The following is a 66,922-nucleotide window of genomic DNA, read 5'->3' as shown; positions in this document are numbered from 1 at the left end:
GCGCTGCCCCATCCGCAGGTGCTGCCCCTGCAGCTCCCATTGGCTCTGTTTTCTGGCCAATGGGAGCTGCGGGGGCGGTGCTTGGGTGGGGGCATGCAGAGCCCCCTGACAGCCCCTACGCATAGGTGCCAGAGGGCAGATGTGCTGCTGCTTCCGGGAGCTTGAGGGCCGTATTAAAATGTCTGAAGGGTCAGATGCGGCCCCCTGGCTGTAGTTTGCCCACCCCTGTGCTAGAGGTTGTATGAGAACAACCTGGGAGTGTGGGTTCTCACAGCAGAGCAGGGTAAGGCTGGCTCCCAGAGTCGACGACTGGAATGGCCTAGCAGATCACTGGTCCAGATAACACCAGGGGAACGTCACACTAGTGTAGCCAGGCAGGGCTGGAGTAAGAGGCCCTAAGCACTGGAAAGATTATGGTGCCCCCCCCCATATCTAATTCAAAATAAAAACAATACTATACCGTAAAATAAATTTTATTTTTTGAAATGACACAAAACTTACATGTATGCTGAAATTAAAATAGCTTCTTTCTAGATTTTCTGATTGCAAAATTCTGGATAAGTTCATCAAAGCTGACTCGAAGAAGCATGTCCACTTCCATACACAATAGGGCAAGTGAATCAAGTCTATCCTGATACATTGTTGTTCTCTGAGGGTTTTTTATTCTTTTCAGCTGAGAAAAAGAGCATTCTGCGGAGCAGTTAGTAATCATCAGTGTTAGAAAAATATGTAGTGCGATCTCTACATTTGGAAATACACATTGTATTCCCTCTTTCAGTATTGTGTCATGAAGATCAGTGTGACTGAATTTCATTTTTGCTGTTTCATTAAACTTTGTGCACACATAACAGTGGAACTGCTGTACTTCTCCACAGAGATTCATGTTCAAGTTAACAGCGTATGAGTCAACTAGCTTTTGGGAACCTTGTGAATATTGTTTGTCAGATAAGTCCATATCATTTAGAAAAGAAAATCTATTTGATACTTCTTTGTACACTTCACCTCTCCTCTTCATATGAGCTTCAAGTGTATCAATTATAGTGTAGTAAGTAGATATGTGAAATTTGTCTCTAGGATTCAATGCTGTTTCTGTTGCACTGCTATCATTTGCTTGTTTTTTCCTGATTCGCTTGTGGGACTGGGCTTCTTTGTACTTAGTATCAGGCAAGATATCTTTTGATATGTCTTCAGATCTTTCGAAATCATTCCTCAAAGTGTGTAAGTGGTCTGCAAATGATTGACAGAGGTCTGCACATGTTTTCAAATCCAATTCCTTTTCGTGGAGAGCTTGACTTGTGTGGTAAAAGTGTTGTAAAATTTCATTCCACATGGTCAACATGAATACAAACTCTAGATCTTGCATCTTGTTTGCAATGTTTTCTGCCTCTCGTACAGTTTCTCCCTTTTGTGATTGGTCTTCAGCTGTACTTTCTAATGCATCCACAATCTTTGAGTAGGACTCCAGAATTGCACTTGTTGCCACTGCATGTGCCTCCCAGCAAGTATTAGAAAGAGATTTCAACACACGATCATTGCCCAAATATGTTTTGAGAACTGCCCATCAGTGTGTTGAGGCGGAGAAAAATGTATAAAGTAACTGGACTGTTGAGAAAAAACTTACTGCCACCAGACAACAATCAACAGCACTGCGGCCAACAAGATTGAGAGTGTACAGCACATGGTATGAATATGGCATATTTGTTCTGTTCTAAAAGCTTCTTCTGCATTCCTTGATAACGCCCTGACATGTTGGCAGCGTTGTCGTAAGATTGACCTCTGCACTTTGAGAAATCTATTTTGCAAACTTGGCACAGATAATGCAGTACTTGATTTGCCATTTCTTCACCAGCGTGGCTTTTCAAATTGAGGAACGTTATAAATCGTTCAACTGGTTTTCCATCTGTGGGAGACACATATCTTAGTACAATACTCAACTGATCAATACGTGAAAGATCAGGTGTAGAGTCGACAGATAAACTGCAGTGCCCAGCAGTACTTATTTCATCCACAATAGCTGAACGAACTTTGTCACTCATTAGACCAATGAGTTCATCACATATTGTCTTGGATAAGTATGATCGGTTACCTTTGCCAGCATTCCCATATTTTGAGATATGGCCTGCTAAAAATGGGTCAAACTGAGCCACAAACTCCAACAATCCCCAGAAATTTCCATTCTGCAATGATCCAAATGTGTCATTCAAGCCCAGGAAAGGCAGACTAAGTTCAGCTAATGTTTGAATAACAGCTATAACATGCTGCAAGACATGTTGCCAGTATTCACGCTCCCCTTTAATTTGTTCTTTTTGTAGTGATAATCAAGGTGGGCCATTTCCAGCAGTTGACAAGAATGTCTGAGGAGCAGTGGGGGGTGGGGGCGGGGAATAAACATGGGGAAATAGTTTTTCTTTGTGTAATGACCCATCCGCTCCCAGTCTTTATTCAAGCATAATTTAATTTTATCCAGTTTGCAAATTAATTCCAATTCAGCAGTCTCTCCTTGGAGTCTGTTTTTGAAGTTTTTTTTGTTGAAGAATTGCCACTTTTAGGTCTGTAATCGACCTACACTGTAATCAATCTACAACGTACACTATTTTTATGTATATATAATATATATATATAAGAAAAAAAATGAATCAAGTATGTATAACTCAGAAGAATATATCAATAATAAAACATAAATTTATTGCAATACATGACAGGATTTGATTTCCTTGCATTATTTCGATCTACGTTAGTAAGACGCCCTCCTGGTTTAGGTGGGGATAAGTAATTAAAAAAAAACAACAGAAAAACGGGGGAAGAGTGTGTAGTGGAGTGTAAGGAAGTCTAACAAAGTTCTGATTTTTCCCATGATGACTACTTTGATGCTTTTTTTGAAATATCAAATATCAAATTTTTTCAAAAAAAAATCTCATTTTTTTTGGTGCCCCCTGCTTTGCTGCTGCCCTAAGCATGTGCTTAGTCTGCCTATTGGGTAATCCAGCCCTGCAGCCGCTGTTTAAGGAATGTATTTATGTGCAAATAGCATCTGGGTCTCTTGAGAATTCAGCTACTCATTCTCTTGCCTGAAATTCTCACCTTCTGAAGGTGCCATCCTACTGACTGGCTGACATGTAGATAATTGGGATGTCAGCGATAATGGTGATCTTGGGCAGGGGAATTAACAGCTGGTGAATTCTCAAGAAACTCAGATCCTGTTTTTGTGCTAATATTGCCTGAGTTCTAAGAATAAGAGAGAGAGAGAGAAACATAGGAAATTGCAGCGACAGAAGCAGAGTTGCCTCCCAAACAGAATGAAAAGCTGCTGACGCCTGTCTGAGAAACAAAGAAAGAGATTCAGAAAGGCCACATTCATGGGCTGGAACTACATACAGCTCTGCCAATGCATCATACTCCCTGCTAATCTAGTCTTGGGTTCTCCACATATACAGCTCTACCCGTGCACCTTAGTCCCGACCTGTAGCCCCCTGCTATTCCAGGCCAGGACTCCCTATGCACAGTCTGTGAATTCAGGGGGGTGAAATCATGGCCCTACTGAAGTGAATGGGAGTTCTGCCACTGACTTTAATGGGCCCGGATTTTGCCCAGAGTGCCTAGAGGTACAAGCAGTTGCAGTGCAACCGTGGATCAATTCTCTGTATCCCAAAGACTTAGAGACTTCATAAGAACCCAACAATTTCTTGGGGGTGGGAAAGAAAGGGAATAATGCTGACATTTTTGAAATGGAGTCAGCTCTGGACAGGACACGGGGGAGGGGGAAAGCCCTGGGACTTCCTTCTAACCTGGATCCAGCTGCTCTGAAAGCTTTGGCTGGCATGTCAAAGGGGGTGGGGAGTGTGCATACAGTAACGCTTCTCTACGGCGTGGGCGCAGGTCTCTCTGCCATTTCAAACGGTTCATTTTCCGCTCCAAAATGCCAGGGCAGCTGTCTCTCTGTTTCTCACACACAACAGACCCTCTGTCTCTAATGCACAGAAGGAAATTTTGAGCAAAAATGCCCCAAGGCCCGTCTGACTTTTTCACACAAAGTCAGGAGGAAAACGTCAGCACGTCATTCTGTGGGTCCGTCTCTTTCAGACCTACGGCCACCCCTATTCAAAGACAGTTTGATGGGGAGGGGGGGATGACAGACAATGTAGTCCCCTCTAAATCTGATCACCCCTGCCAGTCCTTGGCTCCTTCCACTGACAGATTACACAGAACAGCACTTCCTGTCACCAGTAATGTTACTTCCTGTATGCCAGTTACTCTTTTTTATCCCTCTCTCCTCCACCTCCTCCCAGATTTTGTGGGCGTGGTTCAGTGCAGGGAAACCACTTTGCAGGCCCACTGCCTAAACATCTCTAGCCACATGGCATCTTGGCATTCCCAATAAGTCTTGACCAGAGGGTCTGGGAAAGAGTCGCACTGACTGGTCAAGTCTGGTTCTGACATCTGAGTGCCGGATTTAACAATGACCAGCATCAAACCCCTCCCCAATCAAAGCCACCCCTGCACCAAGGAAATTCCAAGAAACCAGCTGTGGTGTCCAAAATTCCAAGAATCTGGCAATAAAAAACAGCTGCCTGTCAGGGTGATGGGAACTGTTCTGACCTCTCAACACCTTCCAAATTAAAGGGGATAATGGTAAAATCTTAGGGCTAGATTGTTCTCTGGCCTCAGGGCTGTCCTAAACTGCAACAAAGGCCAAACCCGCACCCATAGCCTCAGTACTAGGAAGGCACATACCCCTGTCCTTCAGGCCAGGCACTTCCCAAGTGCTGGCAGACTGATTAGGGGTGCCACCTTTTTAACTGCTGGTAACCAGACCCCGAGGCTCCACCTCCTGCTCTGACTCTCCCCCAAGACCCCGCCCCTGTTCTGCCTCTTCCCCCCCAGGCTCTGCTCCCATTGCTCACTCATCTCCCTCCCTCTTCTCTCCCCATTGTTCACTTGCTGGATCATCGCATTGCCTGCAGGTAGGAGGTGGCCCAGGCTGAGCAAAGGGCTGGCGCAGGTTAAGCCTCCCCCTGTTCCCCGATAACCGGACTTTTGGTTCGGATGTCATTTAGGGTTGCCAGGTCCCCTTTTTGACTGGACTTTGCAGTCAAAAACTGGGCAGGAACAGGGCCACTCAAGTTGCCCAACAGGATTTGGCCCACCTTACTGAGGTTGCTACTCTTTCAAAAATATGCAGGAATGCTCCTAGGCCATCAATTGAGCCCAATTTTGCCAAGCTGGGTACTGGACTGGCAAGATCTTCTTCTCCAGAAACTACCCAGGGCCCTGGGATCCATGGCTCTAGGCACTGCAGGGAACATTCTTGCTGTCGTTGCTGCCCCTGTAACAGATTCAACAAACGAGCACGCACCTGCTTCTGTTGGGCTGCCAGCATGCAGACTACCTCCTTCACGTTCCCTGAAGGAGAAAAAAAGTGTGTGGGGGGGGGGGCGGGGGGGCGGTGTAGTGTGTCCGTCTGCCCCATATCTTTAAGGTAGTTGGTATCTCCCTCTGTCCACAGTGGGGGTCCCCACGATCCCGCTTTTAGTACCAATAGGTGGTGGGGCTCGCTGACCCTTGAAGCACCCCCTTGTGTCGGTGTTGGATGTTGCCACTATCTTCAGCCTCAGCATCTCCTGAAGGCCACCTGCCTCTGGCCCCACAGACCTCTTGTGGCTCAGCCCTCTGGCCAAGTCCCCTAAGTTCAGACCCCTTCTGGGGTATCAGAAACAAGTCCAGCGAGACTGAATAATTCTCTGATCCTCTTGGGCTACTGAAATCTTTCCCTGTCTACTTACGAACTGTATCTCAGGGCTTCCCTATATCGTTGCCCTTATAGTGCACTGCTTCCATTGCCGCCGTCTGTGTATCCCAACCCTGAGACACCTGTCTCCTCTACCATCTCTCCGCCAGCTGAGCTCCTTCAGCTTACTTCTTACCACTTGGCTGGCCAGGAGCCAGTTAGCTACTCCGCTCTCCAGGCGCAAAGCATGACTACTTGGGAGCCTTCGCTAGCCTTGCAGGTGACGGGGTTAAGCCGCATCATGCACTGACAGGGCACTGCTGTGAAGAAGCTCACGGTGCCTGCATCTCAAGTGGCACTGACAGGACACTGCTGTGGGGAAGCTCCTCGTAAGTGTTGATTGAATTAGTTCTCGGTGTCTCCGTGTCTGTGAATATGGCCATAGCGGGACATTGGTATGAAAATGTCCAGGTCCCATTCAGCCTCTAAAAATAGACACAGCACAGCAAAGAATGTATCACCAAAATAGAGTTGACGCTGGCTCAGTCAGCGCTGAAGTTGATACCGGGAAAGGTTCCCATTGTGGCTCTGCAATGAGCTTCTGCTCTATTATTGTTTGCATTTGCGCTCTGAAACCACAGTGGTGACTTTACTGCCCATGAGACCAATGTACAAGCCGAGGCTGTGAAACCCTCCCATGGACATGCAGCAGGGCTCTGCCAATGCACCTCATTCCAGCCCTGTAGCAACGTCTGCTATGCCAGTCTTTGGGCCCTAGACACAGTCCTGCCACAGTAAGTTGCTGCACGCCTACCACAAGCCCTGCTTCTTAGCTCGGCAGCTCAGCTCAGCAGCACCTACATGCTGACCTACAGCACCGCCTCCGGCTCCAGCGCTCGCAGGGAAGTGTGAAAATGAGGGCTCAGAAACAGTGAGTCACTGTCCAGATGTAATGGACAATGTGGGAGGAGCTGTTTGTCACTGCACGCCACTTTCCCCCTCTCCCAAAAAGGAGTGAGCAGCGGAGGAGGAAGATGGAGGCAGGAAAGCCCTTGTTTGTCCGTTCCCAGGAAAGAGCAGGAATCGCCATATGAGGAATCACCTGGCCTCAAGAACAGCTCCGGATGCTTGACACTGACCTTACCTCATCCCAATCCGTTAGAAGCTTCTTTCTTGGCTGATGGGATGCTCCACTTCCTTCAAGAAATTTCTTCTCCTGCACTGCCTCTTACTCCAGGCTAGCAGTTAGCAGCAGCTGATTTCCTCTAGGCTGCTGATCCACTTCCTGCTCCTTAAACTCCAGCTTTTCTACACCTGCTGCTGCTCCTGGAGCTTCCACTCTCCCGCACCTTATGGAGAGCTAGAATAGCTACGCTTCTGCAGAGCCGCATAGTCGAGTGGTTTGCTACTGGACTCTGGAAGTATGAAATTCTGAGTTCTAATTCCATCTCTGACACACACACTCACTGTGACCTTGGACAAGGCCCTTAAGTGCCATGTTCCTCAGCTCCCCATCTGTGAAGATAATAATGCAGTGTCTATCTCACAGGGCATTCTGGCATTTAATTCACTGATGTTTGAGAAGTTCTATGCCTTATTATTAGGACCAAACTCTGGAACACAAACATCTTTATATGTTATGGCCTCCTTTATTGCCCTGCTCCCACGGAGAGCTAGGCCAAGATAGATTTGCAAAATCTGAGAGGCAGCTGGGATACCCCAGGAATTTTGTGTAGGGATAAATGCGGAATGAAGCTAAGAGCAAGATCTGGGTTGCACTGTGTAGAAACTGGAGCCAGTAGTGAGGATGTTCATATAGAACAGCGTTCACTAGAAGACAGAGTGGGACTGGGGTGTCCATGGGAAACAAGAGAGGAGAGTCATTGGGAATGGGAGCGCAGGAGGAGGCTGGGTGTACATAGGAATAGGAGTGGCATTGTGATTCTCCTGAGCTCGGATTCAGGAGTTGGAACAGAGGAAGAGTGAGACTTAGATGAGGAACAGGACTCTGGCAGCTGAGATTCCCTTGAAACTGGACACCGGAGTGGGGCTGGGAGGCACTGGAAATTCGGACCTAGAATGAGAAACTCCAGGGATGGATGTCAGGGACTGAGTGCACTAGCTGGAAATTGGAGCCAGGACACACATGGGGAATGGGAGAAGGAAGGTGAGATTTTTTTCAGGAATGGTGCTGGGATACTGAGAACTGGAACAGGAGTTGGGTTGAACCAGAAACAGGAACTTGGAGCAAGGGAGGGAGCACTGAGTGGAAACTGAAATGGGAGGTGGGGATGTACCCAAAGAACGGAAATGTGGGATGGAATGCACTGGCAAGCTGAACCAGGAGTGGAGCAGGGATACAGCAAGAGTAGGGAATGGTGTGTGGTGAGCTGCTGATCTTACAGCCACTACCGCTGTGATACTTTGTCAACTGCTCTGCTAAGGGGTGTTTGTATTTTGTATTACGGTAGCACATAGAGACCCTAGTCAGGATTGGGGCTCTGGTACAGTAGGTACAGTATAAAAGCATATGAAAAGACACCATCCCAACGGGGACATAGTTCAAACCAGAGAGGATAGAGCCCTAAAAGAGAATAACCTCATGAATGGGAAGGATCAGCTGAAGTAACAGGTTATTTCTAGACTAGGAAATGAACGAAGTGGTCTGATTGCCCAGAGGGAGCATGGGGAGGTCTGAGATCATCAAGCTCATGAAGCCATTGAAAGAGAGGTTATATCACCACTCACATTCCAGAGGATAGGAACTGGGGGAGGAGGAAGGGGGACCGGATGTCAGGCCAGAATGCTTAAAGAAGTGATGTTAAGGATATCCCCTCTCCTCCTCCTCCTGAGCCAAGATGTAAGGATTCCTCCCTGGGCCCCTGGAGCAGCAGGGGAAGTCACAACAGGTGTTCCAAGGAGTGGGAGCCATGAATTCCTCCCCACCTCACACACCTCTCCACTAGCTCCCACTGCTTCTCCAAGGTGCCATCTCTTCACTTGGCTTTGCATTTTTTTCTGTTTCACATTTAGAAATGGAAAACAGAGACAGAAAACATACAAACTCACCCAAAGCAAACGGGGGCCTGCTGTTAGGTCAGGACTGAGGGGCTGGCAAGTTGTGGCAGAAGGGCAAGAGTGTTGCAGCAGGAGATGCTGCAGGACAGACTGGCATGCATGGGCAGAGGGACAGAATCAGAGCAGAAAGGTGCCGCAGGACAGGGTGGAGGAGCCTTGGCAAAGCTGTGTCAGGACTGGAATAGCTGGGGATGTAGTAGGTCAGTATTAATAAATGTTATAGATCATTATTTATGTGTATTATTGTAGTCCCTAGGAGCCCTCCTCCTGGGCCAGGACCTCCTGGTGCTTGGTGCTGTACAAACACAGAACAGTGAGCCAGTCCACACCCCAAAGAGCTGACAGTGTATAAGACAAGAGACAGCAGATGCATACAGATAGATGGGGGAGTATAAGGAAACAGTGAGACAGTATTGGTCAGCTCATCTTCAAATGACTTTATAAACATTAACCAAACAATTCCCTCTCTGTCCCTGTAAGAGAGGTTAGCATCATTATTCCACGGGGGAAACAGGTTAAATGACTTGCCCAAGGTGATCGAGTGAGTCACTGTCACAGTCAGAGGTAGAACTCTAGAGCGTCTGGGCCCAGGCTCAGATCATAGAATCATAGACTTTAAGGTCAGAAGGGACCATTATGATCGTCTAGTCTGACCTCCTGCACAATGCAGGCCACAGAATCTCACCCCCCCCCCACTCCTATAACAAACCCCTAACTTACGTCTGAGCTATTGAACTCCTCAAATCATGGTTTAAAGACTTCAAGATGTGAGAATCCTCCAGCAAGTGACCCATGCCCCACACTGCAAAGGAAGGCGAAAAACCCCCAGGGCCTCTGCCAATCTGCCCTGGAGGAAAATTCCTTCCCCACCCCAAATATGATGATCAGCAAAACCCTGAGCATGTGGGCAAGACTCACCAGACAGACACCCAGCAAAGAATTCTCTGTAGTAACTCAGATCCCACCCCACTTAACATCCCATCACAGGCCATTGGGCATATCTACTGCTAATAGTTGAAGATCAATTAATTGCCAAAATTAGGCTATCCCATCATATCATCCCCTCCGTAAATTTATCAAGCTTAGTCTTGAAGCCAGATATGTCTTTTGCCCCCACTGCTTCCCTTGGAAAGCTGTTCCAGAACTTCACTCCTCTAATGGTTAGAAACCTTTGTCTAATTTCAAGTCTAAACTTCCTGATGGCCAGTTTATATCCATTTGTGTCCACATTGGTACTGAGCTTAAATAATTCTTCTCCCTCTGTGGTATTTATCCCTCTGATATAGTTATTGATAGCAATCATATCTCCTCTCAGTCTTCTTTTGGTTAGGCTAAACAAGCCAAGCTCTATGAGTCTGCTTTCATAAGACAGGTTTTCCATTCCTCAGATCATCCTAGTAGCCCTTCTCTGTACCTGTTCCAGTTTGAATTCATCTTTCTTAAACATGGGAGACCAGAACTGTGCACAATATTCCAGATGAGGTCTCACCAGTGCCTTGTATAACGGTACTAACACCTCTATCTCTACTGGAAATACCTCGCCTGATGCATCCCAAGACCACGTTAGCTTTTTTCATGGTCATATCACATTGGTGGCTCATAGCCATCCTGTGATCAATCAATATTCCGAGGTCCTTCTCCTCCTCTGTTACTTCCAAGTGATGCGTCCCCAGTTTATAACAGAAATTCTTCTTATTAATCCCTAAATGCATGACTTTGCACTTTTCACTATTAAATTTCATCCTATTACTATTACTCCAGTTTACAAGGTCATCCTGATCTTGCTGTAGGATATCCCGGTCCTTCTCAGTATTGGCAATACCTCCCCAGTTTCGTGTCATCCGCAAACTTCATTAGCACGTTCCCGCTTTTTGTGCCAAGGCCAGTAATAAAAAGATTAAATAAGATTGGTCCCAAATCCGATCCCTGAAGAACTCCACTGGTAACCTCCCTCCAGCCTGACAGTTCACCTTTCAGTGTGACCCGTTGTAGTCTCCCCTTTAACCAGTTCCTTATCCACCTTTCAATTTTCATATTGATCCCCATCTTTTCCAATTTAGCTAATAATTCTCCATGTGGAACCATATCAAATGCCTTACTGAAATTGAGGTAAATTAGATCCACTGCATTTCCTTTGTCTAAAAAATCTGTTACCTTCTCAAAGAACGAGATCAGGTTGGTTTGACACGATCTACCTTTTGTAAAACCATGTTGTATTTTGTCCCAATTACCATTGACCTCAATGTCCTTAACTACTTTCTCCTTCAAAATATTTTCCAAGACCTTGCATACTACAGATGTCAAACTAACAGGCCTGTAGTTACCCATATCACTTTTTTTCTTTTTCTTAAAAATAGGAAGTATGTTAGCAATTCTCCAATCATGCGGTACAACCCCTGAGTTTACAGATTCATTAATAATTCTTGCTCATGGGCTTGCAATTTCATGTGCCAGTTCCTTTAATATTCTTGGATGAAGATTATCTGGGCCCCCTGATTTAGTCCCATTAAGATATTCAAGTTTGGCTTCTACCTCGGATGTGGTAAATCTACCTCCATATCCTCATTCCCATTTGTTGTCCTACCATTATCCTTAAGCTCCTCATTAGCCTCATTAAAGACTGAGGCAAAGTATTTGTTTAGGTATTGGGCCATGCCTAGATTATCCTTAACTTCCACTCCATCCTCAGTGTTAAGCAGTCCCACTTCTTCTTTCTTTGTTTTCTTCTTATTTATATGGCTATAGAACCTTTTACTATTGGTTTTAATTCCCTTTGCAAGGTCCAACTCTACATGGCTTTTGGCCTTTCTCACTTTATTCCTACATGTTCTGGCCTCAGCAAGGTAGCTTTCCTTGCTAATCCCTCCCATCTTCCACTCCTTGTAGGCTTTCTGCTTTTTCTTAATCACCTCTTTGAGATGCTTGCTCATCCAGCTTGGTCTACAACTCCTACTTATGAATTTTTCCCCCTTTCTTGGGATGCAGGCTTCTGATAGTTTCTCCAACCTTGATTTGAAATAATTCCAAGCCTCCTCCACCTTTAGATCCACAAGATTTTCAGTCCCATCCACTTTCCTAACTAATTTCCTTAATTTTTTAAAGTTAGCCCTTTTGAAATAAAAAACCCTAGTCACGGATCTTTTTTTGTTAATCATTCCATTTAGTTTGAACTGAATTAGCTCTTGGTCACTCGAACTGGACCCCACTGTTTTCTCTCAGGTGTGGTACAGCTCAAGGCTGAAGTATGTTGGCCAAGCTGTGCAAGGGAAGCTGGCGTGGCCGCTATCTGGCTCTTCATGCCTCCCTTTTATGAACAGGATTTTTCAAATGCTGAAAGCCCACACCAAGCAGTATGTGCATATCAAAGGCATCTGGATGTGTGTTTGCAGCAGGGGCCTCCAGGGGAAAATGGGGACTTGCATCAGCAATCCCAAACCAGGAGGGAGAGATGAGAGGCATGCTGGCTGGTGACCCACACCCGGAGGGTGGATGAACAGCACGTCAGTGGAAAAGGGACAGCAATTTGCCACGTATTTACACAGGACATGTGGCAAGTCTTGAATCATGCCCCTAAGGAAACCTGTGACTCCAACATGAGCCCTTGTTGTATGACTTTCCAGCTCTTCTCACCCTGTCTCTCTCTTTACATAGCTCTACCTGTCAGGACCTGCATGGGACACAGATACAATTATACAGCTGTAACAAGTCTCCCCAGCCATCTCCCTGCCTCCAGTGCCTGATCACTGCTCACCTTCCTCCCAGCTCCATCCAGAGCCGGGAACACACACCCAGGGCCGGCTTTTCAGAGTGGCTGATTGCCCATTGTGCCCATTGATGTCATTTGGAGTTGTGGATGTTCAGCACTTTTGCAAATGAGGCCTACGGTGTCCCTTAGACTGTCAGAGAGGTGTTTAATGGTGGAGATCTCCACAACGAAGCTTGGGGGGGAGGGTTGCTCTTGTCTCGCTAAGGGGGATGGATGAGTTCATTCCTGAGTGTCTTATCCTCCAAATTATTCCCTGCTCCTACTGGAGAAGGACTGAGGCCAGATGGGGCTGAGTAACAGGGACAGTTTTAAAGAAATGCATGGGAGACGTGAATACAGATGAGACGCCAACATCGCTCGCTCTCTCCCAATCGCCCCTTCATCCAACTCAGTGCTCACCTCATAACCCACCAGCCCACTCTTACCCAGTCCCTCTTCACTGAACCCAACTCTCACCTCTTACCCTACCTGCCACCCCTGGAGCTCCACACTCAGTTACCAGGCTAACTGCTTCTCCCACCCATCCTGCTCTCTTAGTGTGCACCTCCCTCCGCCTCTCTCTCCAGGTGAAATCCCACGATTCTCCCACTCTCAGACCAGGCCCTGGCTGCAGTGCCCTGTGATCAGCCATGATAACCTCAGCAGGCTGACGTGTCTTCAGTGTCTGCTGTTCTGTCCCTTCTGTGACTAATGACGGTGCTATCCAGTCACCAAACACAATTCCTAAAGCAGATTGTTATTTATTTAGAAGCAAAGTTTTTAAGACAAAACAGATCTTAAAACAATAAACCAGTCTCTACACACATCTGCTTCTCCCTAAGGCTCACCATTTCCAGGGTCTAGGAAGATCCAACTTCTTCAGCCTCCCTCTGCAGAGCCTCTCTCTGTGTCAGCCTGTCCCCCGGACATCCCCTGATAATCCCCTCCTTCCTCTCTTGAGAGTGCTTTTTAACTATTTAGGCCTGGTCTACACAACACAGTTAGGTCAATGTAAGATGCCTTGAGTTGACCTAGCTGTGCATGTGTCTACACTTAAATTTGTCTCCCACTGACATAAGCACCCGTTTACAGTGACGCGGGGACACCACCTCCCGAGCAGTGTTGGGCCATGGTTGATCTACGGAGGTGGACGCAGTGCAAGTGTAGACTCAGCATTACTTTACAGTTCTCCATCCGCTGTCCCACAATGCCTGACATGATCATTCTCATCACAGTTGTGAACTTCACTGCCCAGGGGTCATGGAGACAGCAACCTCCTGCCCCTTTAAAGCCCGGCAAAGTTTTGAAATGCCTTGTCCTGATTGCCCAGCTTGGTGAGCACACCTAGCAGCTCTCCACTGCTGCGTGAAACTGCCCAGCTGACAATGCCAGCTACACGCTCCAGATGTGCTCTGGCTTGGAGTAGACAGAGGATAGTGGATCTTCTGAGTCTGTGGGGAGAAGGGGCTGTGCAGGCACAACTATGGACCAGCTAGAGAAACATGGATATCTATGAGCAGATTGCACGGGGGATGCAGAAGAAGGGGTACAATAGGGACCAGCAGCAGTGCCATGTGAAAGTGAAGGGAATGTGGCAAGCATACCAGAAGGCCAGGGGGGCCAACAGTCAATCCAGTGCCGAGCCACAGACCTGCCACTTTTACAAAGAGCTGCTTGCCATGCTTGGCAGACACCCCCTTACAACCCCATAGACAAGCGTGGATACCTCTGAGGAGCCAGCGTCACAGGCCCCGGCCTGAACAGAGAGGAAGAGGAGGAGGATGGGGGACAAGCAACTGGGGGTCTAGCTAAGCGGGAAGTCAGGAACTGTCTGAGACTCCACCATAGTCCACTCAATCCAGGCCATTAAGCATGGGAGAGTCTGATGCAGGGGAAGGATCCTTGGGTAGGTGTGTACATTTATTCCCCCTTACAGTGATGGCGCCCCCAAAGACTGTTTATTAATTTACTCACACTACAAGTGGTAGTGGTACAACAAAGAGCAGTAGTCTTGCTGTCTACTTTTCATTCCCCTGTAGAGTCAGATAAGGGGGGCATGCAGAGCAGTTGGCTTATGCACACAGGGATGTCCCTTGAACCCTCCTGAGAGATCTCGATGAAACTTCCATGGAGCTACTCTGCAATCCTCTGCCACAGGTTTCTAGGGATGGCGGCTTTATTTCTCCCTCCATGGCAGGACACTTTCCCACACCACTCAGCAATAACTTTGGCAGGCATCATTGCATCACACAGGCTAGCAGCATATGGGCCAGAGAGGATTCGGGATACCAGCAGCAGCTGTTCTTGCTCTGCCTTTTGTTACTCTCAGTGGTGAGATATCAGCTAAAATCACCACCACTTGCGGAAAATGGTGCCAGTACTCAGGGCCAGGGCCCTATACTCTTAGTTTCATGCAACGAAGCAATTCCCTCCTCATTTCCTGCACCTCTGGCAGGCCATATTCACCATGGCCAGCACTGTGAGTGGTGCTGTGCACAAGCGCTCCCAGCCTTAAGTGTCAACAAGCATGTCTTGTTTGAAACTTTAGGGGAGCAAGAGAAGGGAGTTCTGAATCTTAACTTTCCCTTTCCGTTGTGACTATACTGACAATGGTACCTCTGTGTGTCATCTGCAGCTGCTGCCGTTGTAGCCTTGCCCTCCTCCACACCCGTGGAATGCCTGAGTTAGATAAGGAGGAAAAAGAAGAGGACTCAGGATGACATGTTCACTGAGATCCTGCAAGCCAGTGCTGCATCAGGGCATCAGCAAAGGGCCTGGAGGGTGAACAGTGCAGACAACCTGGAGAAGGAAAATGCACACAGAAGAAAGGCTCAGGAGTCCCAGCAGGAAGAGGACAAGGAGATGCACTGTTAGAGGGCTTTTCCTCAACCCTCCCGCTTCCCTGGTTCTTGTCACACAGACAGCAAGCAGCAAAAGACCAATAGTCCGAAGTCCAGACAATGCAATGTTTATTGGGGTTAGTTTCCAAGCAAGCATATTCCGAAGTCCTTCACACCAGTCGGGCTTATCTCTGTATGCCGATAGAGCTGGGAAGGAGGATAGGGGGTAAATGCTCTGCAGCATTACAGCTGGGAAGGGAACATGGGAACAGACTCTGACGCCGCAGAGGCTTGCCTGTGTCCCTGTTCCCCGTTCCCTATTCCCGTTTCCTGCCCCATTAGCAAGCATGATTCCAATTTCCCCTTCCACTTCCTGTTTGACCCAAGTTTATATAGTAATATTCTCAGCTCCACCTTAACCAATCATCTTACTGAAATTTAACCAACCAATCCTAACACATTGTAACATCATTCTTTAACCAATTATATCCCACTTCCCTAATTAACTTACACCTAGCAAAATGAATTATACAGCAGACAGAAACAATTAGAGAACCAGACAGATTAACAATAGAAAAGTGGGGGCCATAAAGATAAAACAATACAGAAATGAGGATTTCACAATTACCACCATTGATAAGTGATTTCTTGCCGGACAGGATGCTATCAAACTAAGTTTTCTTTAACCATCTTAAGATCTGTTTCTTTATCTGGTGGTGATAGGCACTATCAGGACATGATTGTCTTCCTAAAAGCTCAATACCACCTTATTTCAATGTGACTGGTTTGGAATGTGAGGATGTGACCCGTCGCTTCCCAGCTTACGGCTGCCCCTGCTGCTCAGCCAAAGGTCTTAGCCTAAGAACAAGCCCTCAGACTATTCTAGTGAGAGAAGGCCCATACACAGGCGGACTGTGATTTTGATTCTTTGTTTTATACCTCTATAACTAGCTAAGTGATAAAAATACACCGAAGTTCTTAAAGTATAGGCCTTCACAGGCAGGCCTGCATGGCTATATTCTAACATGCACCAGGACATAATGGGGCTTCTCCAGCAGCAAACACAGATGCTGTAGACTCATGTGGAGCTACATGTTCAACAACCATGGACTCGCCTTCTTTTGCAGTCCATGGAGAACTCCACTGCAGTACCTTCCTACCCTCCCGCCGGCAGTACCGCCCCCGCCCTCAACATTCCATGTGGCATCGGGGGCCACATCACTCCCCATACCATTCCACCCTGGGGACATTAAGGACTACTACAGCTTCACATACAGCGACCTGTGAGAGCCCTGGTTTCTGTATATGTAGGTAAAATGGACATGAATGTGCTTTCCATTTGTTAATTTCTGTTCCATTAATTTATTAAGTTTTTAATGTATTTGCTTTTAACTTGCACAGATTTTTCTTTGCCCTGGTTTTTTTACTGAATACACTTTTATTCTTTGGAAAATAAGTCATCTCTATTAGTTCACAACATATGCTGCAGAGCGCCTGGCAGTTCTGAAAGCACCTACTGACCTGTTACTGTACAATGTGACAACTCATAGGATCAGCGACACAGATAATAATCATAAATGTACAGCAAGCACCGCAAAATTAATAGGTGCATTGTCAATGTTATATTCAGAGATGTACACCAAGCACTGCACAATTCCTAACGGGCCCTGAAACAGCAGGGCCAGGTAAAGCACAGTACATCACAATGAATCACTGTGGCTCACTGTTAAAGTGCTCTTTCAAAGCCGCCCTGGGCCACTGAGCTCTTCTAATAGCCCCTATGGCTGTTCAAATTCAGCAGACAGCTGCTCCACCTCCACATCTGCGGCAACTCTTCCCCCTTTGCTTCACAGATATTATGCAGGTTTCAGAGTAACAACCGTGTTAGTCTGTATTCGCAAAAAGAAAAGGAGGACTTGTGGCATCTTAGAGACTAACCAATTTATTTGAGCATAAGCTTTCATGAGCTACAGCTCACTTCATCGGATGCATACTGTGGAAAGTGTAGAAGATCTTTTTATACACACAAAGCATGAAAAAATACCTCCCCCCACCCCACTCTCCTGCTGGTAATAGCTTATCTAAAGTGATCACTCTCCTTACAATGTGTATGATAATCAAGTTGGGCCATTTGCAGCACAAATCCAGGTTTTCTCACCCCCCGCCCCCACAAACCCACTCTCCTGTTGGTAATAGCTTATCTAAAGTGACCATTCTCCTTACAATAAGAAAAGGAGTACTTGTGGCACCTTAGAGACTAACCAATTTATTTGAGCATGAGCTTTCGTGAGCTACAGCTCACTTCATCGGATGCATACCGTGGAAACTGCAGAAGACATTATATACACACAGAGACCATGAAACAATACCTCCTCCCACCCCACTGTCCTGCTGGTAATAGCTTATCTAAAGTGATCATCAAGTTGGGCCATTTCCAGCACAAATCCCGGTTTTCTCACCCTCTGCCCCCCCCCCCCCACAAACTCACTCTCCTGCTGGTAATAGCCCATCCAAAGTGACCAGGAGGGGGGTGAGGGAGTGAGAAAACCTGGATTTGTGCTGGAAATGGCCCAACTTGATGATCACTTTAGATAAGCTATTACCAGCAGGACAGTGGGGTGGGAGGAGGTATTGTTTCATGGTCTGTGTGTATATAATGTCTTCTGCAGTTTCCACAGTATGCATCCAATGAAGTGAGCTGTAGCTCACGAAAGCTCATGCTCAAATAAATTGGTTAGTCTCTAAGGTGCCACAAGTACTCCTTTTCTTTTTGCGAATACAGACTAACACGGCTGCTACTCTGAAACCTCTCCTTACAATGTGTATGATAATCAAGGTGGGCCATTTCCAGCACAAATCCAGGGTTTAACAAGAACGTCTGGGGGGGGGTAGGAAGGAACAAGGGGAAATAGGTTACCTTGCATAATGACTTAGCCACTCCCAGTCTCTATTCAAGCCTAAGTTAATTGTATCCAATTTGCAAATGAATTCCAATTCAGCAGTCTCTCGCTGGAGTCTGGATTTGAAGTTTTTTTGTTGTAATATTGCAACTTTCATGTCTGTAATCGCGTGACCAGAGAGACTGAAGTGTTCTCCGACTGGTTTATGAATGTTATAATTCTTGACATCTGATTTGTGTCCATTTATTCTTTTACGTAAAAGGGCTAAGTCATTATGCAAGGTAACCTATTTTCCCTTGTTTTTTTCGGCCCCCCCCCCCCGCCCCAGACGTTCTTGTTAAACCCTGGATTTGTGCTGGAAATGGCCCACCTTGATTATCATACACATTGTAAGGAGAGTGGTCACTTTAGATAAGCTATTACCAACAGGAGAGTGGGTTTGTGGGGGGGGGTGCGGGGGGAGAGAAAACCTGGATTTGTGCTGGAAATGGCCCAACTTGATTATCATACACATTGTAAGGAGAGTGATCACTTTAGATAAGCTATTACCAGCAGGAGAGTGGGGTGGGGGGGGAGGTATTTTTTCATGCTTTGTGTGTATAAAAAGATCTTCTACACTTTCCACAGTATGCATCCGATGAAGTGAGCTGTAGCTCATGAAAGCTTATGCTCAAATAAATTGGTTAGTCTCTAAGGTGCCACAAGTACTCCTTTTCTTTTTGAGATATTATGCAGGACACAGCATGCAGCTATAGCCATTGGGATTTTTTTCACCGAGATCCAGTCTTGTGAGTAAACAACACCAGCATCCCTTCAATCTACCAAAAGCATGTTCAACTGTTGTTCTGCACCCGCTAAGCTGGTAGTTGAATCTTTGCTTGGTGCTGTCAAGATGAGTGATGTAGTTTCATGAACCAGGAGAACAAGGGGAAGCCTGGGTCCCCCAGGATCACTACTGGCATTTCAACATCACCAAAGGTAATCCACTAGTTTGGAAAGAAACTCCCTGTTTGTCACTTTCTGAACAGTCCTGTGTTGTTAAACATGTGAGTGTCATGCACCTTCCCTGATCAGCCAACGCTGATGTCAGTGAAGCATCTCCAGTGATCCACTAATGCTTGCATGTATTCTGGGGCAAAGTGGCCTGGTGCCAAAATAGGGATATGAGTGCTGTCTATTGCTCCACATAGTCGCCAACTCCATGGGTGCTTCAGGGCTGGAGCACTCATGGAAAAAAATTAGTGGGTGCTAAGCACTCACTGTAAGCCAGTTCCCCCCTTGTCCCCAGCGCCTCCCGTCAGCCGGCAGCCTTGCTGATCAACTCCTCCCTCTCCCTCCCAGCACCTCCTGCCCGCTGCAATCAGTGTTTCAGTGTGCAGTGCGATCAGTTTCGCAGTGTGCAGGAGGCGCTTGGGGGGGCGGGAGCGAGGATGGGGTGCACACAGATGGGGTGCACTCGGGTCAGGTGGGCATGGGGTCTGGAGAAGAGTTGGGGTTTGAGCATCGCTGGGGCCCGGAGGAAGCCAGTGCTTGTGTGCTCCACCACAGTTCAGGAACCCCATAGTTGCAAATTCATCCACTATGTTCCTGCACATTGCTGAGAGTCACAGTCCTGCGCAGCAGGAGAAGATTAATAGCCCTGCACACTTACATGACAATGGTCCCCACAGAGGATTTCCCAACTCCAAAATGATTTCCCACTGGTCGGTAGCAATATGCTGTTGCAAGCTTCCACAGTGCAATCACCACTCGCTTCTCCACTGTCAGTGCAGCTCTCACTTTGGTGCTCCAGTGCTGGAGGGCTGGGGCGAGTTCTGCACACAGATCCAGGAATGTGGCCTTATGCATCCAAAAGTCCTGCAGCCACGGCTCATTGTCCCAAACCTGCATTACGATGCGATCCCACCACTCAGTGCTTGTTTCTCGGGCCCAGAAGCGGCACTTCACCATCTGCAGCTGCTCTGTGAACACCACCGACAACTTTGAATTGGTTCTTGCTATGTGCCACAGCCATCTATCCCCCAAGAAATTGTCATGTTGCACCGGGGCGGTGCTGGGGGGAGCTTGCAGGAGCGATAGCCACCCCCAAATTTGCCTTAGCTGCTGCTTTCCAGCTGCCTCGCTCTGAAGGCAGAGCGGAAAGAGTGGTGGCTGCTGGCTGGGCACCCAGGTCCAGCAGAGAAGTAAGCCCGGGCAGGGGGTCAGGATGCCCAAGAGCAACCCCTGGCCCATGTCCCCACCAGGCTGCACAGTCTGGGGCTCCCCACAGTGGCCCGAACTGACCCACTCCAGCCCAGGCTCTTGGACCCTGCTCCCCACGGTCACTGCTCCCCTAGGTCCCTACTGACCCCAGAGCCAGGTACCCCCACCCGGGGAGCTCTTACTGGCAGCACAAGCAGCCAGAGCCACTCACTGCCCAGCTCCGGCTTTCAACGTGGCCAGAGGTTGGGGCCTAACGGGGGACAGAGGAGGAGCAGAGGGCAGGGCCATGAAGGGGGTGGGGTCTTGTGGTGAGGGGGAGGGGCTATGGCTCACCTCAGACCCCCTCCTAGAAAGAGGCTGGCGCTGCCCCTGTGTTCCACACTGACTCTGTTCTTCTTGCAGTTCTTCAAACGCCAGAGGATCACGTGACCTGTGCTTGTCGTGCTTATAATAATAGTGCAAAGCTGTGCCGGCTCCACACTTCTGTCAGAGATGGCGGACAGCAAGGAGTGTCACGAGGGTTTGTGGGATTTGGAAACAAAACATGAAAATTATGGGATATAGCTTAGATTATGGGATGGAGACCGTTGCAAGCTGGGAAGTTGACTCCTTGCTCCCAGTCACCTTGGCATGACCCATTTCTGGCCTACCATGCATTGCCAAAACTTCCCAAAAGACTGAATGGTGATAGGTTGCACACTGGGATACCTACCCACAGTGCACTGCACTGTGCATTGATACAAGTACTCCTTGGTGAATACACGCAGTGCAAGTGATGGACTAATTGCAGCAGCTTTATGCTGACATACCTTGCATTGATCAAAGTTTGTAGTGCAGACATGGCCTAAGTGCCCAGCCTGGCAAAACAAGGCTTGCATCTTCGTTGGAGACAGGATATTTCATTGGAGACAGGATCCTTGAAGCTAATAGCTTTCCCCATTGTCTTTCAAGTATGTGCTGAGCTGTTCTCATCTGGGGAGACAATGTGTTGCTTTCCTGCTTGTTGTTCTTCCATCAGCCCCCGTTGAACTAAAGTATAATGAACATTCCACTAACTCTAATCTAGTTATACAGTCTGTCCCAATAACAAGCTGATATTCAATATTCATAACATTATTGCATAGCAACTCCACATCTGCCACAACCACCACACCCAATTCTCCAACCTTCCCCTGGCGTTGTGCCAGCCTCCCCTCAAACCTCCCCAGCTTTTGCTCTATACTTTCCTGTCCTTTTGTCCTTTTCTGCATCCTCTCCCCCAGTCTACCGCTATTCCTGTCTTCCTGCCCTCTCTCTGCTTTCCTCAACTTCTCTCTCCACCTCTCCTCCCTCCTCTACCCTCTTCTCCAGTCATTCACCTTTGCTAGTAGCGCTGGAGCTGCACTAGCGTTAGAAGAACAGTTGGAAAATTTCCGTAAATCCTCAGTAGAGACAAGTCCTCTGAATCTATCCTCCTGCCCTGCCTATGAGCTCACTCAAAGGCCTTTGCTTGATTAGATTCCCAAATGTGCAGGCACACAATAAGGCAAGGAAACCCTTGTTATTCTGAAGTTCCAGCCCTACTCCCCTGGGTGCATTTACCCTTCCTATCGCTTTCCTGCCACTCCAGAGTTGCTCAGGTGTCCCTCAGCTAGAACAGCCACCTGGGCTCTAGGGCTGAATCATCCCCTCTTCCTCCCAGATCCCCCATGTCAGCTGGAGTTGCAACAAACAACAAAAAATGAATCACACGCTTACGGAAATCGAAGGGACCTTGGCTAAAAGACAGGACTGTTCTAACCCATCTAAGGTCGAGATGGCTTGGTATGTATATCCCAGTGTCACCACCACCCACAGCTGTTTGAGCCTGGCTTCCAGTACTAAACACTGTACATACTTGAGTTCACTCAGGGTGGAAACAAATCTAGGTCAGGTACTCCTTTTCCCAGGGTCTGTACCCAGTGTTCATTCCAGGGAGCACAGAAATCCACTTCTCCTAATAGTTCCCCTATCACAGCCGGCACTCAAAGTCCTTTCCAAGAACAGGGCTCCAGTTCAGGCCTTCCCTGCCTCCAAGGGGCTGTGCCCAGAACCCATTCCTGGCAGAACAGAACCCCAGTTCAGGTTCTCCCCATCTCCAGAGGGCTACACCCCGGAGCTCAGGACTGCAGTGAGGGACAGAACACCAGCTCCGTTTTTTTGTCTTGTGATTTCATCTGCTATCAGTTTTTTTCACTTGAAGCAATCACAAGTAAATCCTGGTCTGGATTTCTGTGCCCACCCAAAAGAGATTTCATATCATTCCCCAGAGCTGGCAAAGGAAATGACCACTCCTAGAATTCCAAAATGGGTCTGAACAGCCCAGTCTGGAGAGGAGTTAATTTCCTGTCTGCTGTACAGCAGGGTGGGACGCAATTCAAATTCACATTCCTGTTTGTTGGTCACATCTGCTGAGGAGTCAATCAGTAAGGATCATTGACTAGCTCAACCATAAGATAAGAGCTTGATGCAAGAATTACTGGGTGAAATTTTCTGGCCTCGTTATGCAGGAGGGTCAGACTAGGTGATCGCAATAGGACCTTCTGGTCTTAAATCTAGGAAAGGCATGCTGGGAATCACCTTCCTATTCCTGAGGTGAATCTGATGGCCTCAGAACTGTCTTGTGATTTTGGTAGGTTTTCCTCCAGGCTTTTCTTTCCAGAGCTCTACCCCTTCAAAAATATGGAAGCAGGAGTTATACTTATAATTTGGCACCGAGTAGGAAAGGCCCAGGCCTACCCCACTATGAGCCCATCCTCATTAGGCAGAAACCTCTGGCCTTTCAGAAGTGTGTGCAGGCCGCTCCAGTCAGCAGCAGCACACCCACTACACAGTGCGGGCGTGTCACTGTGAAGACACAAATCTGGCCACACTGCAGTGCCTCCTCTGGCTGGTTTTGAGAGTGGCAATGGCAAGGTCAGAAGGGACAGGCAAGACAGCCACTGTGATGTGCATATGGGACCTTCCTAAGGAGCCCTAGATTCTGAGACCAGAAAGGACCATTCTAATCTAGAGTGACCTCCTGCACAACACAGGCCATAGGACTTTAGAGAATCGTTCAGGTGTATTCATCCCCATGTTCCCCCACCCCCCACCCCCCAATGGGTGGTGATGAAATGCTATACAAATGTTCTCCCATCTTTATCAGTCTTGGCTTTAACATCCTCCTCATTTCATTACCTGAAATCTTGTTTCTCTTTTCCGAAGCACCCCTCGAGTTACACAGCCTCTTACAATAATCAGACAGGCATCATGCAGGGAACAAGGGGACATGGAGAGGGGGTTCTTGCCAGAACTCCCTCAAGACCCCATCAGTGCTATTCCCTGCTTGGCAGAAGAGAGAGTGAGGGGGAAGAAACAATCACAGCTGCTCTGTCACTTGTTGGCAGCTCTGGAAGCAGGTAGATTGTGCGAAGCCTGGCGTTATCTCTGGCGAAAGACAAACAGAAAGGGGAAAGTGAGAAGAAATTCCTGATCCAAAAGGGCCCTTATCTCCCTTCCGTTTCCCTTGCCCAAGAGAGATATGGCGGACTCAGTGCACTGTTGTTCCTTAGAGGGCTCTCCCTCCTTCCTTCTCTCCCCTGTCACCTGCAAGTGACTCTGGCTATGTGGTATTGGGTTCTGACCTACAGCACACACAGCTCCTCTATTTCACACAACACACATGCACACACACAGACACTGCCAATGTACCTCAATTCTGACCTGCAGCACACACCGCTATCCTAGCTTTGGGGGACCCTCCTCCCTTAGGGCTTGCTGCCCACCTCAAAATACACAGGTCACAACTGAATTTCCCAGTTCTGTCCTGAAAGACGACCACTTGCAGGGACACAAAAGGTTGTTGTATTTATTTCAGATGTCATGGTACAATGTTATCATCACACGAGTTTCTAAACGTTGTGATGGAGCATCATGGCCTGGCAACATGAGCCTTGTGTTTGACAGGCCAAGTGTATGGAAAGGTAGCAAACCCTACAGTTTTTCTGTGTTAGGGACTGTGTTAGATTCTTAGGATCTATGATGGGATCATGACAGGTCAAGAGGCAATTCTCTCCTTATCCAGTGACTGAGGACCAAATGTGGGGCTCTAGCACTTTACAATGGGTAGGAAATTACAAAAATCAGGGCTTGGTGGGGAGGAGGAGTAAGGGTGTGTGTGAAATTTATTACTGGATACCAAAGAGTGGCCAAAGCACCCCTTTCTGAACAAATGGCCTAGTCTCAACTCCTGACTTGTTCATTTCAATATATGCACCAATTAGAGCACAGTCCTATAACAGTAGCCAATAGAGTCAGTGCATATTGACCCCTGCCATGTGACAATGACCCTTTGTAATCTTGACCCATGCCATGTGACTGGGGCCAAGAAATAAAGATCAATCTCTTATCAGTACTTCTGCCTGTCACCACTTGATTACAAGTTAACAGAAGTAAACTAAACCTTTGTGGGAAATTCAGCGAATGAACTCCCGGGCAGAGAACTGGAGGAGGTTGTTGCAGCGATTTCCCTATTCTCCTGGGAACAAGTGGTATTGAAAAGCAATCAGAGAGGGTGAAATTGTCCACGCTGCTACACGTGGCAGACCCAGAGACACTGGGGATCTACAGTACATTCCAACGGGAGCAAGAAAAGGACTGCAAACAGCTAGACAAAGTCATTGCAAAATTCCAAGGTGACTTTAATCGATGTAAGAACACTACTTGGGAAAGACATTTTCTTTATTAAATAGCAGCTGCCAGCCAGCTACAGCTCTTAATTGTTATGTTACAGGCCTATGAAATAAAAAGCAAGATGAATCTGAACAGTTAACGAAAGGCTGGTCTCAGTAGAGACAAAATTTTACATGGTATAACTGATAACCAGATCAAAGCAACGTTATCGCAAGAAAAGGATTTGATTTGGCAAAGACCAGTGGGTATTAGCAAGGCTAGTGAGAACTGTCCTTATTCTGAACAACTGCACAATCTATTGTGAGAGGGCGTCTCATTTTGGCAGCTGGTGAGGGTGGAGTTTATTTTGTGGGTGGAGTTTGGAAGGATAGCTCTGCACTTCTCCCTGCCTCCCGCCCAGTTTAAATTCTGCTTATGGAGGAGACTATTCAGTGACAAAGAAATTTGACCAGACTGAAGAAAGGTGGAGACAATAGTACAAATTGAAAGATCCCCAAACAAGGTGGCCTTATGCAGATGCATAGACATGTTAACCTAGCTAAAAAATGCATCCCTAATTTGTCACAATTACGTTGTCCACTCAGAATGTTTCTTGCAGCCAATACAGAATGACACTGGGATGACTGGCATGAGGAAAGCTTTTGGAAATTGGCAATACTTGTTATAGAAGCACCATTACTCAAATACTGAGATTAACAAAAAGTCTAAAATCTCATCGGATGCAAATTTGCAGAGATTAGCAGCTGTCTAAATGCAAGGTGATCACACAGTGGGATATGCATCCAGAGCATTGACTAAAACACAACAGAACCACGATAAGATTGGAAAAAAATGCTGGCAATTGTTTCAGTTTACGAATGCTTTCATGGATATATTTATGGACAGACATCGGTGGAGGTAGAAGTGGACTGTAGGCTGTTGGAAGCCATATTACACAAAATATTATACAAAACACTCCCTAGACCTCAGAAAATGATCATCAAACTCCAAAACTGTTAAATATGAAATTCAGGCCCAGTAAACAGCCTCTTATACGCTTTCAAGAGCACCTCCAGACAACAAAAGGAAGAAGATGCAGGAAATGGAGTTTGATCTAAATATGACTCATACATGACTTGTTTCTGAAGCAAAACTTGATGATTTCAGATGCGGAACACAAAATGATTCAACCTTAAGAAACTGACGATAGTAATTCTAGATGGATGTTCATAAATATGAATATCCCAGACACTTCTAAGCATAAACCCTTATTGAGACTAGAGAGATTAAATTGTTGCACAGGACAGAGTTCTGTGCAAAGGATATTCTATCATAACACCACCCAGCATGAGGTCAGAAATACCGAGCATAAATTACCATGCTCATCTGGGTATAGAGAAATGTAAGAACGGAATCAGAGATGTCCCAGTCTACCCATTAGTTGTGATACAAATACCAAAGGCCCCCTAGTACTTTGCAGGGGACAGAAGATAGAAGGAAAAACAGTTATGGGAAAAGCAGATTCCCAAAGATATCTGATTTGCTTCCAGTCTCCAACTTCATGGGGTAAGAATTTTTCCAATGAAGGCCAAATTCTGCTGAGTTATATCAGTGTAAATCAAGCATAACTCCACTGAACTCAGCTGAGTCATCACTGAGGTCCACATTGATAGCAGACTCTTTTGCAAGTTTCCTGTGTGAAAGGGGAAGCCAAAGGCACACTGAATCTTCCATCATCTGTCATCTATTCCATCATCTTAGTTGTCTTTGCCCTCCCCTCCCACTAAATTTCCCCATGTTGAATCATTCCAATAGATTCATATATTAATATATTTCAAGACCAGAAGGGACCATGGTGATCACCTAGCGTAATCTCCTGTGTAACTAGGCTTGGCAGAATTCAATTTTTAGTTTTTTTATAATTCAATGGACAATATTAATGTTTATTTTCAGCACTTTTTTAGATTTGTGTTGATTTAAATTTTGATGGTTTCATGAAATTATAGGGGGCCAGACAATTATTTAATGACGAGGTGTTGAGATTAAAAAAAGTTAAAGCTTTATAAACTGTTAAAACACAACTTGTCAACATCACATCAAAATATACAAAGTAAATATCCTTAAATCAACAAATCTTACCTGTTTTTACTATTTATTCACTAGCCCATTTGTAACAAGCCTAATTAAAAAATCTAAATCACTGGATTTTGACTCTAAGAAGTTCTCAAGGAGCATTTTTCTTGCTTTTCCTATCTGTAAATTTCAAATATTATTGATGGAAATATTATTTTCATTGGTTTGTGTGTGTGTATGGTGAAATCGGTGTTTACTGACATTTACTGATAAAAATCGAATCCTTCCAAGCCTATGTATAACACAAGCCACAGAACTTTCCCAAAATAAATCCTAGAGCATATGTTTTAGAAAAACGTCCAATGTTCCTTTAAAAATTGCCAGGGATGGAGAATTCACCATGACCCTTGGTAAATTGTTCCAATAGTTAATTACCTTTACTGTTAAAAATGTAAACCTTATTTCCAGTCTAAATTTATTTAGCTTTAACCTCCAGCCATTGGGCCATGTTATACCTTTTCTGTTAGACTGAAGAGCCCATGATCAACTACATTCCTTGTGCTGATACTTATAGACTGTAACCAAGTCACCCCATAACCTTCTTTTTTTTAAGCTAAATAAATTGAGCTCCTTGAGTCTATCACTATAAGGCATGTTTTCTAATCCTTTCATCATTCTCATGGCTCTTCTCCAAACACTCTCCAAGTTATCAATATCCTTCTTGAATTATAGACACCAGAACTAGCCACAGCATTCCAGCAGTGGTCACACAAGTGCCAAATACAGAATGGATAAATGTATATACCTAGGAATAAAGAATATAGGCCATACTTATATGATGGAGGACTCTGTCCTGGGAAGCAGTGACTCCAAAAAAGATTTGGAGGTCATGGTGGATAATAAAATAATCTCTTTACTCCTACTTGAGATTCCACTGTTTATTCATCCAATGATCGTATTTGCTCTTTTGGCCATAGCATCGCACTGGGAACTCATGTTCACTGATTATCCACCATGACCTCCACATCTTTTTCATAGTTATTGCTTCCCAGGATAGAGTCTCCCATCATGGAAGTATGGCCTATATCCTTTGTTCCTAGATATACACATTTACATTTAGCTGTATTAAAACACACATTGTTTACTTGTGCCCAGTTTACCAAGCAACTCAGATCACTCTGTTTCAGTAATCTGTCTTTTTCATTATTTACCACTCCCCAATTTTTGTGTCATCTGCAAACTTTACCAGTGATGATTTTATATTTTCTTCCAGGTCATTAATAAAAATGTTAAATAGCATAGGGTAAAGAACCAATCTCTGTGGCATCCTACTAGAAACATACCCCATTTACAGTTGCATTTTGAGCTCTATCAGTTAGCCAGTTTTTAATTCATTTAATATGTGTCATGTTAATTTTATATTTTTCTAGGTTTTTAATCAAAATGTCATATGGTACCAAGTCAAATGCCTTATAAAAGTCCAAGTATATTACATCAACGTTATCTTTATCAACCAAATTTGTAATCGCATAAAAAAAAAAGATAAGTTAATTTGACAGGATCTATTTTCAGTAAAATCATGCTGACTCGCATTAATTATATTACCCTCCGTTAATTCTTTATTAATCGAGTTCCATATCAGCCACTCCATTATCTTGCTCAGGATCTATGTTAGACTGACAGTCCCTATAAACTCCTGGGTCATCCTGTTTACCCTTTTTAATAATATATTCCATATTCACTGCTGCTGCAAATCAGAGCCTAGCAAAGTTTCTGGCTTTGGTGACCTTTCCCCAGGACAATGGCACTATTGAAATCAGTCAGGAATGCCGTTTATGACTTGCAACAGCAGAGGCATTGCTCTCATCCATACAAAGAGGGTTCCGCTTAGCATCAGCACAGCTGGGTGCGGGGGAGGTTGGCCTGGAAAAAGATTTAAACCATGAGCCTGCCTTTCATTTGCACCTGATTTCTCATGTTTTTCCCCATGGTGTCAACTCTCTGGGGTCACACAGATGCTTCCATGCTTAGCTATGCTCTTTAGCAAATTTAGTACCAGTGCGAGGTGCCAGATCAACCACTCTGGAGACTGAAGTCCTATGTTTACTCACTGCATGACCTGCAAGAGGTGACGGCATGGGTAACAAGCTTCTCATCTACAGCACACACCACCACTGTACCTCAGCCCTGCCAGAGAGGGACCACCTCTAGAGTTCACCAGGGAGTTCAGTCTCCATGGCTCACTGAGTCCTTGATCCCTTTACCGAGACTGCCAACAAGCAGCAAATTAGTGCTTGGCGACTGTGACAGTATTTTTCTTTTATGCAGACATCTGGCTTACTTGGAGTGAGGGGGGCAGCAGAGATGAGCTGTTGGAACATGGCACTAGGAGGCAGAAACCCCTGATTTATAATCTAGGTTCTGACATTAAATCTGTGTCACTTTAGACCTTTGTTCCTCTGTGTATAAAATGGGGATAATAATACATCCTTATCTAATCTGGTGAAGATGAGTTAGTCAATCTATGTACAGAATTTTGAAGATGGAAAGTGCTATATAAATTATTATTATTTTTACTGATCTTAGAATGAGACCACAGGATCATTTCATTATAGGACAGTCTAAATAAATCTCCCCAAATCTGAACACTCCTGAATTTTGGGATCTAAACTTTTCATCCGGGCTCATTTCTATAATGGGATGAGCCAAAATCACAGCTCTGACTTGCCCCACCTTTGGGGAAAGAACTTTGTGCCTCCAATCCATTGCTACAGCCCAGTCTCTAACTCCCATTTGATTATGACCAAACTTAGTCAGGATTAGAAATGCAGAGATGAACGATTCTGTATCCCATCTCCAGTCTCTTGAAATGCAATGCCCATGGAGAATGGTGCCAGCAAAGTTTCAGGTTTTAGATGCTTCGCAGAGGAAGGGGATGTTAAGGTGCCACTTTTTAATGCTTCTGATGAAACCTGCTCCTTTAGAATACTTGTGAAAAGACAACACGCAGAGGGAAAGAAACTCCCATCCCATTGAAAGCCCAGTTGAAAACTCTGAGCTCAAAAAGATAATCAGCAAAACAAGTAAATGGCATTGATGTATTCTTTGGATCAGGTTTCAGAGTGGTGGCCATGTTAGTCTGTATCAGCAAAAACAACAAGGAGTCCTTGTGGCACCTTAGAGACTAACACATTTATTTGGGCATAAGCTTTCGTGGGCTAAAACCCACTTCACCAGATGCATGGAGTGGAACATACAGTAGGCAGGTATAAATACACAAGCACATGAAAAGATGGGAGTTGCCTTACCAAGTGGGGGGTCAGTGCTAACAAGCCAATTCAATTAAGGTGGAAGCCAACTGTCAACTGTTGAGAATAGGCCACTTCCACCTTAATTGAATTGGCTCCTTAGCACTGACCCCCCACTTGGTAAGGCAACTCCCATCTTTTCATGTGCTGTGTATTTATATTTGCCTACTGTATGTTCCACTCCATGCATCTGGTGAAGTGGGTTTTAGCCCACAAAAGCTTATGCCCAAATAAATGTATTAGTCTCTAAGGTGCCACAAGGACTCCTCATTGTTTTTTCTTTAGATTAGTAATTCCCTTCAGCCCTCAGGGTGAAAGAGTGGTGGTAGGACCTAGATGTTTCCTGAGACTCGTAGGGTCATGCAGGGATCTCAGAACTTGTCTATACTGAGAAAACGCATTGTGTTGGAAAATGTGTTAACTAGCACATATTAACTAACACAGCATTAAACATGCTTTTGCCCTTACTGTGGACAAAGACAGTCGTGTTTTAAAACATCTTCAATTGTCATGGTTAATCCTAGGGTCACAACGCCTCTACATTTTTTTTTCTTTGCTTAGAGAGAAGGAAAAACCTCCCTCCAGAATTCGAGGGCTTCTCCAGAGAGAGACACAGAGACAGACAGAGAGACCACCCCACAGAACTTTAGTGAACCATAAAGCATGCACAGTCTGAGGTCACAAAGCCTTGGAATGCTGGGAATGCATTTTTGATGTAATGTGCAAAACCTGTCACTGATTAACAAGTCATTGCCCTGACTCTTATCTGCTCTATCCCTGAGGGGTCCGTTGCTACATGCTGGGTAAGAGAAATACCTGTGACGCAAACCTCCTGCCCCTTCCCAATGGCCCAGGAAATGTGTGTGTGTGAGAGAGAGAGTGTGTGTGTGTGTGTGTGTGTGTGTGTGCACACTTGTGAGTGTATGTGAGAAAGAAAGCACATGCATGTGTGCTCACACCTTGGTGAGGTTCAAAGATCCTTTATCACCATACCCTCTCCTTACATGCGCTATAGCTCATGCTCCCACACATGACCTTGGGTCTGATCCTTCCCTTACAGCGAAGAAGAGATACACAGAACTTAGTCTGTCTGCTGGGAAGTAGGGGAAGTTTTATCCAGGGGCCTGGCTGACAGCTGATTACAGTGGAAAGCTGTCCATTCTCCAATGTAGGAATTTGTGTTGGGACCTGAGCCAAAGATGAGGAAAGGCAGGAGGTTACCTGTAAAGCTTCTGCTTCTTTTAATGTCTCTCCTTTCAATTCATGTGCAGAAGAAGAAGAAAAATGATTACGCTTTTAGTTTCCCAGCTCTGAGCTGGAAAGAAGAGGACCATGTGACTCAGTGACTTGTGAAGCATCAGTTCCCTGAGGACAAGATTAGTGGCAAAACTGTCCACTGGTGCACACGCACCTATGTATATGCTACATGAAGAAACATACATGAACTCAGATACATATGTAGAGAGACACATACACATATATATATGCATAGACACACACACTGTACATGCAGACACATACACATGCATACATATATTCATACACTTAGACATGCCTATGTCTGGAATCTCTCAGCACATTTCCCAGACCTGATGAAGAGCTCTGTGTAAGCTCAAGAGCTTGTCTCTCTCCCCACCAGAAGTTGGTCCATTAAAAGATATTACTTTACCCATCTTGTTTCTAGAATCCCACATGCACACAGATATGCTTATATGATCACGCACACACGTACCCAGACTCACTTGCATTCATGTGTGGACCCATATAAAGACATAGACACATATATGTAGGGATACACACATGCTTACTGACATGCATGAAAACAGAAAGACAGACTCAGTCACAGACAGACAGGCAGACATAAACAATCATTGGTGTGCACGCACACACCCACACCACGCCACCTGACCAGCCACTCAACAGACCTTGTGCCAAGAAGCTACCTGGGGGGTGAAAGAGGAATTTTGCTCAGGGCATTTTGGAACCAAACCTAACCACAGTCCCTGAGTGGCAGGTCCCACACTCAGTGAGAGGAGCAGAAGCGAAGGAGGGGGGCCTGTTGTCACCGGAAAGTTATTTGTCCTGCTGGCATTGCTGACATTCCAATAGCCTTGACAGTGTGGCTGGTGCTCCCGCAGGGCAGAATGACCTAAGAGAGACTCAAGTGGGGGTGAAGGAGAAAGGAAGGCTGGACAGGTTGACAACGGCGTTCAGGGGTCTTGCTGGGACTGGTACTGTGTTTTCTTGAGATAAGTGTAACCTATTCACACTTGCCCCATAGCTGAGGCAGGACCTAGGGCTTTACGTATAACTTGACCTTCTATTGTGGCTACCAAACATTGGAGAAGATAAACAAGGTCATCAAACAATTCCCAAACTACCACACCACCTCCAGCACACACACACACACGCACAATGAGACTGGGGCAATGCTGCAGGGAACCCTTGACCTTGGAGTGAAGTTCAGACTCCAAAGGTAAATGAGTGTATGAAGAACGATCATTATTTTCTGGTAGAAAACATGTCCAGTCCAGTGAGACTCAGACACCAGGAAGGAAGACAAAGGAAGAAGGGCAAAAAGGTTGTTCTGATGCCTTTCTTCCTCTCACGTCTGTCACTTACAGGTGGTCCCTCCTGGTCATAGGGGAGGCAAAACGTGACAAGCTTTCTCTACTGCTGCTGCCTGTGCTGTAATTGCTTTTGGGATACGCACGGAGCTGGAAGGCAGGATTTTCAAAAGTGCAGAAGTAATCTAGGAATAGAAGAGCCAGTGAAAGACAAAAGGACTCGTGTTCCTTTAGTCACTTTTGAAAATCCCATCCTTAGGGCCCAGGACGGTCAGTCTGGCACCTTTCACCCACATCTAGTTCGCTTAGAATTTAAAATAATGGGCTAGGAAAAGCAAGCTAATGCTTCTAAGGCGTCATCACAATGAAAAAAAAAAAGCAAAAGCAAAAGACATTGCAATCGCAGATCCTTTTATTTACCAATCTTAATCGAACCATCAGTAATACAGGATGTATCCCACAAGCAATCTGCTCGTTTTAGGTAGCTATGGGTATGTCTACAAGGCAAAGTAAAAAGCTGTGGCCCTGTGTCAATTGACTCCAGCTCACAGGGCTTGGGCTGCAGGGCTATAAATAGCAGTGTAGATGTTCCTGCTCGGGATGGAGCCTGGCTTTGAAACCCAATGAGGGAGGAAAGTCTCAGAGCCCAGGCTCGGACCATGTGGGGACATCTAGACTGCTGGTTTTAGCCCTGAAGCCCATGTCCCATGAGCTCAAGGCAACTGATCCAGGCCCTGAGACTGACTCACTGTCGTGGGTTTTTCTTAGTAACGTAGATATACCCTGAATGGTCCTGAGCCACAATCATACTTGGTGATGTCATCAGAGTTACATCAGAGATGCATTTGATCCAGGATGTAGGGAAGCTCTAGTCTCTGGAAATTGTCTGTTAGCTACTCAAGAAAGGGACTGTGTGCCAAATTCCAGCCCTGGTGAAGGCTTGATCTGGTTGAAAATTCTTGGCAAACTTTTTGGAGATTTTGTTGTGAAAGTTTGTGGCTGCCTTTTACTAGCAAATAGAATGGTTGATTTTTTTTTAATTCAAAACTTTTGCAAAAGGAATTTAAATTTTTGTGTGTGACTTCCCCCCCCCCCCCCTGCAAATTTTGAGTGGCTCAATTGAAAACAACATGATATTTACCACAGGCTTCAATTATAACAGCACTTGGCCCCTTGTCTTTTCATTTTGCCTGTGAATTGCCAAGCACACGGGAACTCTATGTATAATAATAAATAATAGTGTTTTAAATTGACAACCAAATATACATTATGCAAATAATGAGGAGAGGAGAGAACAAGGTGAAGGAATGGGAAAATTGGACCTCTGAAATCTCCTAATTGCTGGTTGCTGATGGGGAAAAGGGATTGGGGTAATTTTGGCATCTGTCCTTAATGTTGAATGGTGGGAAGGGAAATTTAGCTCAAATGAGCTAATTAATATATATATATATATATAATTTCCACCCAGTTATAGAAAAGCCAGTCTTAGAGCAGCTGCTAGGTCATTGTTTGTGAATTTAAAAATAAATATTACTTGGCATAGGCTACTGGGGTGGAGGCAGCCTCTCTCTCTCTCTGTCTCTCTCTCCTTCTAGGGAGAGGTAGATGAGGTTGGGAAAAGTTAGCTAATCCAACTGTTTGTTGCTCAGGTGTGTCTTGGCTTTCAAATCTCTCTTCTCTCTGGCTGCTCAATGAGTGGATATCTGCAGCCCAGATGGTGCACCCTATTGGTGTGAGATGGTGGGTCCTACACGCTAGAGAATTGGGGATGTCCTGCCATGCAAATAGCTAACGGTGTCAATTTAACGTATTTTAGGAGGCTTTGTCTCTGGTAGCCCTTATTGCTAGTTTCCTCCCTCCTCCGTACACTCAGTGATCTGATGCCTTCTGGCAGCCCCGCACAGATTTGGAGAGTCAGAGGTGAACATTTCCATTCCCTATCTCTGATTCCCTGAGTCATCCAGTCCTCCCAGTCTGGGATGGGAATTGAACTCATAACCTAGGAATAAAAGGCTCCAGGTTCCCACTCTGATCCGCTGAGCACCCAGTCCCCCATATCCCATTTATCATTCCCAACCCCCTGCACAACCCAGTTAGGTTCTTTTCCCCCGTGACTCAGACTATAGTTGCTGCTGTCCTCTTCCGCTGCTCCTTGTGGGGATCCAGTGCTTTCCCCCAGGGCCTCTGCTGCATTTGGCTCACCAGCCTTGGCAAACGAAAGCAACATTCCAAAGAGCCTGCCCCCAGATTCTTGGCAAAAATTAAAAACAAGAACACCCCCTGCCAAATCACGCAGCCACAGAAAGAGTGTGAGGTGTAGGAGGGTCTGGCTGGATTCAAAGCCATTCTCCACCTGCTTACCACACTAGAAACGAAATTGGAGAAGGGGACAGAAACCAGTGATATGCCAGAGGGGGCTCTTGTTAAATTTGGCCAATGCAAAGGGGGAGTTTGAAGAGATCGCCCTGCATCTGATAGAGCTCACCCTCTCCCTGGATACTGCTGCTGCTGCCAGAGCTGGACTTTGTCCCAGGAGCTTACACAAATACTTCTGCAGAACAAATGCACTGGCATGCCCCAAACTGCTCCAAGCATCAGGTATGTTCAAAAACATCTCTTAGGAAGGCTAAAGCTGATTCTCCGCACCCCCTGCATCAAATGACACCAAGATGTACTCTCAATGCGCTCCCTCTATTTTTTCAGAACCAAATATTAACATTTCCTGCAGGTGCACTTCAGACAAGCTTGTTTGCAAAGAGGTGTTGGCGCCCCCTTGGTGGTAGTTATGGGAAAGCATTTTTGTTTAAATAGGAAAACAAATGGAGAGATCGGCCAGACACTGACATACACCCTGGTTATCACCAGCTAAAGGAGAAAATGTTGGGGGGAGTCTCTGGTTAAAACATGGGCAGCAAATCACTTAGTACCCCACCCCAGTTCCTCTGCGACCACTTGCTCGCTTGTTCTGAAATACTGCATTGTTCTTCTCATATCAGCCACTTCTTTTCTAGGAGACTAGAGGGAGTGGGGGAACTAAAACCGATGTGCTGTGAGTGGAGCTAAGTATAGGGCTGCTAGACTTAGAATAGCAGGAGTTGCTGCAGGTAAGCACGCAGAGCTGTAGGGGCGCTGGGGACTGGAATACAAGAGAATGCTGCAAGCAGGGTGAGGAACCCTGGCAGAGCTGTGGAGGTGGCCCAGGACCAGAACAGTAGTGAGTGGAGGAGGAAATGGGAACAGTGAGAGAAGGGCTCTCTCTCTCCCATACATACCTAACAGAGCTATGTACCTCCTGATGGCCAATAGCGGTGGCTCCTGACATTTGCCCCCACCTCCTGCCACAGAATCAGGAGGAGACAGCATCAACCTTGGAAATCCCCTCTGTCTCATCACTGGGGAAACGGGGTCTTTGTGGTGATCTCACCCACCCAGTCTGAAACCTTCTGTACTGATGTGTGAGATTAGCAAAAGTGAGCGAGGAGGGAGGCGGGGGAGCAGGGGACGGGAGGGGAGTCATGGGCAGGAAACCAAGAATACATCAGACACTCTATATTTAGATCTTTTTATTCAGCTGAGGACAATATTCCTTGATTTCTCATTGTTTGAGAGAGGGCAGAGGGCAGGCAATCTATTGAAAAAGCTTTGTCCTAAGAGATGCCACTTTGTCTGGGCACACCAGGGGTGGAGGAGGGGCATATTATGCCAGTCAAATGTGCTTTCTGGGGGTTTTGTTAGTCAAACAGTCCTGGGTTGGATAGGTGGGAAGCTTTGTATTAGTGATGCTGTCACAGGGTATTAGGGTAACTGTTGCAGGGGGAGGTTTGGACCTGGAACACTTCTGTACTTAAGTGAGCTGTAGCTCATGAAAGCTCGTGCTCAAATAAATTGGTTAGTCTCTAAGGTGCCACAAGTCCTCCTTTTCTTTTTGTCCTTGGACAGTGACTCATACCAGACAGAATCTGTTGTAGGGGGTGTGTGTGGGGGGGTGCGGATTATTGTTATCTTCTGGGGGCAGAGGATAAGAGCAGGCGGGGATTCAATTTAGGAACATATGCAGAATGGTGTGTGAAAGTAACCAGAGTGGAGGTGGCTGGGGAGGAGGGGAGAGAAATCTGGGGCTGCCCATTTATTCCAGCTCCTAAGAGTGGGACAGAATTGTAACGAAAATAATATATTCATCCTAGAAGGGACTCTGGGTGTAGCCCCTGCGGGGAGGGGAAGAACCTGAGCTGGATTCCTGTGCCCCTGGAATGGACACTGGGTGCAGCCCCAGATATGCTGCTGTGTAAAGCTTGCTATTTCATTGACATTCTTCCCCCTTATTGTGCTCCTGAGGTAAAAGATCTGATAGTATCATGCTGGTGAGATCCCTGTTCACTGTGGGCCTGCTTCTCCAATGCCTTGCACTTTGCCTGGTGCAAGTGAGTGGAGAAATCTGATCTGGTAGCATTCTACACCCACTTTGCATGGGTGCAAATAATTATACAAAGTGCAAGACACTGGAGAATCAGACCATAGGTATGTAGGACACATATACCAATCTCTCAATATAACCAGCTCTCTCTTTCCTGCATTTCAGCTCCGAGTCTATTTTTAAACTCCCTCCTCGTTACATACCCTGCAAGATATCAAGTGCCCCCTCTATCCTGCATTGTGCCATATCCTGCTATATCACACACTTTACCCTTGGGGATCTCAGTCCAGGTTATGTGTGTTCAGAATTTATGTTGTCTGCAGCATTGTTGTAGCCCGCTTGGTCCCAGGATATGAGAGAGACAAGGAACGTGAGGTAATATCTATGACAGGACGCTTCTGTTGGCAGAAGGTACAAGCTTTCAAGCTACACAGAGCTCTTCTTCAGGCTGGGGAAGGAAGCAGAGGGTACAAAACTCAGTCAGAGTAAAGCATTCTGTGTGAACAGAGGGCAAGAGGCACAAAACCAACGCCAACCCAGCTGATGCTAACTGGGCCTCTTGTTGGCAGTCTCAGCAGAGGGGCCAAGCATTGAATGGGCTGTGGAAATTAACCCACTGCCCTTTCTGTGCTAGAGGTGTTTCCTCGAGAGTGGGTTTGAGCCACACAGGCAGGGAACAGTGCAAGGGCACAGCTAGAACTCTCACTTCTGCGGCTGGTAAACGGGACTTCAGGGTGGCATCCTGAGCTCAGCTCCACCACTGTAAAGCAGAAGGCAGGGCCAAATCCTGGTCCCAGTAAAGTCACAGGGAGCTTCTTTCGTTATTTTAAATGGGATCAAGATTTGACCCTAGCTCCTTTGGAGTCAATGGAGTTACTGCAGATGGAAATGGACGCAAACAAGATCAGGCCTGGAGGGACAGACTCCAACCTCCCTCACACAGGTATAAACCAGAACTGATGTCAGTGGAGTTAGTTACGGCGGTGTAAAATGTGAATGAGAGCAGGAACTCACCCTCTGAGTCACATTCATCTCAGGTGTAACTTGAGTGGCTTCACTGGAGTTACACCATAGATGACTTTGGCCCTCAGACTCCAGTACTGTTAACCAGGCATCTCCACTGGCATAAAAGGGACACAATTGATATTTGGTTTTCTCTTTAGTCATGAAAAATAATAATGCCGGGGGGAGGGGGGAGGAGGCAGAGGAGAGAAGAGATGATCACTTTTGTTTTTCGCTCCTCATTTTTACTTCACATCATGAGTCATGTTATCATGTTCTCAGGAGCTGAGTAACTGCCGGGGCTATTTTTACCCTTGTTCTTTTTCAGCAGGCTTCCTTTTCTCTGCCGCTGCTGCTGGATGGACGAAGGACATGAGGATGGTGAGTGGCGTGGGGGGAAGGGGAACGGCGGGTGGGATAGCTGTCCGGGGGAGGGGGGGGGAATGAGCCCCACCCAATTAGGAAACAAAAGCAATATATTAATATCCAAAAACAACAGGATGAGCTCTGATGTATGTCATATATATATATATATTATTATTATTTATTATATGGGGGGGAGAGAAATTCCTTTCCAATGCTAGTCACCAGTCTGGAAAAATAAAGAAGGAAAGCCGAACATTTTTTCCTTCCATCAAAACAGGAAAGAGATGGGGAGTGGGGTTGGGAGGAGACACATACAGATCGTAAAATGTTGCCAGAGTAAGGAGATGGCTACCCTTTGCCCTAAACTTGGGGGGGAGAGCAGGGGACGTATATACTGGGGGAGGTGCATAAAAATACACGCACACAGGTAGGTTTGAGGTATAAATCAATCCTCCCACTCTGCTTTATCTTATCCTCTCTTTGTATCTCTCTCTCTCTCTCATTAATACATCCACTGAGGGACGAAGAGGTTGCCCATTTCCTACCCACCCCCCCCAGGTGTGCATGTATGGGGTGGGAGGGTGAGCAGTGCCAGTCACCATTGTAAGAGCTCCTTTCCAACCCTTCTGTACCAAGAACTGTGTATGGTCCCATGGGTCTGGCCTGTGGTGTCCCCTTCCCCGACCTCTTCTTTCATTCAGTCACTGCCATGGATCCCTTAAGGAGAGTGAGAGAGATTTACTAGCCCACCAGGAGGGGTAGAGGAAATCCTGGTTCAGGTGAGTGATAGTAGAAGTGGGGACTCCCTGGGAGGTCCTGGCAGCTCACACCAAACACTAACTCCCCCGGTGGCATCTCTCTCTGCCGTGTAGTTGTTCTGCCAGGGTTTTATTTAACACCTGAAAAGCAATTAGAGCCCAGAGGCCCTGTAATCCTTCTCCAGTTCAACACAAAGACAGAATATGCAAACCCTAAACAACTGTAGCTTTTTCTTTCTCTAAGCAATGCTCCCCATCCCATCTCTGTCTCCTTCCTTCATTCCCTCTTTCCCTTGCCTCCTTTCTGACTCCTTTAGGACTAAGTTTGACCTTCAGGAAGTGGGTGCAACTCCCATGGAAGGTTCTGGGGCAAATGATAAATGGTGGTGTAGGTGACACAACTGGGGCCTTTTTCTGATCATACTTATACTGGGGTAAACCTGGAGTAACTCCACTGAAGCCGACAGAGTACCACTGATATGAAATCAGAACTGACCCCTGGGGTATGTTAGTCACCCCTCTCCAAGATTTAGGTGGCCTGAATTCATCTTTAGCTGTGACTTCACTGAAGTCCATGGAGTTACACAAGGGATGAATTTATCTGGCTGCAATAATGGTAAATTACCTCCTGCTATTTTTGCCCCGGGGGACCCCACCCAAGCATTGCTAGTGGATCTCAATCTCGCCTATACCACTCATGCTCTTCCACCCTTGGGTCTGCCCTCCCCCCACAGTTCTGCCAATGCACTACTCTGCAGCACCCTCTGCTGCTAAGCCACCCTAATCCTCATCAGCAGCACCCTCTGTTTTCCTGTTCTGGGCTCCCATACAACTCAGCCAATGTATCTCAATCCTGCTCTGCAGTATCACCTGCTATTCCAGTCCTAGAAATCCCACTCAGCTACACTGAAGCACTTTAGACCCTGACTTTCAGACCTCCTATTTTTTTTTCTATTGATTAATTTTAAGTAGAATTCATCATGGAGAGGCTGAGAGGCATGTCCACAATTCAGGCTGTGTCTTGCTTCCCACTAGAAACCCAATTTTGTTTCCTACTCTTACAAAATCCTCAGAAAAGGTTATTAACACTCACATGTTGCATGTGTGATCTGTGGCCAGCTGAGAATTTTTTGCCAACATTTTAGGTGATGGGGGAGAAGCTGTTTATGTGCTAGGGAATCTACATTGTTTCAGGACTTTTATGTGCATGTTAAACCAATTCCCAATAACAAATAAATGATTGGGGCACAATAAACACAATTTTTCATTGTTTAAAGAGGGGGGGAAATTTCTAATAAAAACACTTCAATATTAAAACTCCAGGCTATCGAACGTGGAGGGATCCTGTAGGGCCATCATATTTGTGGTTTGTTTGATGGGATCTGCTCAGTCATGACTAGGTTGTGACATTGCCTCATCAAGTCATGATGACATATAATGACACTCTGGCTCAACATCATCCCATTGCATCCAAATCTCATCCCACTGCAATATGATGTGACATAACATAATGACATTGCCACCACCTCAAAAGTGCTTTGAAGTCCAATGAATGTCTCACAGCAGTCCTTATAAAAGGTGCGATCGCCTCATTAGAAAGGTGACGATTCTGGAAATAATGAGGTGAGCAGCAACCCTATTTCATAAAAGCACTGAAATAAAGAGAACAGAGAACTGGCCAAGTTCAGAGCTGGGGTAAGCAGGTATAGCCCCAATGAACTGGTATTAGGCTCAGTGGAGTTGCATCTGCCCAAATCTGAATTTGGCCCAGTACCTTTAAGATTTTTCACAAGAGAAAAATCTGTCCCTGTGTTAAAAACAGAAAAGACAAATAAATAGCCTCTGAAATCCAAGCAAATCTGAATATTATTTAGTTCTATTTTCAGCCAGGGTTACAGGTGGATGATTAGTCAACTTCCAAACATCCTCTTCCTTGTCGTTTAAAGATTCAATTGGGATTAGCTTTTCACTGTTGCTGAGCTTCTAAAAATTCCCCCGCATCATCCACATCAAAATAAATAACTTTATTTCCATCTGACCTCACATGTAATTTAGCTGGATATAGAAAAGCCAGTCCCCCAAAAGCAGACCCTAGAGTCATACAACATTTCCTAATGTCTCATGTCTCAGAGAAAAGATGCAGCACTTCCTGCCAGCTTAGTCCTTAGCCCCACTCACTTTGACTGATGTACCTAAAGTGCTGATCAGCTCCCTCGCTGAGTAGAGACAGCCAGTGGGGTCTATGGGCCATAATCTTGGCTGATGTAAATCAGAGTAGCTCTACAGAAATCAGTTCAGGTATGCCCATTTGCACTAGCTGAGGATCTGACCCTGTATGTTCGTAAGTGTGATGACTGATGTGATGTGAACTCGGCTTGGATGGTCAGTGGACCATGCCTAGAGAATGAAGGGAGCAGTAACAGTAAGGGTGTTAGTGGGGAGTGTGACTAAAGGGACGGGAAGATCTAAGAGAAAGCTCCTTTAAGTTCTGTGAAATATTGCAGAGGTGGCACTATGCGAGAGGGTAGATCAGACACTGCCTTCCCATGCTTCAGTTCTGGAATTAGGCTTGGGTCTGATTCAACACCTTTCCATCCCAAGCCTTTCCTCCTGCACCTGTGTGCCCTGGGTTGGATCCTCAGCTGGTGTAAACTGGCATAGCTCCGGTGACTTTACACCAGCAGAGAATCTGGCCTCTTGCTTCCTGGTTTAGGATGAAGGCGGCCCATGTACCTTGCTAACTCAGGGCACTTAGCTTTGCCCAGCCTTTCTATGTGAATATTATGCTTTTGTGCGTTAGGTTACATTTCTCTTGGAAGTAGGGAGCAGAGGGGATTGCTGTGTTGTTATGGGAGACATAGATACAGTGAATCTGATTCTGCAGTCAGGTACTCCACAGATTCCTGATTTACACCAGAGAATATGAGCTCAAAGTCAGGCCCTTTAGGTATGAATAGGTAAGCTGGGGGACTTGTGATGTCCAGGGCCTCACACTGCAGAGGAGACATTGCACTGGACACCTTTCTGCCCATCTCTTGTGGTTGCTGATCATGGAGAAGTTAAAGATCACAGGGCACTTCTAGAAGAGTAACTTCAGCATCCTAACCAGCCTCCCTTCCCTCAGCGAATGGGGTTCTAATAGCTGCTGCTATGTTCATACCATTGCTGAGGAGAGAATGGCTGGGGTCTTTGCCTAGGCTGTCACAGTGCCATCAGGATCTCTCTCTCTCTCTCTGCTGCATACAGTGTCCTGGGACCCCTGGGGTCTGAAGCTGAAATTCTCTTTCTATCAGAGAAATCACAAGAGCAAGCACCTTCACTTCAAATGTGTGAGTGTGAGTGTGAGAGAGAGAAGAGCATGTGGATGTGTCTGTCAGGATGCATGAGTATGTGATTATGGGAGTCTAATTGTGTTTATAGTGTGAGAGAGCACCTGTGAGTATCTCTGAATGCGTGACTCGGACAGAATACGCAAATGGTTGTGCATGTCAAGAGTGAGGGCGTTGGAGAAAGAGCATGCAGTTTGTGTGTAGGAGAGAGCATGGGTGGGTAATGTCTTTGAAAGAGAGAGTACATGAGTGTGTGAGAAAGCACGTGTGATTTGTGTGTGTGTGTTTTGTTAAGTGTGTCATTTTGTTCGTGAAGAGAACATGTGAGTTTACGAGAAGTCATGATATGACTTTATCTTGAATTCACCTGTTAACTAACCCTCTTGCTTCCCCCAGCAAATACCTCCTTGCTTAATTTCCCTTTGGATGTTTATTACATGTGGAGATAATCATGCGGCAAAATTCCTTTTAGTGCCAAGAACAACACAAATTCTGTTGTAACAATGTTTGAATTTTTTTGGCTTTCTTCTGCACACAAAGAGATTGAAGATATTAAAATGACATCTCCTCCAGAGCAAGCGGGATGGCAGGGCAGGGGGAAAAATGCTGAGGGTTGCAACTGTGACAGTCTTAGTCTTGGGCCAAAAAACTCAACTGCACTGCTGGGAATATCTTTCTCCTGATCTCTCTCATTCCTGAAGGAATTTCTCTCCCCACGTCTATGTGAGCGTAGGGACATCACCAATATAAATTATGTTTATTATTGAGGGTCTTTTTTATTTTGGTGAGTACTGAACTGTCAGTGCCTTATTAGATTTTTTTTTTCTCTGTCTTTGATATACAGCCAAGAAAGGAGTTGCTGCTGGCTGTCTCCACCCCTCTCTCGTCTCCTTTAAAAGAACAGCTGAAAGGGTGGCACCTTATTCTCTTTCTTGCAGACTAAAATAAAGACCCACCAGCTCTCTCCCTGCTGCTCTCTCTCCTCCCACTTGATTTTACCTTTTTTCTTGTTGCAACAGAGCATAAGAGGCAGCAGCAGCAGCGCCGCTGAGACTTATCAAGACTCAACACACACACAGAATCCAGCCAAGACATTTGCTCACCTGTCTGCAAAACCAAACCAATCAGACCTCACATACAGCAAAACTACCAGCAACATTCTGAAAGAAAAGACACTGAAACCAGAAAATAATTTAAGAGACAAAAATTCAACTTAAAACAACTTTTATTTTTTAAAAAATATGCCAGAGGAAGAAAAACATTAAAAAAAAACCAAAAAAAATTAAGAAAGAAGATTTATTTTCTGATTTTGTATAAAGATTTAGGAAAACTTTGTTTCAGACTTCTTCTAGTTTTTTCTGGAAAACACTGCAAATCATTTTTACCTTTTTGTGGGGGACTTTTTTTTTTTTTTAAAAAGAACAAAAATTAAGAAGGAAAAAGATAAGTGTGTGGACCATCCAATAAAAGGAAATACTGAAAGATTTCTTGTGGAGAGGGGGGAAAACAGACTTTGGATGCATACATTTTTGGGGGGACTGCCTTTTTAGTTTATTTATACTCCTCTCCTATATTCCTGCTGGCTGATGAGGCAGAGAAAGGGTCCGATAAGTAACCGAGAATTACTTTTTAAAAAATAAAGTGTCTGTTTTTTAACCCTTTCTTCCCCACTCCATGATTGTGGGAGACTAGAGAAAATAACTTGGAAGGGAAAATGAAGAAGTGCGGAGCACTCTGTGAAGGAGACAAGGCTGGAGCGAAACTGTAAGCAGAGACTGCCTCTCTCACCTCTTTGCCTAAGCGTGGGAATTTATTATTTCTTTTAAAGTCTCTCCTTCAATGTGTCTGGAACTTTTGGGGCTCAGAGTCGGTATGAATTTCAGACTGATCTTCATGTCTCTCTGGTACCTGCCTCTCATCAGCACTGAGGTGAGTGTTGAACCATTTTATTTAACAACTGAGAACAATCAATATCTGGTGAACTTTAGACCCAGGATAAAGTATACAGAGCAGAGCGAGACAGAACTCCTTATAGGTGTTCCTTTGACAAGTTTCATTGTGTCTGTGGGAACGGTTATACATTTGTAGGTTATTTTTAATAATACTTTATTTTGGTTTTTAAAAGGCAAGAAAATGAATAAGGGGAGAATAAATACGGTCGAATAAGCAACATTTAAGCTGCTGAACTGACAGTAAAAGGGAGTTGGGGAGAAGGATTCAGTTTTGACTCTGGAGTCACAGATGTAGTTTGACTTCTATATTTGGGGTGAGAGGGGGGCAGTTCCAGTCAGGCCAATGGGGCCACACAGGGGAAGGGGAGCAAATTCTGCACCTGCCCAAGGCTTGTAGTTTGGGAGAGGGCAACAGCCCCCTGGCCCCCCTTAAACTACACTCATGTCTGGGGTGCACTCCCCATCCCAACCAAATGTAGCAGTTGCAGCGTCTCAATCTCTCATGCATTTATTAGTTTTGCTTTTTAAAACAAACAAACCAACATTATTTAGGCAACTCTTTCTGCAGCACACCATGGCTAGCCCTTGCCCTGCTGGCTAGCTGTTTGTGGGGTGGGGGGGGGGGAAACACCTTCTCCCACCACTCCCCAGAGAAAACATGTAATCCAGTGGCATCTCAGATCTCCAGATCGGGATCTTCAAGATGGGTTCTGCTGGAATTAAACAGGGATGAGCCTGTCTGGCAGTTCAAGAGGGAGCCTGGGGTACTTGTTGCAATGAGGGGCGGGCTAGACAGAATGAGTGAGCTCCCAGTAGTTAAAGAAGGCGCTTGCGGTACATCTCACGGTGCTGGTGGAGTCAGAGGGAATGAAAGAGCTCCGGTGTCGTTCAAGACTTATGTCTTTCTCACGCTGGGAGGTCAGGCTGAGTGGAAGTGGGGAGCTCCCTGAGTTCTTGCAGCTGAATTCTAGCCCTGGTTGCTGGCTGCAGCAACGTGTTCCACAGCTGTTCTGGGCCGGGAGCTGCAGCAGGGATCCTCCTATCAGTTCTGAACAAACACCCAAGAGGAAGGGAAGATAGCAACGATTTGCAGGCTGGAGAGAGATTTGGGGGGGAGGGTTCTTAAAGGAACCCAGGTCCTCTCTTTTGCTTTCCTGGTTTTATCCCCCACCCCAAGAGCTTTCTTCAAACACGTTGTGCCCGTCTCTTGGGACTCCGCGATATCTCTTACCCCAGTGTAACTTAATTGGGTCAGACCCTGAGCATGCTGCGCGGCGTGTGTCCGTATGAGTCAGAGTGCACCTCCAGAGGGTCAGGACGTCGGGCGGGAGAGCTGCAGCAGGTTGGCTGGAAATGCACAGCTGCAGGGGAGCGTCATTACAAAAAAAACACACAAAAAAAAAAGCTGGGGGGCTGAAGAAATCAAGTTGGCGGAGTTTGCTCCTCCTTGCAGCGAGCTGGCAACAGCAAAGACTAGAGTCCGGGAGCGAGAGGAGCACCGCGAGTAAGGAGGACTCGTACTTCTGCCACAGAGTTATTCAGGGCAGGGCGCAGCCAAGTATCAACAAGCACGCCATGAAAAAGTACAGCCCCCTGCACATAGCAAAAGGGCGGCGGGAGAGAGGCAGGAGAGGGTTAACACGGAGGTGAGCCTAGCCGAGATGGAAAGCTGGGACCCAGCCAAGGCAGGTTGTTTTGACCACCAACTCGTGGAAAGAATTCTCCTTTTGTTCTCCGTGCTCCTGGGAGTCGTCATGCAGATTTCACCCACCTCCGCTCGCTCCTGCCTTGCGGTGCCAGCGGAGGACACCCCCCCCCTTCCTTCCACCCACCCACGCCTCACCTATTTGGGGGAGGGGCAGGTGCACTTCGGGCCCCACCCTTTCTACAGCTGCAGTCACTCACCGTGCCAGTCTCATTCCCCAGAGCCAAACCAAAATAAAACCCAGGCGGAGGGAGGAAGGGCTTCCTCACCACGGGTGACGATGATGATCATCCTGAGAAAAAACAGCACAGAGTCATTCCAGGACTTCGGCCCAAAACTCTCTCCACCTTCTCGCCCTCCCAACTGCAGGAGTTTCCACCACACCAGTATTTCTTTCCTTTTAATGAGGATGAATCAACCCCACACTCCTGGTTATTCCTCCACGGGCTTGCTACAGCTTTATCCGGAACAGCTCTGGGGGAAAGTAATCATCATCATACTTAGCAGCTAGAGAGCATTTTACATTTTTTTTTTTAAAGAAGTGGGCAAGCCTTAGCCAATGAAGCCTCATAGCCCCTCTGTCGGGTACCGTAAGTGCAGTTTAAAACAATAACAGTAAGAGGACCAAGACAATGCCACCATGACTAAACAACAGAGGCAGTTAAGAGACAAAAAGACACCACTTAAAGTCAAATCTCCCTGAGAAAAACAGAAGGGAACATTAACGCTGTCAAGTCAAGCGTGGAACCCTAGGCTGGCAAGGAAGAATTTGAAGAGTAACTAGCCAAAGGCACAGAAACTAAGAGCAATTTTTTTTAAAGTCCACCAGAAGCAGGAAGCCAGCCAAACCATCAGTGGGGCCCCTAGATGACAGAGGTGCTAAAGGAACATTCAAAGAAGACAAGGTGATTGCAGAGCGGCTAAATGAATTCTTTGCATCAGTCTGCCCTGCAGAGAACGCAAGAGAGATTCCCACACCTGAGCCATTTTTTTAGGTACGAATCTGAGGAATGGCCCCAGTTTGAGGTGTAAATAGAGGAGCTTTTGGAACAAGCTGATAAATTAAACCCTAATAGATCACCAAGACCAGATGGTATTCACCCAAGAATTCTGAAGGAACTAAAATATGAAATTGCAGAGCTACTAACTGTGGTATGTAGTAACCTATTGCTTAGGGCTTGGCTACGCTTGCAAGTTACAGCTCAATAAAGCAGCCCTGGGCACCCTAGCTCACTCCCCGTCCACACTGGCAAGGCACGGAGAGCGCTCTCACTCCGTGGCTACAGCGCTGCTGATACTCCACCTTGGCGAGTGGAATAACATTTGCTGCGCCCCCGCTGGAGCGCCGCAGTGCCAGTGTGGACGAGGTGTTGCATTACTGTGCTCTGATTGACCTCCGGAAACGTCCCACAATCCCCTTAAGTCAAGTGGCCACTCTTGTCATTGTTGTGAAATCGGCTGCAGGAATGCGGAAATGCCCATTGAAAGCTCCCTGTGGGAGAAGCTGGCTGCTTATCAGCTCCGAGAAAAAGCAAACATTTACTGTTTGCTCTGAGTGAGTGAGAGAGAGGCGGGGAAGGGCCGTCTTAACTTACAAGAAAGCATGCTGACACACTCTCAGCACCCCAAAAACGCACTCTCTCTTCCCCCACATACACACAACACACTCCCTGTCATGCTTCCCCTCCCCCATTTGAAAAGCATGTTGCAGTCACTTGCGTGCTGGGTTAGCTGCCCATAATGCACCACTCCCAATACCGCTGCAAGTGCCGCAAATGTGGGCACGCCAATGCGCTGTCAGCTGTCAGTGTGGACAGACTGCAGCGCTTTCCCTACTGCACTCTACGAAGGCGGGTTTAACTCACAGCGCTCTACATCTGCAAGTGTAGCCATGCCCTTAAATTGGCCTCTGTACCAGATGACTGGTATCTAAGATCTCACCAATTTTTAAAAAGGCTCCAGAGGGGATCCTGGCAATTACAGGTCTATAAACCTAATTTCAGGTCCAGGCAAACTGGTCAAAACTATAGTAAGATACAGAATTATCAGATGCATATATGAACACAATATGCTGGGGAAGAGTCAACTTGGCTTTTGTTACAGGGAAATCATGCCTCACCAATCTACTAGAATTCTTTGAGGGGATTAAAAAACGTGAACAAGAGTGATCCAGTGGATATAGTACTTGAACTTTCAGAAAGCCTTTGATAAGGTCCCTCACCAAAGGCTCTTAAGCAAAGTAGGCAGTCATCAGATAAGAGGGAAAGGTCTCTCATGGATCAATACCTGGTTTAAAAGATAGGAAACAAAGGGTAGGAATAAATGGTCAGTTTTGACAGTAGAGAGGTATAGCGGGGGTCCCCCAAGGATCTGTACTGGGACCAGTGCTGTTCAACATATTCATAAATGATCTGAAAAAAGGGGTAAACAGTGAGGTGGTGAAATTTGCAGATGGTACAAAATTACTTAAGATAGTTAAGTCCAAAGCAGACTGCAAAGTGTTACAAAGAGGTCTCACAAAACTGTGTGACTGGGCAACAAAATGTAATGCACATTGGAAAACCTAATCCCAACTATACATAAAAATGATGGGGTCTAAATTAGCTATTAACACCCAAGAAAGAGATCTTGGAGTCATTGTGGATAGTTCTCTGAAAACATCCACTCAATATGCAGCAGCAGTCAAAAAAGCTAACAATGTTAGGAACCATTCGGAAAGGAAGAGATAATAAGACAGAAAGTATCATAATGCCCCTATTTCAATCCATGGTATGTCCACACTTTGAGTACTGTGCGCCCCTCTGGTCACCCCATCTCAAAAAAGATATATTAGAATTGGGGAAAGTACAGAGAAGGGCAACAAAAATTATTAGGGGTGTGGAACAGCTTCCATATAAGGAGAGATTAAAAAGACTTGAACTGTTCATCATAAAAAACAGATTACTAAGGGGGAATATGATAGAGGTCTATAAAATCATGAACGGTTGGGAGAAAGTGAACAAGGAAGTGTTATTTACCTCTTCACATAAGGCAAGAACCAGGGGGTCACATAATGAAATTAATAGGTAGCAGGTTTAAACAAACAAAAGGAAGTACTACTTCACACAAAGCACAGTCAACCTGTGGAACTCATTGCCAGGGGATGCTGTGAAGGCCAAAACTATAACTGGGTTCAAAAAAGAATTAGATAAATTCAGGGAGGATAGGTCCATCAATGGCTATTAGCCAAGATCATCAGGATTGCAACTCCATGCTCTCGGTGTCTTTAAACCTCTAACTGCCAGATGCTGGGACTGGACAACAGGATGGATCACTTGATAAATTGCTCTGTTCTGTTCATTTCCTCTGAAGCATCAGGCAGCAGCCACTGGGATAGATGGACCTTTGGTCTGACCCAGTATGGTCGTTCTTATGTTCCTCATTTTAGAGAAGGGAAATTGAGGCATGGAAGGATTAAAGGACAGACTCTTGGATGCTCAAAATTAAGCACCCATTTGGACACTTAACTAGAAGTGGCCTGATATTCAGCCACAACAACCAGAGGCATCAATGTGGGTGTGCTACACCTCTGAAATCCATACCTCATTTTATGTAAGATTTTAGGTGCCTAACTTCAGGAACCCTGGCTTGAAATTTTTGGCCTAAATGATTTACCTAAGGCTACAGGTGGTCAAAGTAAAGAATAGCAGTTATATGCTCAGATCACTCAGCGACACCTTTCTCTACAACGCTGCCTGACAGGAATGGGAATGGGAAAGAAAGGAGACATATTTTTCAGTGAAAATGGAGCATTAGAGTCAGGAGAACCCCCATTTCCCTGGAAAGTCACAAAGAGGCTGCATCTTTGGGCTGGGGATGAGCAAACACTAGTTCTTTTCTCCCCTGTCTGAACTCACAAAAACTCTGAACTGGAATCAACGGGCAGCTCTAAGGGAAGTAGAGACCTGGCTAAAGCTGTCTTGGTTGAAAAGAGTTTGCCCTGTCACTGTGCTAGAATGCCCTGGGAACTAATAAGCCCTCCAGATTGTGCCTCTCCCTCCTGCACAGCCTCTTGCAAAGACACACATCCATGGATACATTAAACACCCCGTCCTCTATGCAAGTCCCTCCCCAACAAAGCATGTATCATACAAATATACACCTATGCAAATCTGCATGTAAATACATACATGCACGCATCATACATACATTATTGTTATATTTCTGAGCTCCCCCAAAGTATGCAAGGCACTTTGCAGAAACAAGTAAAGGCACAAACCCTGCCCTGAGAAGCCTACAGAGTGAATTCAGACCTGACACAACAAGTTAAGGCATGTGCACATCTTGCTGGTTCTATTAAATTAGATTAGAGATACCCATCCGTGCACCATAGAGACACTCTAATGCAAACATGTCATCTTATTCCTGGAGCATACATACACCCACACATACATGCACCATGCAATTACCCCCTCACCTATCCCCCATCCACCCCATACATGTAGACTGCTTAGGAGAAAACATGCCATGGGAACTGGGATCAGGTGACAAGTTTGATCCATTGAACACATGTGATGAGGGCAGCTTTTGTATTTTCCCAAATGGAAACCAAGCTCTCTTTTCCATTCCAACCCTGGAGCTGTTTTTCCTGCCAGGGAAGATGTGGTCGAGGGGAAGGGATTCTCCCGATCCTCAGGCCTCTGCATTGTCATTTCTCAGTATCTGACTCCACAAAGGAGTGAGGGGGACAAAAGACCCCTAATATTCCCCCACATAACTGCAACTACACCCAGTGTACCCAGTGGGAAGTGTACCCAGTGGGAAGATGACAAACAAATGGGTTGAATCCTGGCTTGGGACAGGGGCAGGAGACAGGAATGCTCCTCCCCAAAACATCGCCTCCTGCTTTGCATCACTTCTCTCTCTCTTTTCCTCATTTTGGTCTGTCCTGTGTAGGCACAGCAGAGGCGATGGACGTAAAGCAGAGTAGGATGTATCCTTTACTCCTCGTGGCTCTCTCTTCTCTTACCCAGACCACAAAAGGGAAGCAGTTGGTGCTGTGGGCTGCCCAGTGGTTGTGTTTGTTTGAGCAGGGGAGTAACTTCTGCCTCGCGCACTAACCATGAAACATCATCTGTGTTGGCAGGGAGGGGAAACAAGAAATGTGCCCATTTCTATGCATTGTGAGAGGTGTATTCGTGCACATGCGCACTGACACGTGCATGTGCGGGGACACACACACCGTTTGGGCACTGCTTTAACACTGTCCGGTGATGTCAGAACTCAGGAATGCTGGCCCCGAGCAGTAGGGTTTTTTTGGAGGGACTGTGATGGCATTTCTCACCTCCCTCACCAGGCTGAAGATGGCGCCTGCCTGAAAGGACACACCCCTGACTCCATTCAGCACCCTGGTGGAGTTTCCCTACCCAAACCCACATTCACATGTCACTCTCCCCCTCTCCGCCAACCTGCAGAAGCTCCGGAAACTCCTAACTGACTGCTTAATAGCAGCCACTGTAAGAGCAGCATGCATGATGATTCCTCACTGCCTATAAAGGGAGGAACTACTTGATCCTGAACTCACATCTTTCTCAACAATGTCTGGGGGAGGGTCACTAGAAACACTGGGTTTGCATCTGATTCGGACAGATCTGAGCTGGAAGGTGGAGTCCTTTTGGTCCCTCCACTTCTCCAATCACACCCATCTTTAAGACCTGGAAGCACTTCCAAGGGGAGTGTGGAAGTGGGAAGGTATTTGCCAGTTGGGAAGCAAGGATGCTAACCTATTTGCATTTTCCCTGTGGGTCAGAATAATTGCCTTGCAACCTTTAGAGAGATGGGCTAAACCAGGCGTGGCTTTGGTTTTTGTAAATTTCTGTTGGCTGGGCCTGCACATTTTGAAGTCCATCTCACAAAGAATGGGGTGGGGCTGTTAAACAGTCCTAGTTTTGGCCCATCTCTAATTTACATCTTCATGGTGTGAAGGCATAGGCCTCTTATACTGTCCTGCACAAGTGAGGCTCTTGCAGGAGTGAAATGGTGCAACCATGGCAGTGAATTTCAGGATGGGTCAAATGTCTGGGGTAAGCCCATGGAAATGACAAGGTGATCGATGTGGGTCTATCTCTCCCCATCAGCTGATGTGTGGGCCTGGAGAGAATGACTCTGTCTCTTATGGTATTTCCGACACTATTTATACACGTTGTGCTGATGGGCAAATACTTCCATTATGTTGCCCAGAGGCTGCTGTTGCTTGAGGCTGGGGACTGTATGCCTCCTCTTCATGTCAGGGGATGGGTGGGTGAGACTGGTCCTAGTAGATGGTTAGAATACAGCGGGCGAGACTGTGTCACTGGAATCAAGTTAGCAAAGATTGAATGGGATGTTTTAGGGAGCAGACCCTAAACTATATTTCTGTGCCCACATGGAATGGATTCTGGGAGAGATGAAGGGGTTTTCCCTGACATGTGAGAGAGCAGAATTGGTCCCTGGGAGACGGGTGGAAGGATTCCTGAGAGGTTACCCATGGCTGGGCGTGGCACTGGAAGGGTTAAATGTATCTGCCCAACCAAGGAACCAACAGCCCCTGGGGTTAAGTCAGAATGAGTCTCTTGCCAGGCTCTGCTGGGACTCGCCCGTCTTACTCCACGCTGAGGAATGTCACAGTGTCTCCCCTCACCATCCCCAATCTGAGTTTGAGGTAAAGAGAAACTTCTTCTTTTTGTACCTTGCGCTCTTCATCCTTCATGCACCCACCATGGTAGAATGACACAGCGGCTATCACCCCATCCCTGGCACTGTGATCCCTCTGCTCTGATCAGCAATGAGGTGGCTCGGGAGTTTCATAACCTATTCCCTTTCCCAGGGAGAAGAGCAGAGAGCTCAGCGCCTTTCTGCATTTTCCTCCCCCAAATCAGAGGGTCTCCCCTTCCATCCTCTCTCGTGTGGCATTTATGTGGCACTACCGGATGTGCAGAATCACAGCCTAAAAAGGAGGGGAGGAATCCTCACCCTGGGAGTGTCCTCAGTTTCTTTCTCCAAGCCCCAAGGGTCTTTCTCAATCCCTCCCTCTCAGTTTCACAATCTTTGCTCCCTCGGGGCCATGCATTTACCGTGCTGTTAAATGAGGAGGAATGAGCTAGACTCTGTTGGAACCCATGACTAGCCATAGGGATCACTGCAGAATGGCAGTGCATGCTCCATTCACTGCCCTTGCAGAGACTGATTACAACACTTTTCAGCACTTCCAGCTCCTGATGGCTCAGGGAATAGGACCTGGAATCTAACCTGAGTTTTCCAAATAGCCCGGCTTTCATATTTCTAACCCCAGAGCAGTGAACTGGCCTCTGCAGCACTCCCTCTTCCCTCCCCACCCCAACACGGGTTGGCTCCATGCTAGATTGCCCTACTCAGTGTACATGTCTACAAGTGTAGGGGAGGGAGAGAGTCACAGTGAGTTAATGCATTTGGGTTTCACCCTTGGCATCTTGGAGTTCAAATCTCGCCATAGCAGAGGGCCAAGGACTGAAATAGATATGGGCTCCTGGTCAGGACTGAGGGGCATGGGCAGAGCTATGAGGGGGTCTCACACTGGAATACCAGAGGGAACTGTAGGACAGGACTGAGCTAGACGTAAAACATTAGCAGAGCTGCACGTGGATTCGTTTGCATCAGCTAAGGCTGCTGACATCTGAAAGTAGGGAGGAAAATCTGACACATAATAGAGACGTGCTTAGAACTTACCAGTACATGAAGATCACACTGTTCTGACTCAACACAGGGCAGGCAAAGCCACCACTGAAAAGACCCCACTGGCTTGCCCAGTACCTGCCCAGCGCTGTACATCCCTTGCTTTCATGAGCACCAAAATCATGTGACAATGTTAAACAATCACAGAAGTGTGTATGCATCCGTCTGTGTGTGTCTGCCTGCATGTCTCTAGCGTGATGGCTGTGCATGCAAGTACAGAACGTAGGGAAGCAAGCAACTCGGGGTGGGAGCAGAGAGAGGAACAAAATCACTGGGGTAGGAATTCCAAGGCCTTGCAGCGGCCCAAGGCCAGGCCTCAGGCACTTGACAGCCATCCAGGACTCCATCAAGACAAGAGACTTCTTTGATCTACCGCAGAGTTAAAAGGAGATCATTAACCTGCTCTAGACTAATTCCACCCCCCCAGCCGCTGCAGCAGCAGCAGTTGCAGGAAAATCCCTGGCTGCTCTGGTTGGCCCCTGGGGAGACTCCACCCCCCTGCTGCTATTCCACCCTTCTCCAAGCCATACCACAGGATCAGGTGGATGTGTTTGCTGGTAATCGCGCACTGTGTGCCTTCCCTTCTTAGCTTCTAAGGGTCCGTCTGTAACCTGCATGTGAAGTTTCCTACTCACAGAACTTCCTCAGCCCTGGCTCTGTGACATGGGGATGCTAGGACAGCTTAGGTGAGCATTCCCTTCACACAGAACCAACTCAGAGAGGTGGGGAGAGCATAACAAGCCTCACAACCCGGGCATAGTCTCTCATAGGTCCCTCTCAGACTTGGCTTTGTGACAGGGAAGAAAGTAAGAAACTTCACAGCCCAGGCATGCAGTCCCCGCTCCCAGAGCTGCTTCAGAGATACAGGTAGAGAATAATGAGGCCTACAGCCTGGGTGTGGTGACATGCTTTAGTCAAACTGATAGCATCTCCGACAAGAAAAACTTGGCACCTAAAATTTCTTCTGTGATCAGGGAGTGGAGCTAATTCCTGTCATCCGGTCCCCAGTGAGGGGGCCTGCTTTTGCAATTCCTCTGCACAGCATTGATCCATAAATGCTCCTCCAGTTTTCTCTCCTCCTCCTCCCTAGCTAGCAAGGTCGCATCTCTCCTCTTCCCACTAATTCCACCAAAGTCGTGCAGTTGTGTAGCACCTGCCTGCTGACCCCAGCAAGTGCCAGAGTTTAAAATAAAGTCTAATTTCCTACATGTATTAAGTATCAGGAAGGACCAGAGTCATCTGTACAGTGCAACATTCATCCACAGATGCATTTCTTGACAGGTGAAAACATTAAAAATCAATTCTAATCTCAGGTTACAAATACTTGGACTCACAAACAATCAGTTTTCTAATATAAACTCCAGTGTGTGTGATACATAAATAGTACCATACAGGAGGAATACAGAGCCTTTCACTTCTAGGTCACTGGTTCCAACTAGGGTAACCACCTGTCCCGAATTTCAGTCCCGAAATGCAGAGTTCAAGTCTCGGTTGTGGGTTGAATGACTCTGTGACAGCATTTGTCCTGGATTCCCTCTGCACCTGCCCGAGGCTCGGAGGCAGCACCAGCCTCTTCCTGGTGTGTGTGTGGGGTGGGGTGGGGGAGGAGGGGGCGCTGAGATGGGCCTTGGCCCTCCCTCACCACAAGGCCCCTCCCCCTGCTCCTCCTCTTCCCCCTGAGGCCTTGCCCCTGGCCAGGCCATAAGCCCGGAGTCGAGCCATGGCAAGAGCTTCCCAGGGAGCCCCAGCCACTGTGGGGAAGACCCAGACCCTCCACCTGCCCTGGGTGGCATGCGACATGGGCATGGGCTGGAGACTGCTCTCGGGCACCCTTGTACCCCACTGAGAGCAGGTGCAGCAGGGTCTGGGGATCACCACAGTGGCCCAGGCTCCCTGGGCAGCTCTTACCACTGCCCAGTTCCAGCTTCTGACCTAGCCTGGCCAAGGGTCAGGGCCTCAGGGGGGAAGAGGAGGATCGGGGGTGGGAGCTCAGGGGAAGAAGATGGACAGGGATGGGGCCAAAGAGGGGGGGCAGAGCTCCTGCATGTGTCCTGCTTTTGCCTTTTGAAAAGATGGTCACGCTGGTTCCAACCCAGGTGCAGCTTGGTAATTATCAGAAGTCATCCTCATGTGACAGCTGTTTGGTGGCCCCTGAATGACATGAGTTTATGGCCTCTCCGCGGTGTGTCTTGTGGGAAGATGCCTACATCACAAAAAACACCATGAAAACTGGCATTAGCTGGCTCTCTTATTGGCAGCCTCAGTAGAGAGTCCAAGGATTTAGTGGGCTGGGAAACTGCACTTCTCTTCTCGTCCCTAAAAATGTTCCCTAAAGGTCAGACCTGAGGCCCATTGGTAACAGGGAAGGGGGCAACAGCATGTGGGGTGAAACTTGCATTGCCATTGCCTGTGTGGTACCTGCTCTGTGGATAAACAGAGGATTCATTGTCTCTAGAGTCATCAGTCTGGCACTTTTCCCCAGCACTAAACTGAAATGAAATGTTACACCCTGAAAGCAGTTGAGCAAAGAATAATCTGGCTAAGAGAGCATTCACCAGAACCCAGGGTACAGGCATCTCACTAATAATCATAAAACAGTAAAACAACCTACATTTCATAAACACATGGGGTCAAATTCTCCTCTCCGTTACAACGGGGCAGCCCGCAGGGGTTCAGCTACCACGCACTGCACAGCCACCCAATTAGGCAAGCAGCTGAAAGGCCAACTTTTCACACATGAGTACTCCAGAATAAAGAGAGCGTGGAGCTAACCGAATAGTTGAGTAATACTTTTCTGTTTCTTTTCCTATTATTTTGGAAATGTGTTTTAATAAGTACTTGCTTTCCCATGCCTCTACTCTGTAGTCCTGCAGGGCAGTCCCAGGGACCAATTCAGAGTTGATATAAGTGGCTGAGATTTCATTGAGCTCCATGGAATTGCACTCACTTACACCAGCTCTGAATCTGGCATGTAACCTGGCATTTGTAATGTCAGCATTCAAGGTTTATGACATTGAAATCCAATGTTTATGACATCACAGCCCAGCACCATGGAAATAACTGTGATGTTGTGGTGCAGAGTTTGTGACTTTACTGCTGGATCAAACAGGAGTAGCAAATTGGTCTGTGAAAGAGGAGTCAGTCTCCCTTTCCACTTCTTTTTTTTAACAGTGCCCAAATGTGCACATAATTGGCCAATGGGATTTAAAAACAAACAAAACCTGCAGAACATCTGACAGATCATGAATGAGTTTCATAACAGAGGGAAATATTGGGAAGGTTTTCTCTGATATTTTGAAAACTCCAGTACTGTATGCACCAGAACTGCCAGCCACCTGGTGAGGTCACACAATCTATCCTTGTATAATGAAACTTCCCTGACTGTTGGCAAAGTATTTAGGGCTCCTCAGCGTGTAATGCTATTGCTCAGCAATTCTCAGACTTCATTCCGCAGACCACTTTGTAAGAGGCAGAGATTCTCTCATTTCGCTTCTCTCAGATTTCCCATCCCACACTTTCATGGCAGCTTTTCTCTCTCTGTTTGGCTGGTTCCCTACCTCTCCCTCCCACTGCCACCTTCCCCTTCCTCACCAGTTTCCACGGTATGCATCCGATGAAGTGAGCTGTAGCTCACGAAAGCTCATGCTCAAATAAATTGGTTAGTCTCTAAGGTGCCACAAGTACTCCTTTTCTTTTTGCGAATACAGACTAACACGGCTGTTACTCTGAAACCACCATAATTAGAGTTGTTTGTGCAGGATTGGCATTCAATACCTGTGTAACATTTGTTTCCTACTTTGTTATTGTCTGGTAGGGGGACCCCATCCCAGAAGACATTTACAAGATAATGAGTGACAGCTCGGTGCACTCCAGGAGTGACCTCCAGCGTGCCCTGCAGATAGACTCCGTAGGTAAATCTCCTCTACACCAAACACTTCTCTTCCTTCCTTACATCTCATGGTGGGAGTACCTTTCTTTTTCCATCAGGTACACTGGCAAGGCTTACTCACTCTAAATATCAAAACATGTTACTCTCTAGGTGCCAGTCTATCAAGCTATACTGCAAAACTCAGTTACAATAGGGCTGGGTGCTGGGGAGATTTAAATAGCCTGGTTCATGGAATGAGAAGCTTGAGAAAAACCCAAGCAAGCTTCTGAACTAGGAGATTCCCAGAGAGGTGGTTGGAGTGGAAGGTGAGTAGATTAGGAGGTGCACAAGCGAGCGAGCGAACTAGCTTATGAGCTGATGCAAAGGCACACAGGTGAATGGATGAAGTGGGCTTTGAGGAGATGCACAAGTGGATGAATTGACTGATCCATGGGTAGACAGAAAGACAGACTAGTGGGTGGTTGGGAGGTGGCCTGGTGAACTGATAGCACTCATCTAGGAGAAGGTGGGCATATGTGCAGGGGGAGGAGGGATGAGAGAGCTGGTCCCCAAGTAGAATAGATAGGGAGGGGCATAGGCAGGTGTGTGGACTGGTTCACAGGTAGGTCCTTCTATGAGATGATAGAAAAGGGAAGAAGGATGTGGGATTGTGTCAGGCTGACTAAACTGGTGGTGGGATTGGAATTGCTTTGTCATTTTCTGTGGGTAATAGCTCAGATTTTGCAGTGCTTGGGAACACCTGGCCAGGACTGAAGTCACAGAGCAGCAGCCCAGGGAGCAAAGTGTGGAGGGATTGGCACATGTGGGAATAGGACCACATGTCACGGTCGCCAGGCTGGATCAGGAATTTATTTATAAACGGTCTCTTCAGAGTGAATTCCATTCTATTCTAACCTCTGCTCCCGCCCGTCCCCCTCCACCCCCCTCGCCTTCTCTCTTGTGTTTTGTCTGTTTGTAGCTTTGTAATCCTTGCCGAGACACTATCTACGGGGGAACAGAATTTCCTGCTTTTGTTTCCTATGCCAGTCGGACCACTGGCACGTTCTCAAAAGCATTCCCGCTCCCTTTCAAAATGGTCTGGGAGGGGGGGAGAGAACCAGCTGTGGGCTGCTATTGTTTTCCTCAAAAAGAGGCGACGAGGTCCCCCCCAGTTCTTCTTCTGAGTCCATGAGCCACACAATGGGGCAGCTTCCAAAATTAGAAGCACTGCCTTTTGCAAGCCTGGGTCCCCACCCCTGTCAGCAACAGCAGCAATGGCCTATCAAGAAGAAGGGGGGGAGAAGGGGGACCTCGGTTTTCAATAGAAGATTTGTTTCAAGTCAACAGTGTTGCTATTTTTTTCTCATCAACTCAACCTTTATGCAAAAGGCAACCCCCACCCTGGCCTGATAAAATTCCAGAGAACGCAAGATGGGGGGAGGGGGAGAGACAGAGAAGATGTGTGCAGTCTGTCATGTCCTATAGTTTATGTAAGGGATACATTTCTGTTCCAGTGACTAACCACTCATATGCTTAAGAAATGAAACAGGATTCTCTTGGGAGACCAGGGGTTTGGGAATGGGCTATGAAGCCTTTCAAGTTGGTTCCACACTAAACCCAGATTAGGAAAGACTGGATGACGCAGGGGATCACATATGGGACTGAAAGCTTTCATACCCAAGTTACAGATTCCAATCTGCCCTCAAGTAGTTAGTGACTGCATGTCATTACTCTTCGCTGGCCTATGTGAAATCAGCCTGGTGTTGTCACAGCAGGCCGGCAGACAGGTGTTCACATCACAATATCCACCAATGATGACTTGTTAACTTGTGGACTGAATAGAGACCAAATGCTCCTCTCACCCTTAAGAAGTGGCCTTCTCCAGGGCAGGGGTGAAGTGCATTATGGGGAGTGATAGGTGTGGGAAGCTTGCTCTGCTGTTGTGCCTGATAAAGAGAGATCTTCAGTCCAGTGCCTTGTCCCGGTCCTGAATTCACTTTAATACAATAACTCCCTGGAGGCTGATGCCCATTTTGCCTCCCACTGCAGCTACACCAGGCCACCGAAGGAGAGAGCTGCCACTGGGTGGGAGTTGTCTCTGAACACTGCTGTTGTCTGGGGCTCAGGAGGGGCCACTTACTAGAGCAACCCATGGAGACTTTGAGAATTTCTCTGTTCAGCACTTCCTATGGGAAAGCAGTGGGATGGGGATACTGGGAACTGGGCTGACTGCTACAGTCCTCCTCCCATCCTTCCCAACTACCCCCAGTACCTGAGTTTTAACTGACAGTAATAGAGGGGAAGAGTTATTTTAAACTCATTTTTCTATTCTCATGCCAAAAAAGTTGATTACCTCAAATGAGCATGGTGGGTTGGGAGAGAGAACGCAAGTACCCCACCGCCACCTCATCTAACGCACCTGCATCCTGACCTCCCGCAGCCCTGCTATTCCAGTCCTGGGTCCTCCACTCAGCTCTGCCAGTGCCCCTCAGTCCTGCTCCGTAGCACCCTCTGTTATTCCAGTCCTAGGACAAACACACAACTCTACCACTGCACCTCAGGTTTCACCTGCAGCACCTCCTGCTAATCCAGCCTTGCTCCTTGCCCTCCAGCCCAGCTCAGCTGATTCATCTGAATCTTGACTTGCAACTCCCTCCGCTACGCCACTTATATTCCAAATAGCTCTGCTAAAGTGCATCTCACTCTTGCCCTAAAGTATCTTCTGCAAGTCCAGTCCTGGGCCTCCCTTTAACGAGATATGCCAGTTACTGTGAATGGAGCAGTATGATGAGGTGAACAAATGTAGAGACTCCCCACACTCATTGCACTTGTGACCTGAGCTGGGACTTGAACTTAAAACTCTGGACAGGACATGCTAGTGCATTAACTAGACCGATGAATCACCCAAATGCTGCCTCCTCTGTCACTTGATGCCCACACCATTGCCTCACTTTTTTAACCTCTACATTGTCTTCTTTGGCTATGTCCTTCTCTTGCAGAAGAGGATGGCTCCAATTTGGACCTGAACTCAACCCAAGCCCATCCTGGTCAAAACTTGCCTCGAGTGAGACGAAGTCTAGGTGAGTGACAGACTCAGACCTAACGTCTGTGCAGGAGTTTCAGTGTAAGTGGGAGATTAGGTATACAGATACAGTACATGGGTATATACAGACTGCATCTGTGTCCACCAGGAGTGTATGAATGTGCCTGTGCGTGTTTAAGTGTGTTCACTGTGCATATGTGCCTTTAGCCACGTACGTGTGTTTGTGTTACGGAGCCTATGTCTGCCTCTATGCTACCAAAAGTAGTCTCCTTCTTTCAGCATTGCTGTAACTGCCCCAGTGCCGGGGTAGTGCAGACAGCAGGGTGCAGGCATTTCCAGCACTGTGTCCCAATGCCCTCCTCTGGCTGGGCCTTCGGACTTGGTGTTGGAAATGCCTGAGCCCTGTCTGCATTAGCATTCACTTCATAGCTTGTACCAGTACTGGAAAACAAGCACTAGATATGCTATTGTAGTCACGTCTTGTGTCAGTCAGTGACTAACTCTGTTTCTGCTGAGTGTGCTACTGCCCTAAGCAAACGTAGAGACTGCTATTAATTGTTAAGTATTGAAATTAGCTGAAATAATTCAACAGAGCGGAATGATAATGGACCAGGCCTGGTGCCCTAGCAATTGTTATTTGCACTTTTTGATTCCCAGTCCCATCCTCCGGCTCCAGCTGGGGCCAGCAGGGCCTGAAAGTGCTGCAGAGGCCAAGCGTTCAGCACCTGCAGTAGAGGAGCTGGTGTTCGGAAGCAGGAGACATCATTCTGCAGCAAATCACTCTGTCTCGTTACACAGCAGCACTGACTAGCCCCTGTCCTTTCCGGCCCGAGATGTTAGCTGTAGTTATTATTTATTATGTACCATCAGGATGCTTGGCCCTTTGAAGGAGACAGTGAGGGGCATTGAATGGGTGCAGGATGGAGAAAGAATATATATCTGTCGCTCCAGGAAAGTGTGAGCCTTTGTCCGATAACCTAGTGGGGTTGCATCAGGTTTCTGGGAGTAGCCTGTGAAGACCTATTTCACCATTTTTCTCTTCGGTCCCTCTATATGCAGTGGTAGATGCTGAGCCAGCAGTACTCGCAGAGTGCAAGACACGGACAGAGGTCTTTGAAATCTCCCGGAGCATGGTAGATTCCACCAATGCCAACTTCGTGGTGTGGCCGCCGTGTGTGGAGGTGCAGCGGTGCTCCGGGTGCTGCAACAACCGCAACATGCAGTGTCGCCCCACAATGGTCCACGTGCGGCATGTCCAGGTACACAAGAATCCTCTATCCTCTCCCTCCCCCTTGCTTCCTTCTCTCATGGCCCCTCCACTAAAAACACAAACCAACTGTAGTCATACAAGTGAGGGGCCAACAGTGCTGGCCTCTCCATCACTGCTCTGACAATGCACCTCAGCCCAAACACACGAACTGATACAGCATCTCCTCCTCCTCTCCTTTCCCCTCTGTGATCTTCCTGCCTAGCCCGGCTGTAAACAGACACCTGATAGCTGACCTCTTGCTCTGATCATGCTAGCTCTTCAGTTAATAGTGGTTTCCACACTTCCTCCCAGACAGCTCATTTCAAAATATAATCCTGCCGCACAAATCTTCTGCCTGACCTGTGAGAGATTCCCTCAGGCCCTGGGCAGGCTAGTGTGTGTGTGTGTGTCTGCTTTATCAGGAAATTCTTTTCTCAGAAAAGCCACTCTGAATGAGGGAGAAATAAGAGAGAGGGGGAGAAATGGGAGTTGTTTTTGTGGAAAAAGCAAAGGAGAGGGCAAAAGTCAGCCAGGAAAAGTGACCCGGAAATGGCTTCTCTGAGGACAGAAGTCTCTGTATTGTGTGGTTGGAAATGTTTGTCTAGTGAGCAGCGTGTGGTCTGAAGCGTGTGGGCTTTCAAGGAAAGATAAACAGCCAGTAGGTTTGATCACTGGTTGAGTGATGTTGCCAGGGCCAGTGGTTTGGGAGGATTTCAGTTCCAGACTCAAAGCAGTGATAGTATTTATAGCCCGCAGACCTCCTCAGGGAATGTGGTTTTGTTAGATAAGCTAAACTAGGTCAGGCCTGGTCAGTATTTGAATGGGAAACCACCAGCGCAAACGTAGGGACTGTAGGATGTGCTGCCGGAGATCTAGTAAGAGGTGCTCTTCCCACTGAGGGTACAGCTACACTGCCCCCGCTGGGAAGTGTAAGTCCCACTGCAGGAAGATGTACAGCCCCTAGCTCTGACTGAACTAGTGCTCTAAAAATAATAGTGTGGCCGCAGCAGCTCGGGCTAGCTGCTCAAGTATCATCCCATCCACGATCCTCGGTACGTACTCTGGCTCTTTTTAGCGCACTAGCTCGATCAGAGCTAGCATGTGTACATCTGCTTGAGCTGGAAATTACACCCTTCAGCTGCATTGTACATGTACCTTGAATCAGTGATGCAAGGGCTGCAGAATGGTTCTTGGGAGGACTGTGTTGCCAGACGTGCTGCCCTTAACATGAGACGTGAGCCCCTTGCCATGTTAGTCATTAAAAATCATGAGACAAATTCAGACGTGGCTTCGCTGAAGTTAGTAGAGTTGCGCTTGTTTACATCAGGTCTGAATTTCTCCTCTCTGCCATGCTGTTTTTTGCAACAGTAAGGGTTTTAACTCCAGTATCTCAATTCAGTTAATTACATTCTGCCTACCCCAAAACTTCCTCTGTCAAATCTATCAGACCCAGCATTGTTCTGTATTTCTTTTCCCAGTTGTGTAATGTTTCTGGGCACTGTTCATGTTTCATGCAAGAAGCAGCTGTAAGTCAGGAGTGGGTGAAGTGATTCTCTGTGTATAAAGCCAAAGTCAGACCTGCCTGGCTATGTGCTACTCTACTGAAATCAGTGAAAGTTGCACCAAACTGTACCAGGCCTGGATTTGATCCGTGGATTTTAAAGTGCTTTTGGACCCTTTGGGAAGAAGGGCAATAGAGAAATAAAGGTAGTAATCATATTGATGTAGTGGTAGTTGTAGCTGTATTTATATTTTAGATGGGTTTGTTTTTATTCTCACCCAATAGGTAAACAAGATAGAATTTATCCAGAAGAAGCCAAACTTCAAAAAAGCCATTGTGCCCTTGGAGGATCACCTGGAGTGTCGATGTGAGGCACTGTCATCTCGGCCCTCCGGTCGTGGTCGGCCAGATTCACGTGAACACAGAGGTAAGGCTGCTGGTATTAGGGGAAGAGAGGGAAATGCTGCAAGATGAGACAGAGGGCCAGAGCCTCAGCTGCTGTGAATCAGCACAGCGCTGGTGAAGTCCATGGAGCTTTGCTGATTTCCAGTGACTGAAGATTCTGCCCAGAGTGTTGCTTGTGAGAGGGGCAAAAATGGGGGGAAATGGAGGCAGGGAAGGGGGAAAGAAAGACGAGGAAAGCATGGAATGGGAAAGAGGGAAAGAGCAGAGAGGAAAAGGAAAGTGGAGAAATGAGGAGAATAGATGACCTGAGGAAGAATGGAGGGGAAGGAAGAAGGGGGTCTTTGGCTTTCTTGCTGTAGAGATGGTGGGGAGGGAGTGGTATTTCCAGCTGTCTCCGCTGCTGTTCATGGCATGATACACTCCCATCTCTGTTTTGGCAGGTGAGTCACCATCGATCACTGCAGCCCCTGTTTCAGTGAGACAACGAGCGCGCCGGCTGCCAGCACGAAAGAGAAAACATCGGAAGTTCAAGCATGTCCATGATAAGAAAGTGCTGAAAGAAATCCTCACAGCATAGAGGTGCTGGCCAGGGAGAGAGTGCAAGGCAGGTAATAACAACTGCCACAGGACGGGGGGCACTTTGGGAAGTGAGCCAGTCTGCTCTTTTAGTCATGGGGAATACCCTTCCCACACACAAGCACTGCCTACGCACCTCAATTGCTACCCACAGCACCTGCTGCGACTTCAGCCCTGGGCCTGCCCAGGTATCTCAGTTCTGCAGCTCTTGTTATTCCAGTGTAGGGCCAAGATGCCCAATAGTGCCAAATTGTGTGATCTAATGAAGTAACAGGACTAGCCTGGTACTCACCAAATTCATCCCACTTACGATTCATCACATTTGAACTCATTCTTGCACATGTGAAAGGTTTATGCATTAATCCCACTTTACCACTGAGTCCCACTCTACCACCTCCCTTAAAGCTGAGCAAGCCCATCCTCTCTATATCAAAAAACCACTGGAGACCATATTATTTGTCTATTATGTGGAGCTCGCTCTGATCTTCCTTCATGGATTGAGTTTCCACTGGAAATGGAGAATTAATGTCCATTTTGTAGTCTCTGTTGCAGGATTGCTTTTTTTAGTTTTTTGGTTAAAATGGTGGAAGGACAGAAAAGGAGCAGCACTTTGATGAGTCTCGCTGCCCTAACAGGAAGTCTGAGAGCATAACAAAGGTTAAAAAAAAGCAACAGGAGAACTGGAGTCTTGGAATTAAATCTGGAGCCTTTCAATTCTAGGGGCCTGACTCTCTCACTTACAGAGATGTAAATCAGGAGTAACTCCATGGACTCCAATGGAATTTCACTGGTGTAAAGCTAGTGTGAGTTAAAGGAGAATCAGGCCTTGGGTTCTCAATAGGCTAGGCCTTTTGAGACAGTGAAAGAACTGGTCTGAGCACAGAAACTTGGAGCCAGGAGTCTTCTAACCCCACCTTTAGCACTAGGGCTGCTCTGGGTTCTTCTGCCATTTTAATCAAAAAAATACACCTCTAGGTCCCTGGCCTGCCCAAGAATCCAAATGCAAGGGTGATGTGCTGCTATTTTTGCTCCTGTGCCAAGCTTAGCTGGGTCTGTCCTGGAGATAACCAGAAGAATTCAGTGGCTTGGTCTCCAGTGCTATTAATGACAGGTTTCAGAGTAGCAGCCGTGTTAGTCTGTATTCGCAAAAAGAAATGGAGTACTTGTGGCACTTTACAGACTAACAAATTTATTTGACCATAAGCTTTTGTGAGCTCAAATAAATTTATTAGTCTCTAAGGTGCCACAAGTACTCCTTTTCTTAGTGCTATTAAAGTGGTACTTTAAAGCAAACATTATGATAGAAGAATCAAAGAAGGAAGGAGAATAGTAGAGTGAGATGGGTTCTTATTCTAATTCAGTGTCTGTGTTTGTTTCACTTTTAGGTTTATTTAATATACAGTAAAACCTGTCTTAGAGATCACCTCTGAAGAGAAACCACCTGTCACGAGCAACTACTTGCAGAGGCCACAGAACACAACCACTGTCTGGTGTGCAAACCTTTGAAGAGAGACCACCTCTTACAAGTGACCACTTTTGCTAACTCCCATGAGTGGTCGCTCTTGGCAGGTTTTACTGTATTTGCTGTATTGCCCCCATGGGGTCCTCAGAGTGATAACTCTTCCTCTCTGTCAGTCTGTCTCGGTGCCCGAGTCGGACGGCAAATGGTGCTTCCCTTTCCATGACCGGACCTTCTCCCTAGATTTCCCTCTCTTCATTTACTAAAAACATTTTAAAGTTTTCCAAAAAAAGAAAAAACATTAGGAAAAAAAAGAAAAAATCACAACTGGAACAGGATGATGCCTTTCCTACTGCAGAGGATAGAACAGCAAATGGGAAAAAGAAAAATGGGTCAATTTTCCTTTGAGGGGGAAAAATGGGGGGGGGGGGAAATGGGAGCAATTTTCTTCCTTTCCC

At 46.6% G+C, this 66,922-nt stretch overlaps 1 protein-coding gene across 1 annotated transcript; it reads left to right on the top strand.

Annotated features, from left to right (window-relative positions):
• Positions 1–44,817: 44,817 nt before the first annotated feature.
• On the top strand, positions 44,818–66,522 carry PDGFB (platelet derived growth factor subunit B). Its single transcript, XM_077807590.1, has 7 exons — positions 44,818–44,907; positions 58,178–58,274; positions 61,231–61,311; positions 62,334–62,533; positions 64,310–64,451; positions 64,870–65,037; positions 66,391–66,522. Exons 1-6 carry the CDS (start codon positions 44,818–44,820, stop codon positions 65,004–65,006), a joined length of 747 nt encoding a protein of 248 aa, XP_077663716.1. The 3' UTR covers positions 65,007–65,037; positions 66,391–66,522.
• The last annotated feature ends 400 nt before the right edge of the window (positions 66,523–66,922 follow it).

This window comes from Eretmochelys imbricata, chromosome 1, assembly GCF_965152235.1.
Source record: "Eretmochelys imbricata isolate rEreImb1 chromosome 1, rEreImb1.hap1, whole genome shotgun sequence".
NCBI classification, from domain to species: Eukaryota; Metazoa; Chordata; order Testudines; family Cheloniidae; genus Eretmochelys; species Eretmochelys imbricata.
The sequence above is the reverse complement of the archived record's forward strand: the minus strand, read 5'-3'. Positions and strand labels throughout refer to the sequence as shown.

Excerpts from the sequence above, each read along its gene's own strand:
- PDGFB (XM_077807590.1), top strand. The coding sequence starts at position 44,818 with ATGTGTCTGGAACTTTTGGGGCTCAGAGTCGGTATGAATTTCAGACTG. Across the intron at positions 44,908-58,177 it reads TGCCTCTCATCAGCACTGAG|GGGGACCCCATCCCAGAAGA; the intron begins GTGAGTGTTGAA and ends ATTGTCTGGTAG. Across the intron at positions 58,275-61,230 it reads CCTGCAGATAGACTCCGTAG|AAGAGGATGGCTCCAATTTG; the intron begins GTAAATCTCCTC and ends CTTCTCTTGCAG.